The sequence below is a fragment of the Lithobates pipiens genome, unplaced genomic scaffold, assembly GCF_037356315.1.
Source record: "Lithobates pipiens isolate NorthernLeopardFrog02 unplaced genomic scaffold, aLitPip1_a1.2 Scaffold_18, whole genome shotgun sequence".
Lineage (NCBI taxonomy): Eukaryota > Metazoa > Chordata > Amphibia > Anura > Ranidae > Lithobates > Lithobates pipiens.
The window spans coordinates 482,523,022-482,595,110 of record NW_027507758.1 but is presented as its reverse complement, the minus strand read 5'-3'; the positions used below and the strand labels follow the sequence as shown (position 1 = coordinate 482,595,110).

At 43.3% G+C, this 72,089-nt stretch overlaps 2 protein-coding genes across 3 annotated transcripts in view; one reads left to right on the top strand and one right to left on the bottom strand.

The window, feature by feature from the left end:
- The first annotated feature begins 19,300 nt into the window (after window positions 1-19,300).
- Window positions 19,301-47,817, top strand: STK25 (serine/threonine kinase 25). 2 transcript variants are annotated; one of them, XM_077488427.1, is made up of 12 exons: window positions 19,301-19,462; window positions 19,550-19,710; window positions 22,787-23,017; window positions 31,431-31,487; window positions 31,860-31,968; window positions 34,103-34,260; window positions 34,343-34,528; window positions 42,354-42,499; window positions 42,593-42,695; window positions 43,598-43,669; window positions 46,257-46,387; window positions 47,595-47,817. In XM_077488427.1, the coding sequence occupies exons 2-12, from the start codon at window positions 19,660-19,662 to the stop codon at window positions 47,611-47,613; spliced, it is 1,263 nt and encodes a 420-aa protein (XP_077344553.1). In that variant the 5' UTR covers window positions 19,301-19,462; window positions 19,550-19,659; the 3' UTR covers window positions 47,614-47,817. The 2 variants fall into 2 exon arrangements, with proteins under 2 accessions (XP_077344553.1, XP_077344554.1); XM_077488428.1 differs by lacking the exon at window positions 43,598-43,669.
- A 10,030-nt stretch (window positions 47,818-57,847) lies between these two features.
- FARP2 (FERM, ARH/RhoGEF and pleckstrin domain protein 2) overlaps window positions 57,848-72,089 on the bottom strand; it is a 205,809-nt gene continuing 191,567 nt past the window's right edge. The window contains exons 26-28 of the mRNA XM_077488426.1: window positions 63,258-63,365; window positions 61,117-61,268; window positions 57,848-58,478 (exon numbers count right to left, since the gene is read on the bottom strand). Coding sequence (XP_077344552.1) covers window positions 58,388-58,478; window positions 61,117-61,268; window positions 63,258-63,365 — 351 coding nt within the window. The 3' untranslated portion in view covers window positions 57,848-58,387. The remainder of the gene's footprint in view (window positions 58,479-61,116; window positions 61,269-63,257; window positions 63,366-72,089) is intronic.

Sequence of the window (72,089 nt, the reverse complement as noted above, 5' to 3'; positions counted from 1 at the left end):
CCTGAGCCCCATCACGATCCAGCAATGTGCATGAGAGCCTCGGCTCTCTGGGGACTCTCCATTTACATCCTCATTGGCTGAGACAGCAGCAGAAGCCGTTAGCTCTGTAAATTACAGCCATTAAGCCAATGGCAAGAGAGAGGTGGTAGGCCAAGGCATGCTTCTCAGGAGGGAGCCTGCTTGGGTGCTGCAGGAGGGAGAGGCCAGGAGTGCCAGCTGGGAATCCGGGAAGAGGAGGATCAGGGCTACTCTGTGCAAAACCACTACACAGAGCAAGTAAGATATACCATGTTTGTTTTTTGTTTTTTAAATTGCCTTTAAAGGGGTTGTAAACCCTCTTGGTTTTTCACCGTAATGCATTCTAAAAACCTTCTTTGGTGCTGCAGCCCCCCCAAGCACCTGTTTTACTTACCTGACCCGATCCTTCTTCGGACGGGAACGAGCACACCAGCTCTTCCTGGTGTCTCCTGTCCTGATTGAATAGATTGATAGCAGCGCAGCCATTGGCTCCCGTTGCTGTCAATCAAATCCAATGACGGGGGCAGGGCCAAGTCCTGCATTCTTTGTGAATGGGCACAGATGCGGGACTCGGGAGCATGCCCGAGTGGGTGTCTACCAAGGAGAGCCTTCTCCAATGTGGACACTCGATGCGGGGAGGAGCCACCAGCACCGCTGAGGGACCCCAGAAGAGGATGATTGGGGCCACTCTGTGCAAAATGATCTGCACAGTGGAGGTAAGTATGACATCTTTGTTTAAAAAAAATAGAAATAAAAAAAATGAGGGTTTACAACCCCTTTGATGTTAACTTTTATTTGCATGGCTTTAGCCACTATCCTAAAATAAAGGATACGCCCTTTTTTGGTTATTTTTGATAGAAATTATATATAAAGATACTTTGTTTTTAGAAGACTATGCTGCCTGTGCCTGAGAAATGATAAAGAATGATATCCCCACCTAGTAGAGAACCAGTTCTTGCATGCCGATTCACATCAGAGATTAAGTAGGATATGATTATGCAATAGGTATACAATTTACTTTGTGTTCCAAACCAGTGACACACCGCAAGCCTCGCCCTACCCTTAGGATCCTTACATTAAGAGCATAAAGCATCAAATGTGCAATCATTATATCAGGCTTTCCTTTAGTGGCAAACACCTAGCCTGCAGCTTTTCATAGCACTGATACCTGCATGTTGGGGTTCTTGTAGGCAGTTTCATCAACGGTGGGATGAAGAATACACACCCATGTGTATGAATCACTTTTAAAATCATTATAAAACCTTTATAATGTACCTTTGTTCCAAAGTCATTCCCAGTACACGTCTTGTTTTACCTTTATGTTGGTAAAAAAAACAAATTGACTCAGCAACTGATGTAATAAGTGCTATGGAGCAGAGCTATGAGTTCATCTGCAAACACCAATAAATTGTTAAGACAGAATTCTGCCGCAGAGACTCCTAGCTAAACATAGCTTTTTCATTTTAATCCTGAGCTGTGTTCCTTATGCTGCGTACACATGATTGGACTATCTGGCGGACTTGGTCCGACGGACAAACTGCCGGACTTTGCAGCGGAGGTCCGCCGGACTTTCTGAATGAGCGGACCTGCCCACACACGACCGGACTTTTCCGGTGGACTAGGTACGGCGGACAAACCTCCGGACTATGGCGGGAGCCCGCCGGACTTTTGAAATGAACGGACTTGCCCACACACGGAGAAAAGTCAGTTCTTTTTGAACGCGGCTCCAGGTAGACGGGACTAGCAAAGGAGGTCAATGTCACCGACTCCATCGGCGAGATTGACACGTCGCTAGCCCCGTCACCTGGTATGGACTTAACGGGGAAGCCCTACGCAGAAAAAAGGGCGTGGGGGTCCCCCCCCAAAGTCCATATCAGACCCTTATCCAAGCACGCAGCCCGGCCAGTCAGGAAAGGGGGTGGGGACGAGCAAGCGCCCCCCTTCCTGAGCCGTACCTGCGGCCCCCCCACCACAAAGCACCTTGTCCCCATGTTGATGAGGACAAGGGCCTCTCCCCGACAACCCTGGCCGTTGGTTGTCGGGGTCTGCGGGCGGGGGCTTATCGGAATCCGGGAGCCCCCTTTAATAAGGGGGCCCCCAGATACCGGCCCCCCCACCCTATGTGAATGAGTATTGGGGTACCATGTACCCCTACCCATTCACCTGGTGAAAAAAAGTGTAAAGAAAAAAACATAACACATGTTTTTAAAATAATTTATTGCACAGCTCCGGTGGTCTTCCGTCTTGGGGGGTCTTCTCGCCGGACTCCTCCTCTATCTTCTGATAGCTCTTTTACTAGCGGAGGAGCCCAGCTTTCTTCTTCGTCGTCGCCACCGCCGTCCGGGGGATCTTCTTCTGACTTCGGGGGTCTTGTCCCCCACTTCGATTCTTCTTGCCGGGCCTCCGCTATCTTCTTCGAGCCTTTTTACTATCGGTGGCCCGGTCTTCTGTCGCCGCCTTCTCTTCTTTTTCCTCTTCTTCTTCCTTGAGATGTTGACTCGACGCTCTCTCTGGCCGCAATGACAGGGACGCGTTGTGCGGCGACTCTTATATAGGGACAATGGGCGGGGTCACCGGGTTATGTCACATGGTGACCCCGCTCCCTTATGATGTCACAGTCCCAGCATCCTCCGGGACTGTGACATCATAAGGGGGCGTGGTCACCGTGTGACAGCACCCGGTGACCCACCCATTGTCGCTATATAAGTAATTGTCATTGCGGCCAGAAAGAGCGTTTGGATCGCTTTGCACAGGTGTAGCCCCACTCCCACAGGGGTTGCAGATGACTGGGTTCCTCACTCCTGCACAGCCAGGCAATAAGTATTTTCCACACTTTCTCCAGACACAAGGAACAGTCTTTGAGCTTGTTTTTTATGTTTTATTAGGGGTAATAACTTGGAGGGGGAATAGGAATTATGGGATGCCCAACTTAATAGCAACACAACCAGGGGCAACTTCCTCCCTATATGCATCTCCAGTTTGTATCCTCTTCTTTTCTATGTACAACTCCAGACTGATCTGACTCCCGACTGCTGACAGTCTCTGATTGAAAAGATGCAAAAGCCCCTTAAAGTGTTATTAAACCCAGTAATGTGAAAAAAGTTCATTTTCCTGCCCCCCCCCCCCCCCAGTGCCCACAGCTTATAAATCTTCTTTTTACACTAAAATACCGCCACTATATAACTTTTTGGCTCATCTGTATACCACGGCCAGTGATAAACCAGCCAGTATCCATCTTTTTGCTTTAACCAGTTGTTGGCTATCCTAGCACAAAGGGGTAGCCTAAAGAACCAGGCCCCAAGATCTTTAGTCTGTACTCAGAGGAGTCTCAAACAGATCCTCTTCGGCACGGATCCCCTCAGTCAGCTCTTCAGATCACACAGCAGCAGGTGCTGAGGAAGGCAAAGCGCCCCCTCCTCAGTTGGACTCTCCTCTCTGGGCAAAGTCCCCTTCCTGTGTGTCTCACTGAATATAAATACCCCTTCCCAGCATGCATAGGGGCCCCTATGCTTGTAATTGGCTGGGATAGCATTCATATTCATGCTACTGATCTGCGTGAATCACATCTGTCCATCCTGTAATTTCCAAAACTGCCTTGATACTACAGGTGAGTCAACACAGATACAGTAGCACTTGTGAAACACACAGGACTCCCTAGCTGAACCAATGTAAGCTTCCTGTTAGGCAGAAAAGGTTCTATATTTTACCCCCAGTCTCCTGTTAAGCAGGGGACCAAACTAATCTAACTACATACTTGACCCAGATTCAAGACTCACAGGTTAAACATGAGCCAAAACTAAAATTTGCCTGCGCTCACACTAGTAGCACACTAGAGGGGGCTACAGAGGCATTTGACAGGTCACGAGGAGGCAATGTAACACATCCTCACTACCTGTTTTAACCCCTTGAAGCCCGCATTAGTGAACTGCAATCATGTGCCGTGCATGCAGGTGAATGATGTTTCCGGCACTTCATCATTCGCCTAAATGAGTTGCATTTGGCGGCGGCACTAAATGCATCAGAAGCTATAGTTTTTGCTGCTGACAAGAAGCAAAGCATCGCGTCCATGGAATGTGAACAGCCATGTCTGCTGTCTTGGTTTATATGTACATGTTTGGAGGGGCACAAAAAACACGGCTTACTTTTTTAACGCCCCCCCCCCCCCCCCCCAACCACAAGTCTAAATGAGCCCTTGCTTCATTTGAAGTGCAATTAAAGTATAAGTAAACCCCCCCTCTTGTTTTCAGCCAAGGAAACTGCCATCTTTGCATCTGTTTAATCTACAACTGCCATGATGCTGCACATGTGATCAGTTATGACACCAGCCATTGGATGGTTTGACAGTTTGGTTGAGAGTACAAACAATGGGAATGTTACATTTCCGGCATGTGCATGGATGGGTTTACTTCCGCTTTGAGTAAAGTCACTACTGGTTCACTGTCCACTTGCTGCAGGGGAAACTACCCGAAGACCTGCAGGGTAAACTACCCGAAGACCTGCAGGAGCTCCATTCTTCTGCTACATGCATTCTGAGGATTTGTACTTCCTCAAATTCTTCTTCTTGAATATTTGCATACCAGTTATTTTTTCACTAGTCAAAAAAACACAAAACACCCGTAGAGCTGCGAGTCTAGGGGCCAAGTAAAGTGCTCTGATGAGGAATCATCAAATAAGTGGATCAGACCCAGTGCAGCCAGCACAGCATGGAAAGAGAAAGAAAAAACACAAAACGCAGTACGCTCCCCCTCTGAAAACCCCTTAATTTCCTTGGATGGTGATTGATGTTCAAACCATCTCCAGGCATGCCTCCCGGATGATTGTTTCCCCGTTATCCACTCTGAGGTCACTGGTAACGTTCACTACCATTTATTTTAAACTTTGACTGTTGAACCATTTTTTAACTTTATGGAATAAATAGCACTGTTTTTGCATACAGTACTATGTTGGAATTTATTTGATCATTGTTTCAGAGTGCTGCATTTAGTGTTTTTTTTTCTTTTTTTTTTTAACACCAGTAACCTGATATGAAGAAATAACGCCTTCTCCTAAACCAAGAGGGCCATTTCCAATCAGAAACACAGTGCAGGACAAGACATAATAGGTTTGTAATGGAAAAAACAGCTGTAGTGTTACCACAGACAATACTAACAACAAGTGGATCCCCTGATGAAGTCACGTGATGTAACGTAATGCATAGGGAAGTAACTGGACTACGAGAAAACCTAACTTCCCAAACTTCCCCTTTTTGTACGTATCAATTACCGGGATGGAGGTACTCAATTGTGCTTCATTTAAAGTCCCAAAATTCCCCCCTCTTTGCATATACTATTATATCATTGTTTATTGAAGCTGCACATAGTTATTTGGTCTTATACTGAGAATAGCCATTATTCATCTTATATATGATTTGCTATTGCACTGTGTTTACGTATATTTATATATACTCTTTTTATACTTTGTTGCACATAAGCACTTTTTTTACTCTAGCACCTTTATTTCAGAGCTAATGGACTATTATACCGCTATTATCATCTGATTATATGGAATTGATTATTTCATTACTCATATACTGAGAATAGCAATCATTAACCTTATATATAGTATTTGTTATTGCACTGCGTTTACGCATATTTACCCATACAGGATTACTAGTATATCATTGTTTATTGAAGCTGTACATAGTTATTTGGTTGCACAGTAATATTCACAGAGCAATAGTTACTAATTCATTTTAAGATATACACAGCTGTTAATAAGTTGCGCTGATCACTCTTTATATCATACTCACAATACTAACAACTAGTCCTTTGCCCTCCTTTTTTAGAGCACAGTTTCCACCATTCAGTTTAGTTCAGAGAAAGAAAAAGTCAGGACATCTATCAGGTTTGTATGGCTGTTTGTCCCCACACTGGGGAAATTCCCCTCACCTACTGTCACTGTGACTAGGATAAGCAATAAGGGTAACAGGTGTCACTTGGACAGGAAGAAACAGGCAGCTAAAACATGGAGGATTTTGTCCGGAGCTGAGCTTTAACAAATGTATGAAATACACATTTGTGGTTTCATATAAGGTATACATGAACCATTAAAGCTGATCTCATTGGAAAACAAAGATCCTCCCTTGCAGTGGGGATCTCTCCAAGACTGGAGCTCTACGGTCTAGCAGTCGCAGGTCCTCTGACGTCATCATGTACAATGCATGGCCCATAGCCCATTGTGTAAACTCTTTATAAGCAGCCTTTTGATTATCTCTCCCACAGTAAGCCAAGCACCATCAGGGGACCAGTTGGCATCCCCTGTTGCTATTGGTGTTCACAATGATACCCTGCACATCAGCCATGGAGGAGTGGATGCATTCAAAAAAGATGATTTGAACGCTCCGTTGCTGCATATCACTTTTATTTGCATCTGCGTAATCGGCATGCAGATCATACTTGTTCAATTATAGCCAAAGAAGGAAATGCAGAACAATAACATATTTTCATTCAAGAATAAGGTCATAATTGCTTTTCTTTTTCCTGTGATGCTTTCCTTGTTCCTTTTAAGTTAATGCATGAAAGTCATTCTTTACAGATTAAACAACATTCTTAAAATATCTCTTCTATTTTTATTATAACCTTTATCCTTTGACAATTAAACACCAATTAACTTGGGGCAATGGAAAGAATGCACAGAAGAAAGAAGGAAAGGAACATGAAAAATAATCTCTGGTGATCTGTAGATTAAATATTTAGATAACAGGTTATTACTACTAAATGGATATGAAGAAGAGAGTATTTGGAGTATGCCCTGGGCATGATGGTAGTCACAGTACTGCAATACAAGGCATAACAATACAATGAAGACACTGCAATGGTCACAAGAGGAAAGGAACAGTTTGGTTCAATTAAAGGGGTTGTAAAGGTTTGTTTTTAATTTTCTAAATAGGTTCCTTTAAGCTAGTGCATTGTTGGTTCACTTACCTTTTCCTTCGATTACCATTCTAAATGTTTTTTTTCTTTGTTTTCTTTGTCTTTGAATTTCTCACTTCCTGTTCCTCCTCAGTAAGCTGTTCTGTCTGACTAAACACTGCTCGGATGATGGTGTGAAGTTTACTGAGGAGAAACAGGAAGTGAGAAATTCAGACAAAGAAAAAAAAAACATTTAGAAGGGAAATCTAAGGAAAAGAAAGGTAAGTGAACCAACAATGCACTAGCTTAAAGGAACCTATTTAGAAAATAAAAAACAAACCTTTATGAAATAGATATTTTTTAGATAGGCAACTCCTATCCTCATATTGATTAGTGATTCCAAATTAATAATAACTATTGCAGTAGGGAACAGACACAAAAGATACGCTCAGGATCTTTCCAAATAACTGTTCTCCTATATTATGACACATTTGAAGATTTTCATACACATGATTACTTAGGTATCACATTAATATTACAATTGTACGTTTATGGTAACAAAGGGCATTACATAGGCAGGCTAATTCTAATCAGGACTCGAAAGAATGCAAAACATGTACTAAAAACATTATTAGTGCTGTGTGCACAGTGAGGGCATTGTCCAATACATAAAAAATAGAATACAATTATATACAGAACCTACAAATTTCCATTACAGTCTCCTCTCTTTTGATCAAAATTTTGATCACTAACCATACCTACTATCACCTTTAACCTGGAACCTTCACATTCCTAGGTGGAGGTAGTCCTGGCCAAAGAGGCAAAAACTCCATTGTGGAGAAAATAATAGCTGAGCGGCTTTTTTCATTACAAAATGACTTTTCATTGTGAAAAATTGATAAGACATATTTACAGAGTACTGGCTGTACGCTCCTGTGGCCAGAACGGCCTTCTAGCTTAATTGTTGGTATGCTGACTTATCAGCACATGTAAACACAGATAATTCTACATAAAATGGAAGAGGTACAAAAGATAAATATGACTTCAACATGGCTAAACTACTTTTCAAATATATTATATTATATATTAAAGTAATTGAATCATAAAGTACCCTAAAATGTGATCGCAAGATTTTTGCAGTGTCTGGTGTGGATCCAGGTGACTTTCCCTTCAACATGTATATAAATAGATGCTGTATTGAGTCTCCAAACATTTCCTTGTATATAAATGCCTCTTAACAATCCACAAGTCACCTGGCTTTAGTTTTAGATCCTTCCAAACTTTTAGGATCTGGAATTGGGGCAAAAACACATAAATGAGTTTGTCAAAAACCTTAAAAAATCAGCAACATTCTCTGTGAGATCCGAATGGAGGACTTCAGCTGCTGAGACAAAATATAAGCAAGTGAGTAACACACTCCCAAACCAATTCCCATAGGGAGAGAGTCCAACATCCCCTTAGGGACTTGATAAAATATAGGAAAACATTCAGGTAAAAGTTTTCTAGTTTTTTACTCTACTTTGTCCGCTACATTGTAGACAGTAGGGAGTGTAAAAAATAAAACCTCAAAACTTCTAGTAAGGACTCTCCTATAAAAATGATTTCCTCTGTTACTCTCTGTAGATTCTGCACTTTGTACTTACAAACTACTTCTGATAACACTTTTTTACTGTGGCCTTTGCAATAGCATTTGCCACTGGACATCCAGAAAACATGTCCATACAAACAAAATGCATACTCATAAGATCCTGGATATATAACATAATATCTGGATATATCTTTTTGTTATCTCTGGAAGGGATGTTCAGCTTTTGGTAACACCTTTGGTAACAGGTAAAACAAGAAGTGGTATGTTATAAAAACAACTGTGGTGAACACTGGCTCTATCCCATGCTCATTTACTAAGGCAGCCATAACTACTTGTGACTGATGACACGGTCTACGTGTCAAGCTGGAGGGAAAAGAGTAGTTGGCAGCCATAAATGATCACCTTTTCCAAAGTCTTGTTTCGTAAGAAGTTGCCCTCTGTGGATAACTTGTTCTTCTCGTTCTGGGGTCCTTAAAGTTGAATTATTAATCCCAGCTATACTGGGCCAGAACTAGGGTGGAATCTGTGAGTTGCACAGACCCAGCAAGTGTCCAGGGCTGTAAATGCAGCATCCTTAGTCACCTGGTCTGCTTCTATGTGTGAGTTTTACTGTTAGTATGGCTACCTCAGCAAGAACCTGGAAGGCTGAAAACAGCCGATCAAATTAACTTAGCATGCTTGATTGGTTTACCTGCTGAAGTAAAATCAAACTTCTGGCCCTTCAAATGGAACCAAAAGCTCTCTATATCTCGACTATCTATATAAATATATACTATTTTTAAAGCTCACAGGCTTTGCTAAAACATGGAGCTCTGCTTCTTGAGCTGGGGAAAAAGGATCCAATGACTCTGAATACAGAGTGTCCTTCTGGGTGATAAACTGCATACTCAGTATGGGTATTGGCATCCTCAGTATAAAACCGGGAATAACACTACAAAAAAGTAAATACTCGGGTCTCCAGGGAGTGTGTCCTGCAATGGGCTCACAGCAGCTGATTCCTACGTCATCAATTTAACACATGTGGTTTTTCTTTGTCTCCAGCCATCTCCAATAGAGGCAATAAGGTTGCTGGATTCAAATGTACGCATTTTTCATTGTTAGATTTGTACATAAACAAACAAAACAAATTCATATTTTGAACCTTTCATTAGACAAACATTTAGTTAGCTATATATTTGCTGTGCAGAATGTCGGACCATTAAAAATTAAATATTTGAGTAAAATAATGTCTGTAACTTTGTCTAATAGCACCTTTGCATAAAAGCTACAGCTCTGATATGTTGGGGTGAACCCTTCATTACTGGGTAAAGCTTGCATAAATATAACAATGGCTTGTTTTCTATCATGCTGTTTGTGTAAGAACTCCAGTTTCATGTTTCAAAAAGACAACTTTTTCCTGGCAATATTATAATAAACGATAACAATACCCTGCGGTCATGCAGAGATGTCCATAAATCCAAAATATTCTTCTACTTATACCCACTGCGCTTACAAGGAAAAGGGGTACATCATTTCACAATCCACACATTCTGCTTTGGATTTCAAAAATAAAAATACATAAAAACAAAAGGACCAACAATATGTATGACGGACCAGAAAGCACTCGGCCATCAAAAACTATAAAACAACTGGCTGCAGGCAGCATCTATCCTAACAGGGGGTTTGGACTTGATGTGATGGGTCTGTTATATTTACATTTTATTTATTATTACTCTCACATCATGGACCACACATCAAGTTATTATCAGACTTTAAGCCCTTGTACACACGGTCGGAGATTCCGACAACCAAATCCGTCGGATTTTGTCCAAAACTGTTGCATACACACAGTCGGACAAAGTTGTCGGAAAATCCGACATGATGACATTATTTCATTACGACAGGACTACGTTCACACTAGTAGCCAATAGCTTTGGTGTAGGAATTTGATCTGAGCATGCGTGGCACTTTGTCCGATCGGAATTCTCTACACATGATCGGAGTATGTCCGAACGGAGCATTTTGTCGGAAAATTTTACCAACAAGTTGGAAAACTTGGTCCGTCGGATACTCAGACGGAAACAGTTCCGATGTAGACCACACACAGTCGGAATATCCGACAAATCGGTCCGATCGGACACATTCCGTCGGAATCTCCGACCGTGTGTACAAGGGCTAAGATTTCATTTTTGTAGAAAAACTTTTTATGTACTCCACCCATCTTAGCTTTGTTAAACATTATGGCAGCTGTATTCAAATTAACAACCTCATCTTAATCTTTTTTTTCTTTCCACTCAATAAATGTAAAATTACAAAATAGTTATCTTTATATATACTAATCCCATTTTTACCAATTTCCCCATTAACCTGTATTTCATTTCCAACCAAAGGTTGTCTAAACTAGTTTCAATATATCTATATTTATTAACAAAATTGTTAAACTCATATTTTAAATTAATACTCATATGATAATTTCAATATCACACACTCATATATATGCACAGATAAATGTCCTTAAAGGGGGACATAATACTTAATTTTCCTAAATTTCTCTCTTTTTTTTTTTAAATGCACTGTTTCCACTATCAAAAGATATTCGATTTGTATAATACACGGTTAAATGTAACCTTCATTTTACCATGTTTGGAAAACAGATTCAAAAATAATTGTGATCACATTATTTATCATTCGATTCGTTATCCCAGCACACTTTGTTATAAATGTTTTGTCTAAAAAACTGAAATTGGCACGGTGTTCTTCCAGCTTATCACCAACCTCTCATCGCAGCCACATTCTTTCATGAGAGCACAAAGGAGGGATTCACATCTGCGTACATGACACACACAAGCGATAGAACTAAAAGTTTCAGCATTCACAAACATACACAAATATCTCTCTATAATCGCTTGCATTTTTCCCATTTGTACACAACACATGCATATCATTCTCTCACTTTCTTTTAACTTTTTTAATACATCCTTGCTTAAACTTCTGCGTTTCTTATTTTGCTCTGATATCCTTTGCATCCAATGTATTGTAATACCATACTTCACATACTGTACCTTCTATGATCAGATGGGCAGCTATAATGCTCATCCCCATCTTCCCTCTCTGACAACATATAAAGCATTCTGTTTTATCTGACATTACTTTTTCTTGACTTTACTAGTTGTAGTGCCTGACCCCAAATTCATCCCACAACTTATCATCAAAATGTCCCTTTCTGTCTAGTATTAATTGTCACCCTTGATCCATCCTTCTCACATACATAGCTGTTTCTCTAGCTGTATGGTTCTTAGTCCCTGTGGACTTTGGTAGCAACCCAGTTACCCATTGTGGATCCCTGTCCACTTTGACCATTAATCTATGGGCTCAGTATAGGCGGAACCGCACCTTCGGTTCATATATAGTGCTCCTCTTGTGCTGGGCATTTTTGAGGGTCTCTTACCCTTCATTCCCTTACTTAATTTAATGCCCATAATGACTGGCCAGTCTTCTCTACGTGTGCCTATACCCTCTTGCCTCTAAACTACTTTATCTAGCAGATGTACTATATATACCTGTGAACAGCACTATTCTTACCTTTTTTATCTCTAACATTCCAATGGACAGTAGTCAGTGACAACATAACATATAACCACCAATCAATACAGTTCAATTAAGGGGAGTAAAATAGGTACCCTTTGTCCCGAAAATGCCTTACCAATCAAGGAAGTCTGATAACTCAAATGTAAGCAAAAGGCTTACCTCAGCCTGCTGATTATCAGAAATTCCCAGATCGTCTCAAGCTCCTCGTTTTGGATACTCTGGGTCACCTGGAAACCCCTCCTCGGTAAAGCTGTCCACCTGAAATAGATATTTTAGAGATAAGCAACTCCTATCCTAATATTGATTAGTGGTTCTAAATTAATAATAACTACTGCAGTAGGGAACAGACACAAAAGATACGCTCAGCATCTTTCCAAATAACTGTTCTCCTTTATTATGACGCATTTGAAGATTTTTTTACACATGATTACGCAGGTATCACATTAATATTACAATTGTACATTTATGGTAACAAAGGGCGTTACATAGGCAGGCTAATTCTAATCAGGACTCAAAAAAAATGCAAAACATGTACTGAAAACATTATTAGTGCCGTGTGCACAGTGAGGGCATTGTGCAATACATATAAAATAGAATACAATTATATACAGAACCTACAAATTTCCATTACACTTTATAACCCCTTTAAATCAGGAAATCTAATAGGATGCTAGAGGGAACATAAATCAGCACAATGCCCACACACATTTCAATCCAATAATCTGATTATTTTAATAGTATGGCTGAAAATAACAATATTTTAAGCATGAATGAGCAATCGTTTAATCACTTTTAAATGATTCATTAAAGTTAAAAATGAATTAGTCAGATTGGTTTGATCATTTTCAGTTTGAATTTTAGCATGTATTGTATAGGCCTTGTTCACATGTGCCTTAAAGTGGTTGTAAACCCTTCTATATACCTAGTAAAGTGACTGGCCTCAGGTGATACATAGAGATGAAACAAATCATCCTACATAAGTTGTATCTGTTGTTTATGTGCAGCCCTCTCTCCTGTACATCCATTCAAAGTGCTGATCATTTACAGGTTGTCTGTAAGTTCCGAAAAAAAGGGTGTGGAGAGCTATTATCACACTCAATGAGGAGAGCTCTGAGAGATGATTGGAGGGAAGGGACTCACCCCTTCTTCACACAGCACACAGGAATAGAGCTGAGGTTGTCAATCAGCAGGAGATCCATCCTCGTCATCATTTTTCTCTTTGTGTCGGGAAAACTTGAGGAACAAAGTAGCAGGCAGAAATTACACTTAGTGCTCTTAATTCAGACAAGTACACACTATAGAGAGATATTCTTTGTTCATATTTCATGTCTAAGGTTTACAACCACTTTAAGCTAGGTTCACACTAGCCAAAGCTATGAAAATAGAGCTGCATTGGATAGCTTTTCATAGCACAGCTAAGCAGCAGTTGTCAGGGATTCAGAAGGTGATTCTGCCACCTCCTGAATGCCTGTTATTCTGACTCCCATTGTTGTGAAGCGACTATCCCATGTGAGATCTCTATGCCTGGCCTGAATAAGATATAATCACTGAGGAGAATCCTCATCAGATAGTTTGAACTCACCAAATACCAATTCCATCCACAAGATGCTTTTATTCTGAACATCAGGTTGCAGCAGATGACAGGATACAAACAGATGAATAGGTTGTAGTATTTATGCGGTCAAAAGATGATATTGTCTGTAGCATACAATGCAGAATACATGTACCCTGCTACATGTGGCTTGTTGCTGCATCCATGACACAAGAAGTACAAACTCAGGAAGAAGGGCGGAGCATTACATACAAAGGAAGTGTGTCATGACATAAGGGAAAAAGAACATAAGAAACAAGTGCTTTACCACAAAAGGTCACTAGATGGCAGCATGTGAACTAAATATAAAAGTCCATAGAAAATGGTTAGGAAAACGGTCTATATAAATTCTATGCCCGTTGGGGCAGCACACCTGTGTAGCCGTTTGGGTGGTTATAAAAACATGTCCCTCCCCAAACAGGATTTTGCACCAAGCCTGTATGTAAATAATAAAACCAGAACTTTCCCTAAATAGAAGAGTGGGTTTGATAATAAACTTGGCAGTGCATTCCCTTCCTGGGAAATGAACCAATATTCTAATCAAAGTAATTGGAAGCAGAAGAGCTACTGCAACCAGCATATAACATTGAGCATAAGCATATTTGGTTCACACCAGTATAGAAATAATACAAGCTTTATATAAGAAAAGATTAACCACTTGACCACTGGACACTTAAACCCCCTTCCTAGCCAGACCAATTTTCAGCTTTTGGTGCTCTCACACTTAGAATGACAATTACTCAGTCATGCAACACTTTACCCATATGAAATGTTTGTCCTTTTTTCCACACAAATAGAGCTTTCTTTTGGTGGCATTTAATCACCGCTGGGTTTTTTATATTTTGCGCTATAAATCAAAAAAGTATGGGCAGAGTATTGTCACTGAGCAGCGCTGTGGGTACTACACATCCAGCCCACAGCGCTGCTCCAATCTCTCCCCCTCTTCCCTCTCACTGTACCGATCGGTACTGAGAGGGGAGGGAGGAACTGTCATGACATGACTCCGGTTTGTTTACAAGTGATTGCTCCATCATTTGATGGAGCGATCACGTGGTAAATGGCCGCTATCAGCGGCCATTTACCATGATTCATTTATGAATGTTCCCGGGTGCGCGCCCCGGGGGGCACGCGGGAGCAAAATTCTGTGAGGATGTCCCACAGACGTCCACCCAGAATAAGCCGACAGCGATGTAGCCGTCTTTCGGCTATGGCCTGGTTGGCATGTGGTTAATACCAGTACATACATCCAGTGTACTAACCCTGGTATGTAACCCTGGTATGTATAGGTATTCATTTAGATTGCTCCAGATGAATGTTGCAGGGGCCCCTGAGGAGGTTCACGATGCAGTGTCTGTCTTGTCTTTGTGTTGGAGACCTGAGGACAAGATTAGTGGTAATGAGGAGATCCTCCAGCTGTTGTCCAACCAGCCTGGAAAGTAGCTTTTCACACACAGAAACTGTGGTGTGTCGCTGGAACTCAGAGTCAGCCTATCTTTTCTGCACTTTACTCCCTCCCTAATAGTTTCTAATGTGACATGCATCTATCAGAAGTGGCCGTCGGATGCCTTACCTGGCTCTAGCCTATGCTGGTTATTGAGTCCTGAGCTAAAACTAGCTATAGAATCCTAGATCAGAAGAGACAGGGTTGACTAAAATAACAGGAGTGGCATATAAACTCTACTGCAATAAACAGGTTCACCTACTAATATACTGGAAGTTGCCTACTACATACATACAGTACAGTAGCACAGAACTAGCTATCTGGAAATGTGCATATGAGATAATAATATAACAGGGATACTCTCTCTGTCACAAGGATTAAGCTACATGCTCAAGCACAGTACAAACACATATGCAAGAAAAAATTATGTATTTCTATGCGCCATTGAGGTGCTTTCAATTGTGTTTAAAAAAAAAAACACATAAATGCACTGGAACACACGTGAAGGCACACAAACACACAAATGCACCACAAACGAATGTTAACGTGTATGCAAAACTACATACTGAATGTGGAGATTGTGGTGCAGACAAGCCCTTAGGCTAGGTTCATGTTTTTGCATTGCAGGAATGCATGCAAAATAACGTGCATATCTTGCTACCATGTGTGCGTAACAAAGTTCAATGCGTTTTGGTGTGGCATGATTTTTCGAAAGGGTCATGCACTTCTCTGGTGTGTTTTTCGCATGTAGGGCAGCCCATTGTGGAAATGCGCAAAAACATGTGCATGTCACACCTGCCTAGGTTCTTGTGAACACGTTCTCATGCACTTTTTTGCGTGCATAGGGCAACCTATTCAATTCAATGAGCTGCCCACAACACAACAAAAAAGCTCAGAAAACTTTTTGCCATGCTTATCACATTAGGGGTGCTATTAACACACATTTTTCATTAAGCCTGTGAACGTACATGCAAACATGTGTTTTTGTGCATGTTCCCGTAATGCTTAGATGTGGATGCACCCTCACAGCTTTAACCACTTGCCTACTGCACTATATATACAGCTACAGTGCAGCTCTCCAGTTCTAGGCGGGTATCCCTGGAAGTCTTCCCGAAAATGCACTTGTCCTAGGGTGCGCGACAGAAAGTGTCTAGGATCACTGTGTCCTTTGGACACAGCGGATCACAAATTAGGGTAAAGGGCCAATCAAAGCTGGTCACATGTACAGACATCCCAAGTCTCCCGCAAGTCGTGGGAGTCTCCTGCATTTGGCTGAGGGCTTCCAGATACCCGCGAGCAAGGGGCGATCTCCCGGCTGGACCTGTCACTCAGCGACAGACAGAAGGCAAAGTAGCCCGAGTGGCTGAATGTAGTGCCTGATCTTTTTGCATGTTTGTAAGTGCAATTTTATCATTTTTTATTTCTAATTAAAAGAGAGATTTTACGCTATTGGAGCAATTTTCTTTTTTATGGTGGAATATCGGTCAATACAAATCGGGATTGGGGAATACTTTGTTATTGGGTCGCAGTGGATCGATACTTAAGAAACAACTAATGGCATTGGAAGATTGAAAAGTCTGAACAGCCTCTATTGTTTACATATGCTATTGATGACCCTTTTGGGTCTAAAGTATCTGGTAAGGAGCCATTTTTCACTTAGGTGGTGGTGAAGTTTCACACAGATCACAACATGAACAATAAAATGCAGTGAAAGACTTTATCGTCGCCAGTCACTTTTTTGTCACGTGGTGCATTTCATTTCGGTATTTCACACAGATGGACTGTTTCGAGGACTATAATATATGAATTAATCAACTCATTAATTTTTTACAGGTTTACTGACAAATTTTGTTTTTAACTTTTGAGTCACTTCATTTATAATTTTAGCATGAATGATATAGGCATGTTAATTTTAGTAGGTCACTGATATTTGATTTGCTATAAGGGTCAATGGATATAATTTTTTAATATATTGTCTCCATTCAATATAGATTGTGTTTATATGATATAAGCCCCCCTTTTTTGGATATTATAGATCTAAAAAGGTGGTGTTTTGCTAGAGTGCATGTGTCACTTGTTTTTTCAGGAGAAGTGAGGTTCTCCAATCTCAATTACTGAGCTGGCCTGCACTGGTGGGCCCTGATGAGGTGACACTGATGGACACTGATGACATGGCACTGATGGGCACTGATGAGGTGGCACTGAAGGACACTGTAAAAGCAAGAAATGAGAGTGGTGCGTTTATTCAATAACGTGCCATGAATTAATATACTTAAAGAATAAATATGACGAGTATCCAAAACATACAAATAGATAAATGTGAATAAAAGTCCAACTAAAGCCCAATGGTAGGAGACAGTTCAAATAAAGGTAAAAATCTCATAGGGATAACTTGATAGAAGAAAAAAAAAAAAACAGACAACACATCAATCCAAACATCGACTGTTCTACTGTTCTATTTATGAATTGGCCGCTCACCTCCAGCAATGACCCAAAGGTCAAACAAGGCTCATCAGATAGTCAGATAAGGAGTCCTCCTGATGGATCTGTAAAGACATCCAGGTCCCAAATGAAGACTAAAAACTGCGTCCAGATCTTGGCATTAAAACAACTTGGGAAATTCCATATATACAGGAAACAGCTCACTCCAGGGTATGGCACTTCTTATATAAATGGTGCTCAAAGGAAACAAAGAACAGTCATAGTGCAATATTTCCAAATGAAAAGTAAATGTATTAAGTAAAAGAAGCTGCTTACATCAAATAAGAATAAAAACCACAGTAAAAAACAATGGTAGTGACACACTCGCCTCCTTACTGCACTTCCCTAAAACAAGACAAATCTGATGAGCCTTGTTTGACCTTTGTGTCACTGCTGGAGATGAGCGGCCAATTCATAACTAGAACAGTCCATGTTTGGAGTGATGTGTTGTCTGATTTTTTTTTTCTATCAAGTTATCCCTATGAGATTTTTATATGAACTGTCTCCTACCATTGGGCTTTAGTTGGACTTTTATTCACATTTATCTATTTGTATGTTTTGGATACTCGTCATATTCATTCTTTTAGGGCTCTTTCACACGACCGATCTGTTCAGATTCGCCTGTCAGTTTTTCAGGCGGACCTGAACGGATGCTCCATATAGGTCTATGGAGCGTCGGATGTCAGCGGTGACAAGTCCGCTGACATCCAACCTGCTCCGATCCCAAAAAGTGTGAAGGAGGAAAAACCTACTTTTCCATCTGTCATCGGATCGGGTGACGACGGACTCTGTGGTCCATTGTCACCTGATCTCCCATAGGGGAGAGCGGCGCTCTGACAGGTTTGTCCCTGCGCAGTGTGCAGAGACAGACCTGTCATCTTCCTGCTCAGCGGGGATCGATGGAGCGAACCCCACTGAGCAAGCGGATGTCCACGGGGCGGATCACCACTGATCCCCCCTTGTGAAAGAGCCCTAAGTATATTAATTCATGGCACGTCACTGAATAAGCGCACCACTCTCATTTCTTCTTCATCAGTGAAGAAGAAAGTTACGGATTTGCAAAATTTTATAACAAACGGAATTTCAAAATTGTTGGTCTTTTTTCATATATTTAGAAAATAATAAAAAAAAAACAGTGGTGATTAAATACCACCAAAACAAAGCTCTATCTGTCTCCAAGGAACCATAAAAATGTCATATGGGTACAGTGTTTCAAGACTGTGAAATTCGAATTCAAAGTGCAAGAGCGCTGAAAGCTGAACATTGGCCTGGGTAAGAAAAGGGTGAAAGTGGCCGGCATTGAAGTGGTTAAACGGATCTGAGAGATCGAACAAAAGAGCAGACTGCACCTAGCAGGAAAACTGAACTGTGCTAATAAAATATACGCATAGCTAGCACAGGTAAGCCTATTGGTGCCTATTGGTGAACACTGAGGTAGCTATGGCAACCATTGGTGGTATTCCTTCCAACACATGGCAGATATATCCATTACTACAAGACTCCAGCGGCCTCACTGACCAATCATAACTCATTTCAGGACTCTGCCATTGGGATAGACGGAGACGCAGCCCCATGTCACGTGACGTCATGCCTAGCTCCAATCACGTGCCCCGTGCTTCTCCTGTCTATGGGAATTGTAGTTTCCGGACTCCTAGAGCGCACGGGAATGTATAGTGCGGGAGAATACGAGCCCCAGCATTCCCTGCGACAGTGACGTCACTTAGTGTTGCTCTCGGGTGGGGGGTCTGTATAGGGGGGTTTGGGGAGGAGGCCTGCTGTGTACTGGTGTCGGGGCTCCCCGGGGGGGATTCTCCATGTATGCTCTGCACTGAGCAGCTGCCAGACAGACTGCACAATAATCATCTCTGGTTACTGAAATATGAACTGTGAGTGGCTAGAAATGTATAATTCATCTTCCCTGTGATATCTGTACTGCTGTATGACTCCTGTATGTGCTTGTGTCATCACCTCAGCTAATACTGTAGTGTCCAGGTGTGTCTCCAGGCGTGCCATGTGGGGAGATTCGTGTACAGCGATCCATAGACTGCTCGTCCTACACCAACCCTGACCAATCGTTCACTGAATGGAGCAAACTCTGCAAAGTATGGCCCTTCTGCGAGACTTTCCGGTGCAGGTAATAGATCTGCTTTTATTTATTTCATTTAAAATTGTGTTTATTATTGGTCGCACTGAGCCAGCATGGTCATATTACTATGACGAGACCTCGTTCAGACAAGCGGATAGGGTGCTGTGTGCAGAGATGGCTAAACGTGGCCACTGGACGCAGCAGATTTCTGTGCTATGACCGATTAGCTGCGGCCGCAAACGCCAGTCCTAAAACTGCCTGCCTCCATGGCCAGTAAGAGCCCCTAATCACATGTAGCTTCTGGGATGATGTTTACATGTAGGGCAAAGCTCAGGTGTGTTCGCACACAGGTATGCAAGAGGTGTGTACCTGTGCAGCTGCAGCTGCAGGGTGTGGAATGCCTCTACCGCCTGTGATTGGCTTCATGGTGGAATAGCTCAGGTAGATTCAGGCTCATGGCAAACGCACCTGAACTAATCACTGGTTACTAAGGATGAGCTCAGGCGTGTTCGCCGCTAGCACATGCAGAGCCCGCCAGGAAGTTGGCACTGCACAGCGCTAATCACAGGCAGTGAGACATTTCCCCATCTCTGCAGTCGCGCATCGGGAAATGTCTCACTGCTTGTGATTAGTGCAGTGCCGACTAAAGATGAGCTCAGACGTGTTCACATACTCCACATGCAGAGCCCGCCAGGAAGTCAGCGCAGCGCTAATCACAGGCAGTGAGACATTGCCCGATCTCTGCAGCCGCACATCGGGGCAATGTCTCACTGCCTGTGATTAGCGATGCGCTGACTTCCTGGCGGGCTCTGCAAGTGGAGTATGTGAACACGTCTGAGCTCATCCTTAGTGCCGACTACCTGGTGGGCTCTGCACTTGCTAGTTGCGAACACCCCTGAGCTCATCCTTGCTGGTTACATACAAATAGAGGTGCGCATCTTCACTGGTCTCACGATTCAATTACAATTGTCAGGTCAACAATTCGATTCCGCGATGCATCACAATTACTGTGCATGGTTTTCATCAAAAAAATTCAAGAAGCCAGAAGAACTACCTTTTTTTTTTTTTTTTTATCTGTTCTTACAAAAAAGACATTGTCTTCATGTAGCAAAGTCTAAACACGGCTTAAAGAGGAGCTCCAGGCTCCCCCCCACATAGTACAGGAGAGGGTCAGACTGCAGACATACTGCCAGAGATGGTCAGAGATTGGGTTATTTGCTGCTGGAGATGCATATTTTTCTGATAGGGAAACCCAATGCTAAATGAAATATTGAGCCATTGCTACTATATCCTTGGGTAAATTACAGTCATTGTATAACCATTTTTAAATAGAAAGAGAGATCCGTAACCATTTTTAAATTGAGAGAAAGTGATCCATGGGAGGTTAATGTGCTTACTTAGCAGTGGCGCCACCAACTATAGTCTCCCCCTCAGTACAGAACCCCCCACTAAGAATAGACCTCCACTCAGTGCAGAGCCCCCCTCAGTGCAGTATTTTCTCCTTCCTGATTTTTTATTTTATTTTTTGCATATTTGTCACACTTAATTATGATTTAGATCATAAACAAATTTTAATATAACACAAAGATAACCTGAGTAAATCCAAAATGCAGTTTTTAAATGATGATTTAATTAGGGAGAAAAATCTGCCCAAACCTGCATGACTCTATTTAAAAAAGTAATTGCCCCCTAAACCTAATAACTGGTTGTGCCACCCTTTGCAGCAACAACTGTAATCAAGCGTTTGCAATAACTGCCAATGAGTCTTTCAAGAGGAAGTAAACCCTGATGGGTTTATTTCCTCTTTGATTCCCTGCAAAGGTAAAGTATAATGGATTACTATGCATCACATAGTAGTCCATTATGTGTCACTTACCTGACAAAGGAGCCAGCGAAGTCACCGCTGTCCCCTGTAGTCTGGAGCCTCCATCTTCTTGGTGGGTCTCGCTGCTCTGGCGCCATCATTTGTCGGAGCCGCGGTGATGTCACTCCCGCGCATGCGCACGGGAGTCGCGGCATATCGCCGTTAACTGCGGCACGCTGCCTGTCTTTCGGCAAATATCTCAAAAACCGTGTAGGTTTAGGAGATATTTCTTAGACCTACAGGTAAGCCTTAATATAGGCTTACCTGTAGGTCAAAGTGGCTTGTAAGGGTTTACAACCACTTTCATAGCACTGAGCCTTCTTCGCAAAATTAGTTTTCAGCCACATTGAAGGGTTGTCCAGCATGAACCGCTTGTTTTTGGTCATGCCACAGCATCTCAATCGATTTAAGTCCAGACTTTAACTAGGACACTCCAAACTGTTTGCCGGACATTCTCCTTCAGGATTTTCTGGTAGCGCGCACAATTCCTGGTTTCACCCAGTTGCTTGATTATCAGCTGGCTCTGCCTCTCATCACACGGCTAAGATCCGAAGCCAGCTGTGCCCACCCCAGCCTGGCCCCCCAGAAGCATAGTGAAGAGCGGTGACTGACAGTCACAGCTCTCTGCTCGGAGCAGACCTAGAACTAAGCTATCAGATGCCAACAGGCTGCCATTAGAACCAACATGGGGCATATAGGTATATATAGAGGTGTGTGTGTGGTATATCTCTCTCTATATATACATTTTTTTTATTTTTTTTATTTTTTATAGGCAGTCCTCGGGTTGCAAACAAGATAGGGACTGTAGGTTTGTTCTTAAATTTAATCTGTAAGTCAAAACAGGTACATTTCTTTTATTTATTTATTTATTTATTTATTTTTCTTAAGTGTAGCTCCAGCCAAAAAAATGATTTTTTAAGCATTTTGGATAGCATAGGGAAGGGTTATTTTCCCTGTAACATTTATTTTGCTGTCTGTGTCCCTGTTCAGGAGATTTCACCTCACTTTCTGTCCCAATGACAATTGCATTTTGAAAATTTTGGGTTGTTGGGGAAACATGGACTGGTGATAAAGCATCAGTGGAGACACATTTTCCCATATTAACTCTTACAGGAGAGAATTTCCCTTCCTAGGGGTAGATTTCCTCTCACTTCCTGTTGTCTCCCTCTGTAAGTAGGAGTCATTTGTAAGTTGGATGTTTGTAAGTAGAGGACTGCCTGTATTTTTATAATTGTGTGTGTTCTCTTTTTCTATCTTTAGGGATCCAGGATGGATCCAGAACGCCTGTTTACGAAGTTGGAGCGGATTGGGAAGGGTTCATTTGGAGAAGTGTACAAAGGCATAGATAACCGCAGCAAGGAAGTGGTGGCAATTAAAATCATAGATTTAGAAGAGGCAGAGGATGAGATTGAGGACATTCAACAAGAGATCACTGTTCTGAGCCAGTGTGACAGCCCTTACATCACCCGTTACTATGGCTCCTATCTAAAGGTAATTTCCTAAACTGTCAAATATACCTTTCTACTTAAAAACTGCAGTTATAAGAGGTGTTTCTCACTCCACTAAATGTACCACTATAGGAACTGTACTCTCCCACAAGATGGACCTTTTCAGGGTGCATTCACAGGGACGTATGCATATTTTCTGCATGAACGTAGATTCTTGCTGGCAGAATATCCTGCAGAAAATTCGCATCTAAAGTACTCACGTTTAGATGTGTACAATTCTTCTTTCATTCAAATAAATGGCTGCACGTTTACGTGCATATGCTTTTATGGTTTTGTACATTCACAGATCTGTGTGGCCCTGGACGCAGGGGTGTCCTGTTATTTATTTATTTTTCTGCACAGCAAACATCTTTACAGGTACCCGTAGGTGCAGCTGTGTGTATGAGCTTGTTGATTACTATAGGGCTGCATTTAGATGCATACAAAACCACAGTATATCCAGTGCACATCTAAACTCTGTGTTTTTTTTTTTTTTGTTTTTTTTTTTGCCCGTGTGAATGAATCCTTGAATGAACCCTTATCGTTATTAAAAGTCATGCACTGCTGTTTTTACAAGAACAGATCCCAAGATCAAATCAATGCACCACCCACAGATAAATATCATTGTTGTCAAAAAAAAATGTGCTTTTTGATTACTGTATGAGGTCAGTACAGGTAAGGATATCAGTTAGTATATTCTATTTTTTTCACTGCAGAGCAATGTCCTGCATGGCATAAGAGAATAAATGGGTACCAAATGTACTTTCATGTGTTTTAATCTTCCTTCATTTTTTTTTTTTCATCTTTATCTAGCTACTTGACAACTCCTACAAGTTCCTCAACCACTTCAGTACTAGCTTGTATTTATTCTGACATTATCAGGCCATTTTTCAGTGCTGTGATAGTTTGACTGACAGTAATGAAATAGTCTACCCAAAGGAATTCTATATTGTTTTTTCTTTGAGACACAAAAAATTTTTTTTGTTGGTATTTTAATAACCAGTGGATTTTTCGTTTTACCTGTAGAAATCATCATCATCATTGGTGATCAAAGGCTCTTAGGCTCCACCTAAACAATACCACAAGCATTGGTGCTCAGTTATCCCATCATCATTGGTGGTTGGAGGCACTTTAGGACCCCCAACCTTTACCTTTTAATCTGCTGCAATCCTGTGTGCTATATTTACATAGTTACATAGAAGGTGAGGTTGAAAAAAGACACAAGTCCAACCTATGTATTTGATTATATGTCAGTATTACCTTGTATATCCCTGTATGTTGCGGTCGTTCAGGGGCTTAGTGAATAGTTTTTTTTGAAACTATCGATGCTCCCCGCTGAAACCACCACCTGTGGAAAGGGATTCCACATCTGTGCCGCTCTTATAGTAAAGAACCCTCTATGCAGTTTAAGGTAAAACCTCTTTTCTTCTAATTTTGATGAGTGGCCACATGTCTTATTAAACTCCCTTTCGTGAAAAAGTTTTATCCCTATCGTGGGGTCACCAGTATGGTATTTGTAAATAGAAATCATATCCCCTCTCAAGCATCTCTTCTCCAGAGAGAATAGGTTCAGTGCTCGCAACCTTTCTTCATAACTAATATCCTCCAGACCCTTTATTAGCTTTTTTGCCCTTCTCTGTACTCACTCCATTTCCAGTACATACTTCCTGAGGACTGGTGCCCAGAACTGGACAGCATACTCTAGGTGCCGCCGGACCAGAGCCTTGTAGAGTGGGAGAATTATTGCTTTATCCCTGGATCTAATCTCCTTTTTAATGCATGCCAATATTCTATTTGCTTTGTTAGCAGCAGCTTGGCATTGCATGCCATTGCTGAGCCTTTCATCTACTAGGACCCCCAGGTCCTTTTCCATCCTAGATTCCCCCAGGGGATCACCCCCCAGTATATAGATTGCATTCATATTTTTGCCACCCAAATGCTTTATTTTAATTTTTTCTACATTAACCACTTGAGATCCGCGCTATTGCCAAATGACGGCATTAGCGCGGATCTACTTTTCCGGGACTACGTCTATTGACGTCGTCCCGGTTACGAGCGGCCTGCGCACCCCCTGAGGGGCGCGCGCGGCGCGCTCTGTGATCGGCGAGTCCACGAGACTCTCCTGATCACCGATCCGTGCAAGGGGTCGATCCTGACCCCTTATCACGTGATCAGCTGTCAGCCAATGACAGCTGATCATGTGACAGAACGGAGCCGGTAATCGGCTATTATTCCTCCTCGCGCTGACAGTGCGAGGAGAGAAAAAAAAAGCCGATCACCGGCGGCCGTGATCACGGCCAGCAATACAGCTGACCACCTGCCTCCTGCCAGTGCCCACCTGCCCACCGCAGTGCCATCCTGAATGAAAGTAAGTGCCCCCCATCAGTGCCACCCAGCAGTGCCCATAGTGCCCACAGCGCCACCCACAGTGCCACCCACAATGCCACCCACAGTGCCATCCAGCAGTGCAACCAACAGTGCCACCCACAGTGCCCACAATCTTCCTTAAAGGTGCTGCACCCCAGTGCCGCCCAGCAGTGCCGCCCATCAGTGCCCAGCAGTGCCACCTATCAGTGCCACCTATCAGTGCCCATCAGTCCCATCTATCAGTGCCCATCCGTGCCACCCATCCGTGCCACTTATCCGTGCCACCCATCCATGCCATCTTATCTGTGCCCATCTTTGCCCATCAGTGCCGCCTTATCTGTGCCGATCGGTGCCGCCTTATCTGTGCCTATTAGTGCCGCCTTAACTATGCCTATCAGTGCCCACCAGTGCAGCCCATCAGTGCCCACCAGTGCAGCCCATCAGTGCCCACCAGTGCAGCCCATCAGTGCCCACCAATGCAGCCCATCAGTGCCCACCAATGCAGCCATCAGTGCCGCCTAATCAGCGCACTTCAATGAAGGAGAAAAATGACCCGTTTGCAAAATTGTATAACAAACTATTAAAACATGATTTTTTTTTTTTGCATCTTTTTTTGTTTGTTTAGCAAAAAATAAAACTCCGAGCTGTAACTAAATACCACCAAAAGAAAGCTCTATTTGTGGGAAAGAAATGATAAAAATTTCATTTGGGTACAGTGTTGTATGCCCGCGCAATTGTCATTCAAAGTGCATCAGCGCTGAAAGCTGAAAATTGGTCTGGGACTGAGGGGGGTTTAAGTGCCCAGTAAGCAAGTGGTTATACCTCATTTGCCATGTAGTTGCCCACCCCAATAATTTGTTCATATCTTCTTGCAAGGTTTCCACATACTGCGGAGAAGTTATTGCCCTGCTTAGCTTAGTGTTGTCCACAAATACAGAGATTGAACTGTTTACCCCATCCTCCAGGTTATTTATGAACAAATTAAACAGGAGTGGTCCCAGCACAGAACCCTGGGGGACCCCACTTTCCACCCCTGACCATTCAGAGTATTCCCCATTTATCACCACCCTCTGAATTCGCCCTTGTAGCCAGTTTTAAATCCACATACTCGCCCTATGGACCACGCCAATGGACTTTACTTTATACAGTAAACGTTTATGGGAAACTGTGTCAAATGCTCTGAAATTCCCATATAATCAAAATCCTCCTCGTTCAACAGTATCTCTAGTTCTCCCATCTTGTCCTCCAGGCTCCTGGCATTGGTTAACATGCCACGTAGTTTAGACTAGTCGCATACTGTCCTCTTATTGGGTGTTCCGAGATTGCAAGTAGGACTTGTTACTATACTTACTTCTGTATTTATGCACTTTAGTCAACCTACCACTAATGCCCCTAATACTACCCTTTGTAATATGTTCATTGCTGACTATCTGTACCTCCTGGACCCCCCCCCATCGTCTAGTTTAAAAAACCCCTCTAACTTTTCGGTCATCTTCACTCCCAGCAGATCTGCACCTTCCTAATTTAGGTGCAGTCTGCCCTTCTATAGAACTGGTGACCTACTAAGAAGTTGGCCCAGTTCTCCAGGAACCCAAACTGCTCCTTACTACACCAGTTCCTAAGCCAATTGTTTACTTCCCTAATCTCCCGCTGCCTATTCAGAGTTTACACTTGTGATGACTGTGATTGGTTCACAGCCAACAGAGGATACAGGGCCGCTCTGATTGGTACTGTACATTGTGCCTGTGATCTGAGCTGTCCAATGAAGGCACTCCAGAAATACACACTCTCCTTTTCACTGTGGTGTTGGTTTTTTTTTTTTTTTTTTTTTATATTGAGGCGTCCTGCGAATTATACTCTTAAGCCCCGTACACACGAGCGGACTTTTCAACATCCAAAGTCCGACGGAATGATTCCGTCAGAAAATGGAACATGCTTCAAATTTTTCCGACGGAACTCCGCCGGACCCAGTTCCTACCGAAAAATTTGCTCGTGTGTATGCTATTCCGACGGACTAAAACCGACGCTAGGGCAGCTATTGGCTACTGGCTATGAACTTCCTTATTCGAGTCCAGTCGTACGTCATCACGTTCGAATCCGTCGGAGTTTGGTGTGATTGTGTGTGGCCAAGTCCGCTCAGTCGAAAAGTCCGTCAGAACTCTGTCGGAACTCCGGCAGAACTCCTTCGGAAGTCGGACATAAGTCCTCTCGTGTGTACGGGGCTTAATTCTTATCACGATCTAAATTGATACGTTCTAGATGAACCATATCACTGGGGCATCCCTGCTGACGCAGTCTGCTTTCCAATTCATCAAACCTTTCCTCTCTAAAAATCAGATTTATTAGTAATTCTAGATACTCGTTTCAGCTGACTCCTTGTTATTGATTTAAATACCCCAGGTGGATGGAAGCTAGAATAGTGTAGTTGTATTGGTTCCGATCTGTCGGCTGCCCATACAAATCGCTCACAATGTGATCGTCTTGTATATGCAACAATGTATCCAAAAATGGAGTAGCTGTGTCTGAGATAGATATGTTACCCTCATATTGTAAAGCGCTGCGCAAACTGTTGGCGCTATATAAATCCTGAATAATAATAATAATAATAATTTCAAACCTGGGATTAGATTGTTTGAGTAAGAGTTGAATAAAAATAATAAATCTCGGTCGCCCACCCATATGCCAAATGCGTCATCAATAAATCTAAACCATGTTATGCAGTTTTCAGTAAATAACCTGCAATGATAAATAAATGCATGTTCATGAACAAGTTAGCATATGGGGGTGGGGCGACATTTGAGCCCATTGCGGTGCCGGTGCACTGAAGATAATATAAAGCTTTAAAGAGGAAAAAAAATTTCCTCCTAATACTATTCTAAGTAATTCCAAAAGAAATGTAATGTGAGAAGCATCATAATGTTTGGAATTCTTTAATAAGCGCTAGCAGGCTTCAAGAATGAGAGTGTGTGGGATGGCTGTGTAAAGGTTAACTACATCCCAAGTTACTAACCTTGCACCTGATTTAAGGGTTATATTTTCAATCTTATCCAGAAAGTCTTGAGTGTCTCGAATATAGGAATGGGTGTTCACAACTAAAGGAGTGAGGCATTTAAGTATTTAGCAATAGGCTTGGTAACATAATTGATACTAGAAATGATTGGACGACCTGGAGGATTTTGTGGGTCCTTGTGTACTTTTGGTAACACTTAAAAAAATAGGGGTAATGGGATGTTCTGGGATTTAAAAAAGTTTCTGTATTAGTATATATTATTCCTGCTTGTACAGCCTCTTTTACAACTTTTTTTTTTTATTCTCGTTAAGACGTAACGTTGGATTACTATCCAATCGTATATACACATCAGTATCGGCTAAATACCTCTGTATTTCTTTGGTGGTATCCATAATGACTATGGACCAGCCTTTATCCGCCAGTTTAATAGTAATTTCCTTCCTCAAAGATGATAAAGCAGTACATTTACTGCTCTATCTATCATATATATATATATATATATATATATATATATTGTGTGTGTGTATACAGTTTTGCTCATAAGCTTACACCCCAGTTCTTAATACTGTGCCCCCTTTAACATCAATGACCGCTTGAAGTCTTTTGTGTTATTTGTGGATGAGCATCTTTATCTTCTCGGATGGTAAAGTGGCTCAGTGATATTGAGGTCAGGAGACTGAGATGACCACTCCAGAACCTTCTCTTTATTCTGCTGTTGGTCAACTTTGCCTTGTGTTTTGGATCATTGTCATGTTGGAATGTCCAAGTATGTCCCATGCACAGCTTCCTGGCTGATGAATGCAAATGTTCCTCCTGTATTTTTTGAACCTACTGCATTCATCTTACCATCAATTTTAACCAAATTTCCTGTGCCTTTGTGCCTTTGTAGCTCATACATCCCCAAAACATCAGTGATCCACAGTAGGAATGTTGTACCTTTCATCATAGGCCTTGTTGACTCCTCTCCAAAAGAAGCGTTTATGGTTGTGGCCAAAAGGCTCAATTTTGGTCTCATCACTCCAAATGACTTTATGCCAGAAGGTTTGAGGCCTGTCTCTGTGCTGTTTGGTGTATTGTAAGCGGCATACTTTGTGGCATTTGCATAGTAATGTTTTTTTTTTTCTGGCGAATCGACCATGCAGCCCATCTTTCTTCAAGTGCCTCCTTATTGTGAATCTTGGAACAGCCACACCACATGTTTTCAGAGAGTCCAGACAGTTTTCAGGGTTTCAGACAGTATTTCACCTGAAGTTATTTGTGGGTTTTTCTTTGCATCCAAACAATTTTCCTGGCAGTTGTAGTTGAAAGTTTGGTTTCTACAGAACCCCTCATTTTCCACTTCTTGATTAGAGTTGGAACAGTGCTGATTGATATTCTCATTTCCTTGGATATCTTTTCATAATCCTTTCCTGTTTTATACAGTTCAACTACCATTTCCCGCAGACCCTTTTGACAATTCTTTTGCCTTCTCCATGACTTAGAATCTAGAAAAGTCAGTGCAGCACTGGATAAAAGATGCAAGGTTCTGTCAGGAGTCCAGAAACTCATTGACCTTTTATACACACACACGCACGCACGCACGCACGCACGCACGCACGCACTAATTACAAGCCGACAGATCACAGGTGAGGTCAATATCCATTCAAACCCCTTTGTGTCAACTTGTGTGCATGTTATCAGGCTAAAATCACCAGGGTATGTAAACTTTTTATAAGGGTCATTTGGGTAGTTTCTTGTGATTATGATTTGAAAAGAATAAACGCAGTTGATTAATAATACCGTATCTATCGGCGTATAACATACACTTTTTTACCCTGAAAACAGAGGGCCGGCGATCGGGCCGTCTGTCCGACACTCCTGGCCAAGGGACAGCACTGCCAGGACAAATCCAGATAACATTACTGCCGGCCGCCTCCCACACACACCGCTCCCCCATGCCATTGTGTGGCAATTCAAACCCCTCCACCAACCAATGTCGCTCTCCTCCTCCTGCTCCGCCCCATACCCATGTCCACGGTGCCAATGGAGGTGTTCAAAAGATCCACAGGTGGCATAGGAGGAACAGCGCACAAGAAGGGGGCTGGCAGCAATGGCAATGCAGGTATTCAAAAGCTACGATCCAGAGCATGCTGGCAATGCCATCCCAGGAGACTTGGTGGTCTCCTGGGAGTGCAGAGGAGGAGGGGGGCTTTATAATGAAAGGTGTACCATGCGGGGGCTCGGTGTGTTATGCAGGGGGCTCGGTGTACCATGCAGGGGGCTCAGGGGTCTGCGGAAAGGTTTTTTTTTTTTCCTGAAACTTCCCTCTTAAATTTAAGGTGCATGTTATACGTCGGTGCATGTTATACGCCAATAAATACGGTAAATGGCTTCAGCCAAACACTAATCATGAGTGAAATAAAAGTTTTTGTTATCGTTCATAGTCTCTGAAAAATGGCCAAGAAACCATAAATTCTGCCAGGGTATGTAAACTTACAAGCACAACTGTGTGTGTGTGTGTGTGTGTGTATGTATGTATGTGTGTGTGTGTGTGTGTGTATAATAACGTTTGAGAAGCTACTGTGGGTAATTTGCCCCCTTAACCCCATATGGCAAAGTCTCTTTACATAGGACCTTTTGATTATATAATTTTGTAAATCTAAAGACATTTGTATAATCAGATTGTATCGTGTATGGCCAGCTATAGTTAACATTAACGATTGTGTGTTTTGAAAAAACCTGTCTTCAGAAAAATATGGGGGTGAAATTTGTTTGAAAATGCTAATTGCCTGGCTGTCATGCTGATCATCTAGATTCAGTGCTTTAAAACACTGACCCAGAACAAGAATTCAGATAAGGAATGTCCTGATCTGCACAGTTTTCAGGGTCATTGACTTGTGCATTGAAGCACAATGACATCCAGACAACTAGCATTTTAAAAGGAGGTCAGCAATAACAGCCTATATGTTTCTAACATGACAGGTTTACTTTATAATGTTCATGTTTTGGAGGGCATTTATATAAATAATAATTTTGTATTATGCTTTTTTTTATAATTCAGGGATCTAAGCTGTGGATCATAATGGAGTACCTGGGTGGAGGGTCTGCACTAGATTTGGTAAGATTTGTTTATAATAAAGGGTGAGCATAGCATAAATTATGTTACAGATTTATACAGAATATATAAAAATGAAATCTACTGTGCCCATACCTAATAAATAATAATACTTAGAATTATTTTTATATTATAAAATACTGATTAAAGGGAAGACTCTAACTAGTGAGAGTTTGCATTCTCAAAGCAAGTAAATATATTTTGGCTGTAATTTTTTTAATGTAGTTTAAAAATTAACATTAACGCGTAATGAATGCCAATAACTGCCACTTTTTTGTTTTGCTTTTTTGTAGTGTTACATGTCTCCCCATGTACCCTTGCATTTTAATATACTTTTTGTGACCTCTAACCACTTTGTACCTTTTTATGCCTAAGCTGAAGCCTGGGCCACTGGAAGAGTCTTATATTGCCACAATATTACGGGAAATCCTGAAAGGCCTGGACTATTTGCACTCAGAGAGGAAGATCCACAGAGACATCAAAGGTGGGATATAGGGTTGTAAGTTTTAAGTACCTAAATTAACCATTTGCAGACCAGCATGTTAATTCTCCTTGTCCAGGTAATTTTTCACTTTGCAATGCCGATAGTTTGACAATTACTCAATCATGCAAATGTGTACTCAAATTAATTTAATTTTTTTACAGAGAGAGGTTTCTTTTTGTGGTATTTGATTACGTCTGGGATTTTTTTTTTTTGTACAAGGAAAAAAAAAGACCAAAAATTTTTTGGGGAAAAAAAAAAGCTTCCTTTTAATTTCTGTTTAAAAACCTATGAAATAAAAATGCCAGAACAGTATGAAAACCTGTGAAATGACCATCATTTTGCAAAGTAGATACCCAAAGGTGGTCTGATGTTTTATTTTTTTGTTTTTCCATAGTTTGTTTTGAAATGAAGAAACATGACAGTATTAAGAGGATTAACTTGGTAATGGGGTACTAGATTCATTAAATGTTCAGGTCATACATGGAGGAGGAGATAATGAGATAATGGACAGGTTCTGTACAGTGGTAGGATGGAGATGTGCAGGATAAGGGAGGTCAGGAACAGGAGGGCTGACCTATACTATAGAGGGGTGAATGGGCATTGGTGCTGGGTAACACTGGTACTAGTTTACATTGGGTACTGGCTGCAATCAGGAAGCTTTAGTTTTTTGCACACACCAATTGATGTGTGAGTGCCACTGCTAAACGCAGCCAATGTTTACATTGTGATGCTGTGATTGGTCATAGCGGTCACGTGGTACAGAATCACTCTCTTTAGTCCCGTGCCTTCTTTTTTGGATCTGCACTGTTCAGATGATAGTGTGATTGCCATGTAGTGCTCATGCACGCTAGAGGTCATGCACTGGCACTAAAAAAGAATTACGTTTTTAAAATGCTATTTCTATTCAAGCAAGTACAGTATTTCCGTTTTTCTTATTTCAAAAAAAGCACCTTCTGTTGCTCGCAGCCTCTTCAGAATTCCAAATCTTATTTAGTTTTTTTCTGTTGTGATCTGACTTCCTATTAGAGGGTGGCTGTTTGTTCTCCATGGTCCCACAGTATGCAGAAAACGTAGCCACCCTCTCTTTCTCACTCCTGAGATGGAATATGGGATTTGTAGTGTGCATAGAGCAGGGCACATGATTGCAACTAAAATGCAGTGTTTCTTCTTAACAGACAGAAGTGAGGGGGGGGGGGGGGGGGGTGGATGTTAGGGAAGTCATGGAGGATGTTACAAGGAAACAGAAAAACACAGTAAGAAACAATTTCAGGAAAAGTAGATTGTAGGGCCATTACATTGTGGATGGATTACTTAAAGTATGCAGAATACGAATATAGTTTAGTGTTATTTTAATTCTGCTAAGTGCAAAGAGCAGGACAGTGGTTTATGACTGTGCTATAGTGAATGAAAGATACAGCATGGTCACACCTTGCCGAGAGGCCGTCATATGATGTTTTCCCATGCTCGCAGTTCCGGTGCGCCCCCTACGGCGCACATCAGCAGTGATCTGTGATGGGGTAAATCCAATCCAATCACAGCTGATCACAGTGTAAACAGGATTTGCCGGTTATTGGCAATCCTTACCTCACGCTGACGGCTCATGAGGAGAGGGGAGCTGATAACCAGCAAATCAACACAGGGGACACCTTCACTAATAAACAGGGCACTGATTATCAGTGTCCTGATGATTAGTGCAACCCCACCAGTGCTGCCAATTATTGGCACCTAGCAGTGCCCATCAATGCAGCCTCATCAGAAAAGGAGAAAAATTACTTATTTACAACATTTTATAATAGAAACTAAGTAAAAAACATTTTCCCCAAAAGTTTTGGTCTTTTTTTCGTTTGTTTAGCAACAAATTTAAAACCCACCCAAAGAAGGCTCTGTCTGTCTTAAAAATTATAAAGTTTCATTTGGGTGCACTGTTGCATGACCACACAATTATCATTCAAAGTGTGACAGCGCTGAAAATTGGCCTGGGTAGGAAGGGGATGAAAGTGCCCAGCAGGCAAGTGGTTAGCAAGCACCCGTGGAAAAAATCTTACCTGTTGTTTTTTTTTTTTTTTTTTTCTTTTTATATGGTGTGGAGGATATGTGTTGGAATTATTTTTCTAAGTACATCTTTGCATTTTAGCTGCGAATGTACTGCTGTCTGAGCAGGGAGATGTGAAACTGGCAGATTTTGGGGTAGCAGGCCAATTGACAGACACTCAGATCAAGAGGAACACATTTGTGGGAACCCCTTTCTGGATGGCACCAGAAGTCATCAAGCAGTCTGCTTATGATTTCAAGGTTGGAAATCATGACAATGTTTGCTGCGTTTTGCCACTGTATACCCATTCATCCATAAACTCAGATTTTTTTTTTCTTTTAGGCTGATATTTGGTCCTTAGGGATCACAGCTATTGAGTTGGCTAAGGGAGAACCCCCTTACTCAGACCTACATCCTATGAGAGTTTTGTTCCTCATCCCCAAAAACAACCCTCCAGCCCTGCAGGGACAGCACAGCAAACCATTTAAAGATTTTGTAGATGCCTGTCTGAACAAAGACCCTCGATTAGTGAGTATCTTTCTGTGTATAATTTCAACTTTGTGTTTTTTATTTTTATTCTTTTATTATTCCACCCCTCTCATCCCAAAACTACTTACCCTCTCCGCACTTCAGCACTGCCATCCACATCCTCAGGTGCCTCTTACCCAGATCCTCTTCCAAGTTGAGTAAAGATTTAGATTGGAACATTATTTTTTGTGCAGACCCAGTGCATTACATCCTTTGCAAAACCAAAACTTCTTCTTATTTGTAGTAACAGTGGCCTTTAGGATCGTCATGTGTCAGTGGGAGGCATTCCTAATCTGTGTTTTTATGCTGAGAAGATAGATGTTGTATAATATTTAGAGCCAAGGAAACCCACAAACAAGTGTTTTTGGTTTCTTTTTGACTGAAAGGATAATTGTTTTTTTTGTTTTGTTTTTTTAACTTTATTGGGCTGATTTAATAGTCCATTTGTTTGAAAATAGTGGTTAGTAGAGTTCTTTAAAGCACAACTCAAAGTAAACCAAGTAAAGAAAATTGCTAAATTCCCCCATCAACACGACTATCTCCCTCCCATGGAGCTATTGTGTTCTCCAGGCAGGCTGGGTGCTCAGGAAGCTGGCCCTGCCGGGAGAACACAGTGATTGCTGCTAGTGGCTTTAATCACATGCTAGAAATCCGACATGCTGGTTGTACCCAAGTCGATTGATGAATCTACTTGGGTACAATCAGCCTGCCGCTTGTTGGTTTGAATCTCCGCTGAACGGGCCGAGATTTAAACTATCTTTGGCCGGCTTAAGCTTGCATACCAGGGGTAATACAATTATACAATTCTTCGCCTCAAAAGCAACCCCCGTCTTGCAGGCTTTCTGCTTCAACTCTGAAATCTGCTTGTGCTGTACTTTAAGGCCACTCACATGTAATTGCAGCAGGTCTGATGAACCTTAGTGATACAGCCATGTCTCAACCTCTCTCTCCTCCTGGCCATTTACAATACGAAGCCTGGGGCTGTGTGCCTGTGTCCCTGGATTAGTATTAATGTTTTGATAATCCATCTTTCGCATCTCACCTTTTAAGGACGGCAACACATGAGAGATGATAGGCTCCTCCCTACAGGAAAAAAAAATCAGTTTACAGATGTTAAAAGGCCTCACCTTTCCTCTTATCCCTCAGAATTGTGTTTCTCTACAGCGAAACGTTTTTTTTTTTTTTTTTTTGTTCTGACCAGAGAGTCGGATGGTACCCCTGTGAGCCAGGTTTAGGAACGCTGGTGAGGGCCGCACTAACCTGTATGCCTTTAGAGCTTCTCACAAGTTGCCCCATGGTATGGTGCAGGCAGTCTGGGTGTAGCTGATGATCTCACGCCGCTCAGCACCTCTGGTCTCCTCCTGTCTTCCCTTGTGTGCAGCAGGCACCATTTTGGAGAGACCAGTGGCCATATATGTCACCAGGGGGAGGACTCGGCATGCTCCAGCCTCACTATGAAACTTCGGGTCAGAGAAGGAAGAGGGATAAAGCATGGAGGAGACGCTGGACCTGCACGGCTCCAGAGGCTGAAGAACTCCTGTCTCACCAGGACCCAACGAGATGCAAAGAGCTGAAAGTCTGCTAGGACCCCCCTCATGGAGGAGGAGGATGGAAATACAGCACAGGTGGCTGCAGGCAAGAGCAAGCCGGGGCCCGGTAAGTGCCTTTTACCTACAGTAGGGGGTGTCACCAGGCTAGCCCTTAGTTGTCCCTGGAAAAAAAAACAGACTCTTACCTCTGGGGGAAGGGGCCTGCAGCCATGACAGAAGGGGGCAGAAAGAGTGATGTTAGTTATCTCCTCTTCTTCTTTTTCAGATTCCCAAAGGGGAGTTTAGGAGGTCTCTGACAAACCACCCTCTACATCAGCTAGCACTAGCTCAACTAAAAAGTGCGGTAATTGTGGGAAAAGATTGTCTAAATCTCATACAAAGCCGTTTTATGTGTATTAACAAACTGGCTGGATAGGATTTTTCTCAATTCTGTTCAGGAGTAAATGTTGGCCACTATTCAATGTTTGCGCACCTCTGCAGCCGCACCCCAGCTAGCAGACTCGGAGGAACTCACCCCTAAAGAGGGACCCTCCTCTCTGAGTTTACTCTCCAAACCAGGGCCAAGTGCCTTTTTGCCAATCTCTCAGGGACTTCCCTCCGGCTCAGGCTAGGGAAGAGATAGAAGCAGAAAGCCAGGCAAAATCTGAGACCGGCTCAGGGGAGTAGGCTAATTTAGGTCTGGATAGGGATGTGGAAGAAATCAGGTTAAACCAACATCTATTTGGCCTGAAGGATTTGGAGGGACTCCTTCAAGCTATTTATGCCACTGAAGAGATCCCTGAGCCAACTAAGGAAACCTCGGCACAGGATAAGATGTACAGGGGTTTGGTTAAAAAACAGTCAAGGGTATTTCCCTTACACCAATCCTTGAAATATTATTTCTCCAAGAATGGGAGGTTCCTGAAAGAAGCTTGGTCAGACCTAAAGCTTGTAAAAGGAGATTCCCCTTCAAGGAGGAGGAAGTGGAAGTATGGTAGAGGTAGGCAAAAAGGTAATTTCTCCAGGCCAAAGCACAAAAGATGCCAAGTGATGCCAGAATTGAGGTGAAATTTCAGACAGCCCGTACATCACTCAACTTATCAGAGATGGCTACCACCCGTTTATGATTATGTTAATGAACCCTCCCAAGGATGCTTTAAAAAAGAAAGCCCTACTAGAAGGGATTCAGGAACTGGTGGAACAAGTGGTAGAGCTGGTGGCGAGGAAACAGCTATACCAAGGCTTATACTCCCATGTTTTCATGGTACCCAAACCTTCAGAGAGATACCGCCTCATCAACCTCAGAAACTTAAACAAATTTCCAGAATACAAGAGGTTTTCCATGGAGAGTATTTACTGCGAAAAAACCTGTTAAAGGACGTTTTTGACTGCTCTGGATCTCAGGGATCTCAGAGATATTTACATGTCCTGATCCACTGGGAATGCCAGGCATTCCTGAGATTTGTGGTGATAACCCAGGAAGGGGTTCGCCATTGGCAGTTCAGGGCACTCCCATTTGGACTAGCAGCCAGTCCAAGGATCTTCACAAAGATCCTAGCAGACACAACAGCCTACCTGCATCTCCAGGGAATAGCATTAATACCGTACCTGGACGACCTGCTCTTCTTTGGCCCGTCTGCCGCTCAGTTGGAAGCAGATACCCAAAAGGGAGTTTCAGTCCTGCAGAAGCTGGGTTGGCTGGTGAGCATTGAAAAATCATCCATGTAACCGGCTCAGGTCCAAACCTACCTAGGCTATGGGGTAGACACTCGGGCTCAAAAGCTCTTCCTCCCAAGGGATAAGGTAGAGACTTACTCTGGGTCCTGGGATTCATGTCAGCCAGTAGTTGTTTGGGCACAACTGCATTCAAGAGATCTTCAATTTTTCCACCTTTCCTCTTGGAAAAAAGAACGAATCCCTAGATGAAAGCTTAGTCCTTGCCCCTCAGGTAAAATCCTCCCTGGAGTGGTGGTCAGTCCCAAACAATCTGGAAAAAGGCAGACCTTGGGGTCAGTGGGATCCACTAAAGGTCACCACAGATGCAAGCGCCTAGGGATGGGGAGCCCACCTAGGAAAAAAAGCTCAGGGCACCTGGGACAAGGGAGTAGCCATGTCCTCTTCCAATTTCAGAGAGCTCAGAGCGTTGGGTGAAACCTTTAAAGGCCTTAGAAAACACGGTCGTAGGCAAAGAAGTCCAGACTTGCTCAGACACACTACGGCTGTAGCCTACCTAAACCACCAGGGGGGAACCAGGTCCAGAGCCCTTTAAGGCCTAGCAAAAGAGTTCTTGGGCTGGGCCGAGCGCAGGGTAGTCTCGGTGTCGGCAGTCTACATAAAGGGCAATCGGGAAGCAGATTTCCTCAGTCACCAACGTGTCAGACAGGGGGAATGGGAACTGAACCCAAAAGTATTTCAGGCACCAGTCCAAAAATTTGGCTGCCCAGAAATAGACCTCTGCCAGTTTCAGGAACAGAAGGTAAAGAGATTTTCTCTCTCTCAGGAAAGCAAGTCAGGGGGCTTGGATGCCTTAGCCCAGAGCTGGAAGTTTCCAGTTGGCTTACACCTTCCCCCCTCTGGCACAGATTCCTTGAGTCATTCAAACACTGAGCCAGTCCTCTGGCCTCTTCCTCCTGGTCCTGGTCAGGGTTCAGTGCTGTACCCCGGACCGGAGTTTTTCCATCTGACGGCCTAGTTAGTGAGCACCAGATCCTCAGAGGTAAAGGTTTCTCAGACTCTCCTCTTGAGCAGGAAATGGGGAACCTGAAAAATATCTTTATATCTGCTCAAGGTGTTATTAGCCTTTCATAAACTCGGGTAATAACCCTACCATCCTTTTGTGAGAACCCCAAGAATGAGGGGGAAAATAAATGTCATTGTCTAGATGTAAGGAAATGCCTTCTCGCTTATCTACAGAAGGCTAAAGATTTTAGGATATCCAATCGCCTCCTAATCCTCTTCTCTGGAACAAGCCTTCAGTCTCTAGGTGAATAAGGCAAGCCATCACTGTAGGGTATGAGAGCTCAGGTATCCCTGCACCAGTAAAGTTGAAAGGTACATGCAACTAAAGCCCTGGCTGCCTTCTGGGCCGAAAAAGCAGGAGCCTCCTGGGAGCAAATTTGTAATGCAGCCATTTGGTCCAGCCACGAAGACACCTTCCTGAAGCACTACCGAGTGGAGGTGTTGTCGCAGCAAGATCTAGCCTTCGGTCGAAAAGTGCTACAGGCAGTGGTCCCATCTTAAGGTAGGCCTGTGGATTACTTGATTATCCTCTCGTGTTGCTGTCCTAGAAGGCGAGATGAGAAAACCAACGGTTAGACTCACTGGTAGCGGTGTTTCTATGAACCTTCCAGGACGGCAGGCGTACTTCGTGCCCTATTAAGGGGGGAGAAAAAGGTATACAATAAGTGGTAAGTGTCTAAGTGATTAAAGACCCCTTGTGAATCGGTTGGGAGAATTACTTTACCACAACTGAGGGTCAAGGGGAAAGGTAGGACCTTTTAACAGCTGTGAACTGATTGTTTCCTGTAGGGAGGAGCCTATCATCTCTCATGTGTTACCGTCCTGAAAGGTTCATAGAAACAATGTTACTGATAAGTCTGTCAGTTTTGGTACTCCTAACTTCAGCTTGCATTGAACTTCGGCAAACTGCAGTCTGGATCTACTAAAGAATTTTAAAGGTACACTGTCATTTTTTTCAATTTAGGGACAATGCAAGGTATACTTACCCATCCATATTCCCTCATCATCTTACTGCTGTGGGTATAGAGGTGCATATCACTTCCCCCAAGACAGTGCTTGGGCCTGAGAATACAATTTCCACAACGAACACTGTTACATGTGAGGTAGTCAGTGATATTCACTAGGGTTTGCTCTGACACTGGTATGGCAAATGGGTCCCCTGCGCTACTTAGGAAATAGAATAATATAAAATAGGATAAAAAGCTACGGGTGCTGCAAACACCGTAAGGGTCAAACACTACCCATAAGTAAACAAAAACAAATCAATAATTGGTGTTTCACCCCAAAATGGGTAAATAGAATTGTGTTTAAATAAAATTATAAAAACTTATAATTTTACAATTAAGCAAGATGCGACCACTGAAATACAGATAAGCATAAATACACAAATCTAGTAAGGTGCAAAGTGTGCTAATCCAGTGACAACAGTGAAAAATCTAATATAGAATAAATAAATTCAATCCATAAAAAAACTCATATAAAACGAAACTTTCTACTATGTATAAAAAAAATATAAAGTGCAAATTGTGCTAATAAATCAGCCGAAAAACTCCTCTGGATTCAAAGTGCAGTGTGAAGTTGTTCTGCAGTAACATCAGATAACACTGTGACTTCAGTGATATGCATATCCTCAGTGTGTGTGTTACACTCGTGGGTGTACTAAATTTATTACCTTACTGCTGTAAGGTAAACGGCATTCTGAGAGAGGGAGTAGATCACTCAGGATAGGTTGTTTCCTGCGCATTCCTCCTTTTCCTATGGGTCCCAGTATGTGCTTTAGCAAAACCTTCCTTTCATTCCAGTAGGATGGCTGGCAAGGGCCGCTCAAATGCATATAAACTGGACATACGGTATATGGAAAAGGATATAGAGCCTCTATGGTGTAGTAGATTTATCAAAAAGGTATTTATTGATATAATTACCAAAAAAACATACTCACATTTTAAAAATGAATAAAATGCATAATAAAAACGAGCGCTGCACTCGAACCTCAAACGTCACTTCGGTTGTCCATCCTACGCGTTACATCACTGTTGAAGTCACGTGACTTCAAATTACTGTAACTCCTCTTTAAGGAGTATACTACACTTATCATTTGTGTCTTTTTTTTTTTTCTTTTCAGTAGAAAAAAAAAAAGGTGGCTCACTTTGTATGACCAAGATACGCTGCACATATCAATCTGTGTGTTTCTCATTTCTAGTACACTGAGAGTCCCAGTGAATGGCTGTGCATGGGGGGGAGGGGGCATGTCAGGACAAGTCTGACCATTGGAGGAGAGCAGGCTGAGTTCCCACAGCTGGAGAGTGGTGAGATCTGCTTAGTGTGGTCAGTTTCTAATAGGAAAGCGGAGGGACTGGCAGGAGTATCAGTGATTTCATATAAAGGAAGCAATACAAAGAGAACATTATACTTTTCCATAAAAGTACATTGTACAGCAGGCACGTATCAGGAATATGAAATGCTTAGGCTATAAGAAGATTGCCAAGACCCTTAAAATGAGCTGCAGCACGGTGGCCAAGACCATACAGCGGTTTAATGGGACAGGTTCCACTTAGAACAGGCCTCGCCATGCTCGACCAAAAAAGTTGAGTGCACATGCTCACCATCATATCCAGATGTTGTCTTTGGGAAATAGACATATGAGTGCTGCCAGCATTGCTGCAGAGGTTGAAGGGGTGGGGATTCAGCCTGTCAGTGCTCAGACCATACGCTGCACACTGCATTAAATTGGTCTGCATGGCTGTCGTCCCAGAAGGAAGCCTCTTCTAAAGATGATGCACAAGAAAGACTAAGGACATGGATTACTTGAACCATGTCCTGTGGTCTTATGAGACCAAGATAAACTTATTTGGTTCAGATGGTGTCAGGCGTGTGTGGCGGCAACCAGGTGAGGAGTACAAAGACAAGTGTGTCTTGCCTACAGTCAAGCATGGTGGTGCAAGTGTCGAGGTCTGGGGCTGCATGAGTGCTGCTGCCACTTGGGAGCTATGGTTCATTCAGGGAACCATGAATGCCAACAAGTACTGTGACATACTGAAGCAGAGCATGATCCCCTCCCTTCAGAAACTAGTCGCAGGACAGTATTCCAATGTAACGACCCCAAACACACCTCCAAGACAACCACTGCCTTGCTAAAGAAGCTGAGGGTAAAGGTGATGGACTGGCCAAGCATGTCTTCAGACCTAAACCCTATGGGGCATCCTCAAACAGGGTGGAGGAGCGCAAGGTCTCTAACAGCCACCAGCTCTGTACTGTTGTCGTGGAGGAGTGGAAGAGGACTCCAGTGGCAACCTGTGAAGCTCTGTTGAACTCCATGCCCAAGAGGGTTAAGGCATTGCTGGAGAATAATGGTGGCCACACAAAATATTGAAACTTTGGGCCCAATTTGGACATACAAGCTGTACACTTGCTACTTTACATTGTACCAAATAATTTCTTCAGTGTTGTCACATGAAAAGATAAAATATATTTACAAAAATGTGAGGGGGTGTACTCACTTTTGTGAGATTCAGTATATGTTTTCATATTGAGAATGGTGTCTTTGTCTTGTGTAATAGAGGCCTACAGCACGGGAGCTGCTAAAACATCGGTTTATTCTACGATACACCAAAAAAACCTCTTTCCTTATGGAACTGGTGGAGAGATACAAGCGATGGAAAGCTCAGGGTCACCGTGATGATTCCAGTTCGGTCGAGTCTGACATGTGAGTACACAAACTTCCTGTTGTGACAACTTGCTTTGGTCTTATTGATGATAAATTATGCAGTAACTGACAGTGCCTTGCTATTGTGACCAGAGATAATGAAGATGAGAGGAATCAGAATCACACTCCTCACTGGTCATTTCCAGAAACTATGCGCCCCTCCTCCATGAGCAGATTGCAGTGGGGATACCAGCAGGTAATTGCCTATGTTGGATGTGCTCAAGCTTTCTAAAGTTGAAAACCGAAGTGTTTGCAAATTTTTGTGCTTCACACCAAGTGTTAGCTATTGCTATTGTACTGTTGCAAATCCAGGAACATAATATGAACTGAGCTCAAGCAAGCAGCCATTTGCTGTGCTTCCCCGTATAATATGTGTTCTGCCTGTGGACTTTTTCTTTACCTGATGTCTGCCTTCAGTTCAGAGATGGATTCATGTAGAAATTCTGTGCCAGTCACTTCCTCTTCCTCGGTCTGCTTGTGTATGTCATTGAGATGATTTCCAATATAAGTTAGATGAATTTTAAAGCGGTAGTAAACTGCTGTTTTTTTTTTTTTAATCTTGCAAGAAATTGCCAGAATGTGTTAGTATGCATAGTGTATGTGAAACATACCTTAAAACAAAGCCCTCCAGTGACCCGCTGTCACCACTGAAAGTGCTTCCATCATTACCCAGTCTTCCCTCATGGACTCCGGGTGTGTGAGTAGCCAGAGTTGCAATGTCTCTACCTCACATATGCATACGGGGCCCGCCGTTTACGTCATAGGACTCGCAAGGAATGGCATGGTATGCCGTTCCTTCAGAGAGCATGTGCCTGTGATGTCACCGGATGCATCAAAAGTAAATATCTTCTAAACGTTGCACTTTCTGTAGGCTTACCTATAGGTAAAAGTCATACATGGGAGTTTACTCCCACTTTAAGACTCAGGCCTGATTGCTAGTCACCTTTTAGCCAGATAGCACTGGGAAGTATAGTAAAGAAGATTGTCACCCATTAGAATAAAAGCATACACTCTAATTGACTGTGCGTTATTTAACTTGATAATTGTCTACATCCTCTTTTTTATTTTATTTTTTTTACACCATGTTACTTCTGGAAGCCAACAGAGGCAATAAAGCGCCTGCCTCGGTCACACTGTTTATCTGCTCTGGTGACTCCTGTGTTCCAGGAGGTGAGTTCTTAAGAATCAACTAGATACACTTACTGGGATGGTGTCTTCTGCTGTGAGTCTGTTGTAAGTTGGAGCAGTCTTTTTCCAGCCTCATACCCATTTAGCATTTATAGTCTACCCTAAAGTATTATATATTGTTTTTTCACTGTGGGAAGGGGCAGCTTGCAAAAGGTTAGTTGAGACCCCATGCAGTCTGCAGCAACAGATCATGCCTAGTAAAGTGACCTATTGCTGCAGGGAAAAGCTAGACAGATCTGCAACAGCTCTGCCCAAGTCTCCGTAATGACAGGAAATGCTATCACTGCCATTGTGAATACAAGGTGGAGCCATTGTATTTACAGTGATCTGCTAAAAGCACTTATGGAATGATGTTTAGCAAGACTGGAGGCTCAGAAGCCTCTTGTTTCAGCCCCTATCCATACTGCTGAATGGCAACTGTCTGACACATCCAGCGATTCTAGCCTGTACCCAGACCGTGGTGCTGAGTCAAAAAGCTGCTCTCTGTGTGCAATTTTGAAGTGGTGCCTGAGACTCAAGTGGTTAAAAACTTGTTTTTTGTCTTTTTTTTTTTTAGGTATTGCTGTTGTTTTGTATATGTATTCTAAATAAACCTTTAATATTGAATAGGAGTAATTCATATTACTATTTACAGCCAGCAAGGGTAAGGCTTTTAAAAACAGTGCTATATTTTCAGCAGGTTGACACTATAAGATCAGTTTATAACTCACAAGCTTTAAAAAGATTAAAAAAACAATTGGCTAACCACTATTGTATTTGCCCTTTAAAATATATTCACAAGGATCTTCTATTTACAATATGGACTCGGTTTATTAAAGCAGAGTTCCACCCAAAAGTGTCTCTTCTTATCTGTCTCCCCCCCCAGTGCCACATTTGGCACCTTTCAGGGGGAGAGAGGGTACTTGTTTTTGACAGGTACCCCTTCCCCACTTCCGGAAGCAGTGCTACGGCCTGTCCCCTGGAAGTTTGGCCCCCACCTCCTTCCTCCCGCAGCGGGCCAGTTAGAAAGCACAGTAGGGAATTTTTTCATGGGGGGGCTGGAACACCTCTTTACGTAGCTGAATATAAGGGTCTTGTATGTTGGTAACCAATATTTCCTGATGTCGTACATCACTAATTTGGTCTGGTGGGTAGGTAGATCTACTTGTAATATAAGATTAAACTGGAGAGAAGGATGCATATCCTATGTAGTCCCTGCTCATGAAATAATCAGGGAAATGGAAGGAAAGGACTAAGTGGTTGCACCTACCTCGTTCCTCCTCACAACTTATTATACAGCCGTGGCCAAAAGTTTTGAGAATTACACAAATATTCATTTTCACAAAGTCTGCTTCTCATTTTTTTATGATGGTAGTTTGCATATACTCCAGAATGTTATGAAGAGTGATCAGATGAATTGAAATGAATTAAAGTCCCTCTTTGCCATGAAAATGAACTTGGACCCATAAAAAACATTTCCACTGCATTTGTGAATAAGGCTTCAGGGTGCCCAAGAAAGTCCAGCCAACGCCAGGACCATCTCCTACAGTTGATTCAGCTGCGAGATCGGGGTACTACCGGTGCAGAGCTTGCTCTGGAACAGCAACAGGCAGGTGTGAGGTCACCTGCGCACACACAGTGAGGCAAAGACTTTTGGAGGATGTATTGGTGTCAAGAAGGGCAGCAAAGAAGTCACTTATATCCAGGAAAAAACATCAGGAACAGACTGATGTTCTGAAAAAGGTGCAGGGATTGGACTGCTGAGGACTAGGAAAAAGCAATTTTCTCTGAGTCCTCTTTCTGATTGCCGCAGCTGGAAAAAAAATCTTGTCTGGAGAGGAAAAGGTGAGCGCTACCATCAGTTCTGTGTAATGCCAACAGTAAAGTATCTAAGCCAAGGGAGTGGGCTCACTCACAATTTTGCCTAAGAACACAGCCATGAATAAGGAATGGTACAGATACATCCTCCGAGAACAATTCTCTCAACCATCCAAGAACAGTTTGGTGAGGAACAATGTCTTTTCCAGCACAATGGAACACCTTGCCATAAGCAATAACTAAGTGGCTTGGGGAACGAGACATTGAAACTTTGGGTCCATGGCCAGGAAACTCCCTAGACCTTAATACCATTGAGAACTTGTAGTCAATCCTAACAAGGCGGGTGAGCAAGAAACCCAAATTCTGACACACTCCAAGCATTGATTATGCATGAATGGGCTGCCATCAGTCAGGATGTGGCAAGTTGATTGATGGCATGCTGGTGCGAATTGCAGAGGTCTTTAAAAAAAAAAAAAAGGGTCAACACTGCAAATATTGACTCTGCATAAACTTAATGTAATTGTCAATAAAAGCCTTTGACACTTATGAAATGCTTGTAATTATACTTCAGTATACCATAGTAACGTCTGACAAAAAGGTCTAACACTGAAGCTGCAGACTTTGTGAAAATTGAATATTTGTGTCATTCTCAAAACCTTTGGCCATGACTGTAGAGTCAGTCTATTATAAATTGTGAGTAAAAACTTTTCCTTAATGATTTATAAAAAAATAAACTATTATAACAGCGGATGACTGTCTCTCCACATCTCAGCTAAGGGAGCAGCGCTGTGCTGGAGCATTTGGATCTGTTCAGGAATTGGAGAATGCGTTCAGCTTAGCGGAGGAATCCAGTCCTGGGATCACAGACCAGCTCATTTCTCACTTGGTTCAGCGTGTGCAGAGGTAATGAGATGCCTTTATAATTATTATGAACATTATTCCAGGTGAAAGAATTCATCTTATATTCACTTTTCCCACAATGGACCCTGGTTTCTGTTTGCAGTTGCTGCATTTTTTTTTTCCTGAAATGTTTACACATTATTTCAGCAAAGAAAACCTGTTAATAAAGACTGCTATTACTGTCCTTTCCCTGGCCATCATTTTGAGACCCTAGCTTCTATACTTCACTGTCCCAGGATACGTATGCAGAGAAAAGCTCTTATTCGCATTTTCTAGATCAAAAACTCAAAGTATTTAAGTGAGGTATTCTCTACAACAGCCAGGTGTTGAATATTTTCAGAAGTAGAGGCCCGTATTGGAAATCTCCAGTGCTTCTCTTGTGTATTTGTTCTGTGTACTTATTTTAGGTTAGTGACTTAGAAGATACTGAAACCAGTGGATCATTTCAGAAGTGGCCACCCTACCTGAAGTATTTGAGAATGTATTGAACCCAACAAAAAAAAATCAAATGGAAACTTCATGTAGGAAATCTTTTAGATGAAGTTGTTGTTTCATAAATAAGGGCACATGGAAATCGTCTATTTACAGTCAGCTCTTACTCCATTTTATTTCTGGGAGTGACAGAATCCTATTTATTGGTATTTTGTCACTTGATCATTAAAATGTACGTATAGGAAAATTCTGTGTTCTGTTGGAGATATTCCTACTTCCTGTCCTGAACATGCAACAAGAAATCTCTATAAAGTGAGCAGAACTTTAGATGTCATCTAAACAGGTGTCCTAATTGTAAGTTTTGACCTCCCCGGCTGTGTTGGCGCTAGCTGTAAAATCATCACCTTTTGTCCCAGGTCATGGTCAGGGCTAACTGGGAGGATGAATCTGACATGGGATTCAATCCTTCCAGACTTCATCCAAAACTAAAGAAAAAAGGTTTCGGTTAGATTACACATGAATCGCTACTTGACAGCTAGAGTAGATCAGAGTGGTAAATCATTGCAGACTTGACGGGCCTTCCGTCAATTCTAGGAAACAAAAATGTATTAAGCTTCTTAAACAAGCACTTGAAGAAAAAAAAAAGTAGGGACCGCTGTATTTTTATACACCACGACCCAGTTCCTGGGATTTTTCCAGCTTTGCACAATAAAGTGAGCTAAACTGAAAAAGCCTATATCTATTGAATGTGGCTGATTTCCAGCAATTCTCTTTCCAGGTTCTCCTCTTCATCCTGAGACCACATTACTGCTGCTTCAATGATTCCCCTCTTCAAGCCTCAGTGTGAACTGAGGCTGCACTGTGACTGGGAAATTTACCATCATGGCATTACTTCAAGTATAGTATTCTTTATTTTTTTGATTGTAACATACAAAATGTTTATCATTGTGTCTCATTGACCAGTACATTATGTACAAAATAAACTGACATTTCATACACAAGTGTTCACTGGCATCCTTCAAAATACTGGGTTTCTGTCAATAGCTATTCTAATTTACCAATGCTTGCATAAAGCCTAATTTTTTTTTTTTTTTATATATAAAAAAAAAAAAATGTATTAGTCTGTCAGCAATATGACTCAGGCCAAGATGGATGGTACCCGAGCCTTGTATAGTTATTAAAATAAAGCAGAGGTAGGGTGCTACTACCAAATAAGATTAGAACATTTTTTTCAGAGCTACCTGGGTGCGGACAGGCAGTCGCACAGCTGCAATGTCAATCTTGAGAAAAAGATGGTCCGCAACTCCTTGCTTGCTCTTTAAAAATCTTCAACCACCATTTAGTGATGCCTGTCGTACATGGACATACTTTTCAGTAAGCCAACATTCCTGTATTAAAAATCCTGCACCATCTTTTCTCAAAATTATAGTTATCACCTGCCCCAAGAAAGCAGGCAATTAAACCAGTACCTTGGAGAAGAGGATTATAAAAAAAAAAAGTCTGTTCAGAATATACAGGTGCATCTCAAAAATTAGAATATTATCAAAAATGTATTTATTTCAGTATTCAATTCAAAAAGGTGAAACTGCTATATTATATAGATTACACACACACATATATTTCAAGCATTTATTTCTAAGATTATGGCTTACAGCTAGTGAAAACCCCAAAATTCTGTATCTCAGAAAATTTTATTTTCTTTATCATACATCATGGGACACAGAGCCATAGTTATTAACTTAATGGGTATTCAGGTGATGGACACTGGTATACCCAATACAGGAAGTTCACTCCCCTATATAACCCCCTCCTCCTTCCAGGAGTACCTCAGTTTTTTTCTCCAGTGTCTAAGGTGTTGGTCACGAGTGAAGATGTGCTCTGAAGAGTTCCAAGCTGGATGGATCCCATGCTGGATTTAAACAGCCTCCATAGACCGGATCCATCCAAAGTGCCACTAAGACCAAGGTGGATGGTACCCGGGCCTTGCATGAAGAACAAGGTTTTGCCTGTAACGCCTCTCTTTGTAGGGCTGGACCTCGGACTTTTTTGGTCATGCTACATTACCTAAAGTTTTCCTGAGGGGTGCTATATAGGTCCTAGGCAGTGGACCCAGTCCTTTCAGGTTTGCTAACGCAAGCTGCCGTGATGGATGAAGTTTGGATTTGTCTGTTACAGCAGTATCTTGCAGTGAGGAAAGGGTAAGGGAAGAAGCCTGGGAACTGTAAAAAGTCCACCTATGTTTTTTTTTTTTTTCTTACATAAGTAAAATGTCATGCCTAAAGTCTCCACTAGAAGGAGTACCGTATATACTCGAGTATAGGCCGACCCGAATATAAGCCGAGGCCCCCAATTTACCCCCAAAAAAACTGGCAAACTTATTGACTCGTGTATAAGCCGAGGGTGAGACATGCCTGTCCATCCCTGTGTGTGTGTGTCCGTCCATCCCTGTGTGTCCGTCCATCCCTGTGTGTCCGTCCATCCCTGTGTGTCCGTCCATCCCTGTGTGTCCGTCCATCCATCCCTGTGTGTGTGTCCATCCATCCATCCATCCCTGTGTGTGTGTGTCTCCATCCATCCATCCATCCATCCCTGTGTGTGTGTGTCTCCATCCATCCATCCATCCATCCATCCATCCCTGTGTGTGTGTGTCTCCATCCATCCATCCATCCATCCCTGTGTGTGTCTCCATCCATCCGTGTGTGTGTGTGTGTGTGTGTGTGTGTGTGTGTGTGTGTGTCCAGCCTACCTTTGTCCCGAGCCTCCGTCCCGTGCCTTGCCTCCTTGCCTCCGTCCCGTGCCTTGCCTCCTTGCCTCCGTCCCGTGCCGTGCCTTGCCTTGCATCCGTCCCGTGTCGTGCCTTGCCTTGCCTTGCCCCCGTCCCGTCCCGTGCCTTGCCTTGCCTCCGTCCCGTGCCCTCTTCGTCGGCGGCCATTGTAAAATTCAAAAGCTGCGCCGCCGCCTTCGCCTGTGATAGGCGGAACACTGAATTTCCCAGCAGCCTGTGTTCCGCCTATCACAGACGTCGTATCATCCTCGTCCGTAGTACGAGGATGATACGATGTCCGTGATAGGCGGAACACAGGCTGCTGGGAAATTCAGTGTTCCGCCTATCACAGGCGAAGGCGGAGCCGGAGGCGCGGCTTTTGAATAGAATGGCCGCTGTCTGTCTGCTCGACACGCTGATCGAGCGGGCAGACAGCGATGACTCGAGTATAAGCCGAGGGGGGCACTTTCAGCCTCAAAAAAGAGGCTGAAAATCTCGGCTTATACTCGAGTATATACGGTAAATGCATACCTTAGTACAGGGGTGCCCAACCTTTTGAAGAGCGAGGGCCACTTAAGCGACTTGGTAATCGGTCACGGGCCACAATGAGCGGAGGGATGGCATGTCCGCGACCACTCTGCATTTGCAGAGCGGACAATGACGCAGCCCATGATACTTTTTAGTGGATCGTATTGGAGGTAGAGCACAAGTCGGTTTATGTCTGCCACTACTTAGAGGTGAATGGAGGTCCAATTGGTCGGACTGTTGGCCTGACCCTGTGAAAGGGGTCCAAGGCTGCTTTCACACTGATGGGCTGTAGTTTTCCCGCACTACATGTGCAATACAGTGTACCTTAGGCTTTCCTGCAGTTCGCAATAGACTTCTATTATGTTCTGCAGGTTTGGTGCACTTTCAGAAAGCTCACCAAACTCGCAGGTAATAGAAGTCTATGGCTCAGTGCAAGTAAACTGATAAGTTTGAAAGCAGCCCAGTAACCAATGCAGAAAAGATATGGCCATATATACACTGACCTTTAATAATAGTATTCTTTCTATTCCATCCCAGAGCAGTAGGTTGCGGGCCACTGGTTGGGCACCCCTGCCTTAGAACGCTGCTTCTCAGTCAACTCAGAAGTCCCAGCTAAACAGCACATGGCTGTTTAGCACCCCAGTACCCCCCCCCCCCCCCCCCCACCCCAGGTGGCCAGTACAGGAAATAACATAACAACTAAAGCTGAACTTTATTAGCATTGTCTTTGGCTAAACTATTTTGCTCAGTGAGTTGTGCATTTACTTAGTACCTCTGTTTTTTGTGCTCAGCACTATGGCTCCCAAAAAAAGAGACACCCCAAAAGGTACCAAAAATTCCACCCCCAGGCGCTGGGAACTCCAGTCATGTCTCCATACTGTCATCCTCGCCTGAGATACCAGATATAGCAAGCCGGGTGAGTCATTGGGACCAATTAGTGCAACTGCTTCTCACATCTCAGCCCCTGTATACGTGACTGAAAATGCGTTTTCCTCTGCCCTGCAGTGACCTTAATCACATCTGCTATCCAAAAGGATAGGAAGCATGCTAGATCCCCCCTCCACTTCCGACCCCTTACCAAGGGAACAGTGGGTAGAGGATGAGGGGTTGCCCTCAGGGGATCAAGAAGGACAAACCGATTACTCCTCTGTGGAGGAAACAACGGTAGATGAACCTTTTTCAGCCTTGTAATCTGAGGAATTACTGATACAATCTCTTACAGAGATGGTTTGTGCCTCTTTCAAGCTACCTCTAGCAGAATCAGCTGATAATTCTGTTTCTTCAGCCTTTTCATGTGTTTCCTGTACATTCATTATTAGAAAAGCATATTTATACTGAATGGGATCACCCAGATAAGGATTTTCTCCCTCCAAAAAGATTCACAGCACTCTATGCCATGGAGGAGAAATTCTCAAAGATGGAAGGTACCAGCAGATGACACTTCAATTTCCAGTGTGAATAATAGTCTAACTTGTCCAGTAGACAATGCACAAACGCTTAAAAATCCAACTGATAAAAGATTGGAATTTCTGTTTTTCTTTGGCAGGACCAGTTTAAGGCCCTTAAAGAGGTCCCTGCACAACAGGCCTGCGATTTGGCCGAAATACCAAAAGGCACTATGTTTTGCCATGTTTTGCGAAGCACCTTGCAAAAGGCTTCTGACTAGTTTCTCTTTTCATGGTGATCGACTATTTGGGGAGGATTTGGACAAATACAGCCAAACGATTTCTAGTGGGAAGAGTACTCTTTTGCCAGTCAAAATAAAGTATAAACATCCTTCATTTAAATGGACTCTTTGCCCTGCGCCAGGGACATTCGGCGCTAGGCAGTGGCGACGGCCTCCACCGTCAGACTCTAGAGGAAAGCCTCAGGCACAGAAAAAGACCTGGGGCCCGGAAATCTACAAAGCAGAATGCTAAAGCCTCATTATGAAGAGGCGCCCCCCCCCCCAGACCAGTTATCTGGAAAGTGGAAACGACAGATGCCAGCCTTTCAGGCTGGGGAGCAGTATTGGGGAAGAAAACTGTCCAGGGACAGTGGTCAAGAATCGAAAAAGCCTTGCCCATCAATATCCTAGAGATTCGGACCTATTGGCAGTCTTCATTTCAGGAATTGGCAGGCAGACTACTTGAGTTGCAAGCAGTTCTTCCCAGGGGAATGGTCATTTACCCCAACATTTTTTAGGCTGTTTGTCAAAGATGGGGGACTCCGGACATAGATCTTCTTCTAGCGTCAAGATTCAACATGAAGTTAGTCAACTTTGTGTCCAGGACAAGGGATCAATTTTTCTGTGGAAAAGATGCATTGGTGACCCTGTGGGATCAGTTCTCACTGATATATGCATTTCCCTCTATTCAGTTGCTGCCATGACTTCTTTGCAGGATCAAGCTGGAAAGAAAGCCGGTAATTCTGGTAGCACCAGCATGGCCCAGAAGGTCATGGTATTCAGAAATCGTAAAGATGGCACTGGAGGATCCATGGTCCCTTCCACTACAGCCAGACCTACTCTCACAGGGGCTGATATTCCATCCTACCCTACGAACGCTAAATTTAATGGCTTGGCTATTGAAACCCACATTCTGAAGAAACGTGGGCTTTCCGGGTCAGTTATCTACTTTAATGCAAGGAAGCCAGCTTCCAGAACTATATATTATAGTCTGGAGGGTTTATGTTTCCTAGTGTGAATCCAAGGGTTGGCACCCTTGGAAATAGACAGAATTCTTGCCTTTCTACAGTTAGAGGTAGACATGAAGTTGGCCTTGAGTACTATTAAAGGTCAAGTCTCAGCTCTTTTTTTTTTTGGTCTTATTTCAAAGACTGCTTGCTCCACATTCTTTAGTCCAGGGTTTTGTGCAAGGGGTGATGTGGATTAATCCGCCAGTTAGATCACCTTTGAACCCTTGGGATTTGAATTTAGTTTTTGTCAGTATCACAAAAACAGCCATTTAAACCGATGCAGCATATTCCCTTAGTCCTTCTGACAAGGAAGCTGGTGATATTGGTTGCTATATCCTCAGCAAGGAGGGTTTTGGAATTGGCTGCTCTTTCTTGTAACGAGCCATACTTGATTATTCATGAGGACAGAGTGGTGTTATGCCCTTGTCCAGATTTTTTGCCAAAAGTGGTCTCGGGTTTTCACCTGAAACAAGATATTGTCCTGCCATTTTTTTACAACACTATATTCCAGGGAAGAAAAGTAACTACATTGTCTTGATGTGGTGAGAGCAGTCAAAATCTATTTAAAGACAACTGCTCAGATTCGGAAGACTGATGTCTTATTTATTCTACCAGAGGGTCCTGAGAAAGGACAGGCAGCGTCGAAATCCACTGTCGCTAAGTGGATTCGGCAAGTTATAATTCAGACTTATGATTTAAGGGATAAGATTCCTCAATTTCAAGTCAAGGTGCACTCCACCAGGTCAGTTAGTGCTTCTTGGGCAGTGCATCACCAGGCCTCAATGGCTCAGATCTGTTAGGCCACAACTTGGTCTTCAGTACATACATTCATCAAATTGTATCAGGTGGATGTAAGGAGGCATGAGGATATCGCCTTCGGGCGCAGTGTGCTACAGGCAGCAGTATAAGTCCTCAAGTCTGGGGCTACCCTGCGGGTTGTCTCCCCCTCCCTTCAAATAGCATTGCTATGGGACATCCCATTAAGTTAACCATGGGTCTGTCTCCCATGATGTACGATAAAGAGGATTTTTATAGCAGCTTACCTGCAAAATCCTTTTCTTGGCATACATCATGGGACACAGATGTCCCTCCCCTCTTTTGGGGTTTAGATATACTGCTTTGCTACAAACACTGAGGTACTTCTGGAAGGAGGAGGGGTTATATAGGAGAGTGAACTTTCTGTATTGGGTATACCAGTGTCTATCACCTGAAGGTGCCTATCTACCCATTAAGTTAATAACTATGGCTGTGTCCCATGATGTACTCCAAGAAAAGGATTTTACAGGTAAAATAAGACTAATTAAAAAAAATTTAAATAAAATTAATACAGAAATGTTGGCTTACTGAAAAGTATGTCCATGTACAACAGGCATCACAGGCAGGGTGGAGGTGCCTGAGGTTAACAAGCAGGTGATTGGCTGCTATGATGAAGGGCGGTTCTAGCAACCAATCACCATCTTGCAACACCCTCCATCAAGACATACTGTGCCTCCCTCCGATCTTCGGTCTGTGTAAGGTAAGACCTTGGGAGGGAGGGTGTGAAGTTATAGGGCAGTGATGGCGAACCTTGGCACTCCAGATGTTTTTGAACTACATTTCCCATGATGCTTGTAGATGCAGTGTAGTTAAGCATCATGGGAAATGTAGTTCCAAAACATCTGGGGTGCTAAGGCTCGCCATCACTGGTATAGGGAAGGACACTAGTATGAAAAGCTGAATAAGAGCTGATGACAGTGTGTGGGGGGAGACGCATGTGTCTGAGGACTGATGATTATAATGGGCGGGGGCTGTGGGCAATAACCACTTCAGCCCTGGAAGGATTTGCCCCCTTAATGACCAGACCATTTTGTGCAGTACAGCACTGCGTCGTTTTAACTGACAATTGCGTGGTTGTGCGAAGTTGTACCCAAACAAAATTGATGTCTCTCCCCCCAACCCCCACAAATAGAGCTTTCTTTTGGTGGTATTTTGTCACCTCTGCGGTTTTTATTTTTTGCTCTATAAAAAAAAAATTTTGAAAAAAAAGCTATTTTTTTTTTTTTTTTTGCAATAATAAATATCTCCCAAAAAAATAAAAATCTTCCTCAGTTTAGGCCGATATTTATTCTTCTACATATTTTTGGTAAAAAAAAAAAAATCGCAATAAGCATATATTGATTGGTTTTCGCTAAATTTATAGCGTCTACAAAACGCGGGGTAGATTTATGCCATTTTTATCTTTTAATAGTAATGACAGCGATCTGCTTCCTTTTTTTTTTTTTAATTGGGACTGCGACATTGCGGTGGATAGTCAGACACTTTTTTTTTGGGCCCTTTGACACTTATACAGCAATCAAAGCTAAAAATAGCCACTGATTACTGTATAAATGTCACTGGCAGGAGTTAACACTAGGGGCGATCAAGGTGTTAAATGTGTATCCTAGAGAGTGAGTCTAGCTGTGGGAGGATGGGACTGCCTGAAGGAGGCGACAGATCGTTCATACGTGGTATGAACAACAGATCCCTCTCCTCACCCCTGACAGAACGGAGATCTGTCTGTTTACACTGACAGGCCTCTGTTCTGTGTTTCTCAGGAGCGATCATCGCGGCCGCTGGGCACGTGCCTTGGCTCTGTCGTCACAGTGCCCCCAGTGGTCTTAAAGCGGCCAACGTATTACCTATGGCAATTTGCCCAGGCAAGCCAACCTGCCACAGTACAACTGCGGCAGCTGGTTGTCTAGTGGTTAAAGTGGGAGACTGTAGTGTGTGTGTGTGTGTGTGTGTGTGTGTGTGTGTGTGGGGGGGGGGGGGGGGGGTTCAATTGGGGCAGGCTGAGGACTGTAATGTGGGAGGATTGATGTCAAAGTGTGAGAACATTACTGTAAAAGGGGTGGAGTGAGGCGATTTTAAAAGAGGACACTCCAGAAGAGGGAGGAGACGGATGTAAGAATGGGTTCCTATCTGTGTATGTGCATTAGTTGCACATGTCGTAGGTAGGTCAGCCCATTTTAATAAGCTGCACTACCCGCAAGGAGCATGAAGAAAGAAACCGAGAAAGAAGTCTGACTTTTTTTTCCCAAAATACCACCACACCAAGCCGCATGGTGCTGCAGCAACATGTGGTTTAGCACATGCGAAAAGGCGCCACGGGTACCGACATGATATTCAGACCTCTGCTGGAAGAAAATTTTGCTGACCGGACCATGTGAATTTTAAGTCAATACCCCTGGTTTACAGTAGTATGCACTCCATACTTTGGTCAGGGGTTCCTTTTTCATGAACTACTGCATCAGTGTGGCGTGGCATGGAGGAGATCAGCCTGTGCCACTGCTGAGGTGTTATGGAAGCCTAGGTTCCTTTGTATAGCGGCCTTCAGCTCATCTGCATTGCTGGGTCTGGTGTCTCATCTTCCTCTTGGCAACCCACAGATTCTCTGAGGTTGAGGTCAGGTGAGTTTGCTGGCCAATGAAGCACAGTGATACCATGATCTTTAAACCAGATATTGGTACTTTTGGCAGTGTGGGCAGATGCCAGGTCCTGCGGAAAAATGAAATCGGCATCTCCATAAAGCTGGTCAGCAGAGGGAAGCATGAAGTGCTCTAGAATTTCCTGGTAGAGCGCTGCGCGGACTTTGGACTTGATACAACACAGTGGACAAACAGCAGATGATATGGCTCCCCAAACCATCACCGATTGTGGAAACTTGACAAGGATGGATGACAAGGGGTAGTGTGTTAGCAAGGTGTGCCAGGTGGGATGAGGATGACAGGGGAGAGAGCAAGAAGGATTACAAATATGAAAAAAGAAAACCTAACCTATTTTTATGTATTCTGTATTTAGAAATTGGTAAATAAATGTATTTGTAAAATTTTAGAAATATCTATGACCTCAATATGCAGGTCTGCAGGCTGTAACTCATGAAGAACGCATACAGGGGTGTTATCTCATTTATGGAATCACTGCCTCTTGAAATCCAGTACAGCCTATGTCCATGTGCTTTTATGGGAGGCGGATCATTTATGAATCAAGATGTGACATCCCACCCACTTTTTTTTTTTTTTTTTTTTTTTTTTAAGTTACTGGGCAGGAAGGAGGGAGGGAGGGAAGGACTGGGCTGTCATTTAGGATCTGTATAGGCACCCAAATGTGTGAAGTCAATAACGTGCTCTGAAATGCTCTCTCCAGCAATAGAGACCAAACTGAGCATGTGCAGTAGGACTAGTCTCACTGTGTCTTATCTGGCCTTGCCAAGAGAGACCCTGCAGGAGGGGGAGGATCTGTCCATAAAGGATCAAAGAGCCTTTTTACACAATACAGAGGATTAATCCCTTAAAGCGGAAGTAAACTCCCCTATCGTTTTCAGCCAAGGAAGCTGCCATCTTTGCCTCTGTTTAATCTTCAACTGCTATGGTGCTGCACATGTGATTCGTTATGACACCAGCCATTGGATGGTTTGATAGTTTGGCTGAGAGCACAGCCAATGTGCAGTTAGCATTCCAGGCATGCCTTTTTTTTAACTGTTTAAATCCATGGGTTTACTTCCACTTTAAGTTCCACAGAGAGTATAACAAGCATGCTATGCTGCATATACAGACACATTTTTACTGTTGTGGGTTTAGTAACATTAACTTTTTCACAATATTATTTTCTGAGATACAACATTTTGGGCTTTCATTAGCTGTAAGCCATAATCATCAAAATTTAAAAATAAATGCTTGAAATATATTGCTGTGTGTGTAATGAGTCTATATGAGTTTCGCTTTTTGAATTGAATTACTAAAATAAACTTTTTGATGATATTCACATTTTTGAGATGCACCTGCATATTATGTAGAGATGAACCATATTGCTAAAACATATTCACCTGTTGGAAAACTAGTTATTTTATTTGCATAAAATGGTTTCACCGCTATTGGTGTGCAAAATCGATTCACATACTCTAAAGACAATAAAAGCTTTTTCACATTTTTCTGTTGTGGAAGACCACCATTAAACTCATGATATTAATGGAAGCTACAGGTTAAAAAGACTGAAAATGACTTTGAAAATTAAACCTTTAAAGAGATGTGATTTTTTTTGGGGGGGGGGGGAGGGGGTTTACATACACAAATTATCTAGTTGTCAGAAGCAAATGTGGGTTCCAATATTATTCTTCTCAGGCAGCTGTATAAAATAGGTTCAGAAATAAAATAATTTTTCAATGTTAGATCATACCAGAGAACCCGCAGTGTAATTTTAGGGCTAATAAAACTGAAAAACATTGTTGTGGAGCTAAAAAAAAAAAAAAGCACTTTATTAAATCACAAATGATATAGAGAGCATGACTTCACTACTAATGGTTTTAATTTTAGAAAACTAAAGACAAAGTACTAACAAGTCTGTACAGTCGGTGATCCTTTTACTTTGACTCCCCTGAAATCCACTAGTACAGTGCTTTGCACCTTCAGTATAACAGGGAAGCCATGAAAAAGGTGCTATATCACTTAATGATTTCTGTAGTACATTTCTTTGAAGTCTCTTCAGCATACCATCATCATAGGACCTCTGAATTCAAAGAAATGGCTCAAATGGGCAACATTTCTGGAAATGGTCTATACGGATTTACATGTTCATTGTTGTCAGCTTCACAGAGGGAAATTAACCATGCTTCCATCCTCTGCCAAGTGTCCTATTTTTCCTGGAGAACTCACTCCACGTCTGATTACCTCCATCCACCTGTGCCAAGAAACACAGAAAACACATGGCTCACTATACATGCAGCCTTCAAATACAGCAAAAGGTTTCAGATTTCTTGAAATATTGTACACTTTGAAAGAATCTTCCGGGCGGAAGTGGTTACAGTGATTTTTTTTTTTTATTAATAAATAACAAAGCCTTTACAAACCTCATACTTACCCCCACTGTGCAGCTCATTTTATACAGAGTGGCCCCGCAGCTTGTCTTCTGGGGCCCCCTGGCGGCTCATCCCCACATCAGATAATGCCCTAGGAGAAGCGCGCTGCCCTGGGGTTACCTTGTGGGCATGCTCCTGAGTTCAGCATTTGTGTCCATAGTCACGAATACCGGACTTGGCCCCGGCGCTCGTGTCATGGGATTTGATTGATGGCAGTGGGAGCCAATGGCTGCTCTGCTATCAATCTATCCAGTCTAGAGGCGATTCAGTTCGCATTGTGCGCTATACAAGTATTTCATTCATTCATTCATTCAGTCAAGAGCTGGGACCCCATGTAGAGAGGGAGAGCCCATCTCTGCCGGCAGAAATACGGGGCTCAGGCAAGTAAAATGGGGAGGGGCTGGTCACTCATTAACCCATTAAGGTGAAAAAAAAACACGAGGGTTTACAACCCCTTTAACTTGACCCTATCCATGTGATGCTTTGTTTTTGTTTGTTGGCAAGTTTTATTTGTATTGGCTTTAAAACAAGTGTGTGCCCCTCATGGACACAATTTTGTGTTGCCATATACAACTAGTGGTTTGCAGAAGAATATATTCCCAGAGCTCTAAACATTCTTAAAGTGACAATAACACATTTAATCACGTCCACTGACTAATGGCCCTATAATTTTTTTTACTGTGTTTTTCTACCTCTTGGCCAATCAGAGGAAGCTTTGTATTCATTCACAGAGTACAGACCTGCCTATGAATCACTCAGCCAGACTCTGACTCTGCTTAAACCCAGCCCTGTGTAGTGTATGTAGCCGAAATACATACCATGCTCAGAGGCAGTGCAGCAAATAGTTTGTTTGGACCAGCTTGGTCCAAAATAACTATTTAAAGTGACATGAAACATGGACATCAGCTTTACACAAACATACGTGAATAAAATAAAGTGTATTATCCCAAAAAGGTATAATAAAAATCAAAGGTAAATGTATGTACTATGTGGGTATACAGACAACCTAAGAGTGCAGATTCCTGTGATAGCACTAATTATCTTTTCCATATACATAAGAGGTATGTACCGTTTTGCTTTTCATGTCAAGGATAGAAAATTGTTATTCTGATCTGGAGTCAAGACTATTTAGGTGTGAGGGATTTTAGATTTTTTACAAATTCACACCCTTGACCACATTGTTGGCTGTCCCTTCTGGAGAGGGGTTGCAGACCCCCTTCCAGAGGTGTGTTTTATTTGAAACTCGTCACGTGCGTTGCAGTCTGTTCACTCACGCAGTGCCAGGGATATTCTTCCCCCATCCATGCAGCAACCATAGTGCCACAGCCTCTTCAGAGTATTTGTAAGGAATGGTGAGGTCTGGTCAACCGTACACCCCCTTCATTGCCTGTGCACTTCTGCATTGTGCTGGTGCACACTTCCTCACTCTGCAGGACTGCACCAAAATGTAACTCCTCACTTTTTGCCACTGCACCGACATCCAATTACCAATTTCTCACTCTGTGCCACTGCCCCAACATGCATGTCCAAAGTGTCATGGATAGCAGCTTAGTAGTACTTGGATGTTGTGTTTTCCGTTTCCAGGATAAGAGCATTTTCAGCAGGTACAAAAAAATAAATCTGTTAATCTTGCAAGAAATGCTTTTCTTTGCCACTTTCTGTGAATTGAACTGATGTCAAACGCATTTGCCATCTTCTTTCCAAACTAACTTCTGTAAGCTACTCCCATGTAATAGGATAAACAGGAGGCCATGTTTACATTCCAAATTGGGAGAGCAGCCAAGTGTGACAACCCATAGCTCCCTTTTTAGGTACAGTGGAGTGAGCATGGTCACCCTAGAACAGGAAGTGGATAACAGGAGCACTGGATAAAAAGAGGCCAGAAATATAGAAACCAATGCAGCCAGCACATCCGTGGACTGCAAAGCTGCAATAAATTACAATTTTGTTTTTGGGTTGGATACACTAAGTAGTGTACATATACTAATGAGGTGTACTGGGGGATAAGCATGTGAAATACCTCCTATTAAGAGACTTCCTATATTATGGTAAGAAGTGTGGCCCTACACCAAGTAAGGTTGTGGAAACCAAAATGTAGACTGCAGGTATTCCAAGCTTTATGGAGTATGTCTATGTATACTGCACCTAGATAAGGTTTTTGTGTAATCTCAGAAAACGAATGAGGTGCATTTGTATACAGAAAGTGTGTTTAACTATTAGAATACCATCAAAACAGGTCTGTGGCCATTTTTTTTTTTTTTTAAAGACAATGGTGGTTTCCTGTAATTGCAACACTAGAGTTCCACAGCAATCTGAAGTTTTAAATATTTCCACAAAATAAAATTACACAAACAGCAATATTAGATCATGAAATACAGTAACATACAGAAGGCTTAATTTGCCTGTCTACTTGACATTGAATGTGGCATTTAGGGTCACTATATTATAAATATTACAGACCTTCTCCACGTATACTCGCTGTCTGCTCTGAAGAAATACACATGTGATTTGAAGTGTAGTTTGAAGACATGACGACAGTTAACGGGGTCTGCATTTGTCGGAATACTGACTGTGTATCCCAGGAGCGGCAAAGAGGCAAGTGGGGCATCTTCCTGCAGACATCAACATCATAGCAGTTAATGAACTACCAACATGACAGACTCCCGATCTGCAGATACTAAAGCTATTTCAATTGTCATAAATGGAGAAATGCATATGTAGCGAAAGAGGATAAACTTTTCTGATCAAGATGATGTGTGTTAACATGTTAGATATGGAAAAGTGCCAGAATTTAGTTATCACAAGTGACTATCTAGAGGGGTTGAAAGCTGGCCATTATTATCACTGAAATATTTCATTCATATACACTCTTGGTATGTCAACATAATGTGGAATGTTTGTTCCTTGCTAAGGCCCGGTTCACACTGCCACGAGTTTGAAGCAGGCATCCCAGCGTGACTTCAGCACAACTTGCACACAACTTCTTTAACAGAAGTCGTGCTAAAGTCGCACCAAAAGTGATGCTGGAATGTTTTTCTAAGTCGCTCTTATTAGAACAGTTCCATTGCATTTAATGGGGAGCGACTTGTCATGCAACTTGTGCTCTCAAAGTCGGCGTGCATGTTGAACCAGCGTGAACCAGGCCTAAAGAAATTTATTTTTGTCAAGTATTATAACTATATATTAGCATGGCCAGTGCAAGCATAAGGCAGCTGCCTGAGGGTGCCAGGATAGGAGGGGCGGTAAAATCCAATCCCCAGTCACTTGTTGCACTCACACTAACCTTCTGATTCATAATGATATGAATCTGTCCTTTGACAGAGATCCAAGCTGAACTGAGAGCCGTAGTGCCTCCTATGCCATCTATATTGCATGTGCAGTCTCCCCCCCATAGGATGAGGAGCACACAGCCACCAGGCTCTGGTCCAGTCTGACAGTGCTGGAGGTTATTTTGTTTTTAGTGTCTGCTGATGTGCGGGACCAAACTCCTCACACCAGGACTCTGCACTGTCTGCCAACACCAGCTGGACTGGCTCCCTCTCCCATTTCTATCATAGGCTGCACAGAGGGAGAACCGGGGTGAGTCTTAAGTCGACTGTGTACTGGAGGATGGTGCATGGAACATGGCAAGCACAGCATCCCTTTACATGTGCAGGCTCTGAGCTGTCTCTGCTCTAGCAGGACTTCTATGGCTTGATAGATTATATAGGATACACAGCCCCTGACTTACATGCTCCTCCAATAGTCCTACTAGATGTGATGTATAATGAGATGTACTATTAGGCCCCTTTTCACATGGGCAGACTCTGGCTCAAATCTTGCTGCTTAGCAGGGAATCTATCCGCTGATCCCTATTGAGCAGGTGGATGACAGGTCCAGTTATGCAAAGCAAAGCTTGCTCTCCTATGAGCAGTCGGATGTAAACGGACCGCCTATCTGTGGATCCTCTCCATAGCACATAGCATGGTCTAATCAGATCCACCTAAAAAACAGACAGGCTAACTCAATCAAAACGTCTGAGTGAAAGAGGCCTTCAAGCGGTAGTAAACCCAGGCAAAAAAAAAAGGTAGTAAGGGATTTGCATAATCCAGAGGTATGCTGTCACTGCTGCTGCTCTTTCTTCTGGGTTCGCAGCCTCTAGCTGTATAAGTGGCTGGAGCTACGATGACATCACTCCCGCACATGTGCGTGGGTATGCCAGACCTTCAGAGTGCATTTGCCGGTGATGTGACCAGCTGCATCTAGGATAAATATGTCCTAAACTGCACATTTAGGAGAGATTAATTTACCCTATAGGTAAGCCTTATTTGGGGGGTGCGACAAAATGCGCCTTCGCCTGTCTAGGCACAAATCCTTGCACCGGCCCTGTATATCAGAGAGAAAATAACTATAAATAAGCAAATAACTATAAATCCGAAAGATTTATAGTATTTGTTTTTCTTTTGTTTTTACATGAAATTTTGGTAATACGCTCATTTAGTTCAATCCAAGAAAAGCCTACAGGAAAGCAAAGAATCACGGGTACACTGCGCTGTGACCAAACCCCAGCGGGTTACTGAGATCACCCTTCTGAGAGGTTTTTTTTTTCTTCTAGATTTTACCTGGTGTGTCTTGTAAAAGAAAAGGCAAAAACTGGTGAAGATCACCCACAGTCGCTGCCAGCCATTACTGTTCTTAAACTTCCGAAGCAAGTAACCAGAGAGCTGGTTCTAGAAGACAAATGAGAGTTTTCATTTTAAAAAACATTTGCCAGTTTACATGCCTAAATTTAATTATTATTTTAAAGCAGGGTATGGTTTTAAAATAAAAAAATAACTTATCAATTCAAGTTTTCTTGCAATGATGAAGTAATGAAGCAATTATTTTGTCCAGGACCTGATACCTGGCAGAATTCTATCTCTATGCCCACCCCTCTAGTATGTCATGTGGATTGCTTCCCTGGCATCATGGAAGTTGAGCTTTCTATTTCTTTGCTCTCACGTCAGCCATGATATGCTGAGAAGAAGCCATATACAAAAAAAAATTCAAATCATTGCATGTATGAATGACAACTGGAGGCAAAGACCATAAAGGCATGTGTTTTCACAGAAAGGGCATTACCAGTGGCATTGCTAGTGGGTGGCTATAGCTCCGAGTCTCTTACCAGGTGGGTGCAGTATGTCCCGGTCCAGAATGCAGGAGACAGGGGCGCACCGAGCCGTGGTAGCGCCGGCTCTGCCCCCACCTGACTCTTCTCTTGGTCACTGGTTGCTAGAGCCGCCTAGCAACCAGTGACATCATGGCCGCAACTCCCTTCCTGCCCAGCATTTAAAGCGGAGGAGGATTCCACTTCCTCCTCTTCCGCGCTAGTGCTCTTGCGTCATGGTTCTGGGACTGCTGCTGGTCTGGTGGCAGCATAGGGTTCAGCCCAGGGCCATAATACAGAGAGGGGGAGGCCTGAGCAGCTGGAAAGAGCCCAGGAGAGAGAGAAGACGAGGCCACTCTGAGCAGTATCCCTGGCGCCTCCCAGAGCCTGCACTCCTTCTCCAACCTCCTCTCCCAGCTCGCTGTGACTGGAAAAGAAAGAAGGTAGGAGGATCACACACCCCTACCCACACAGACAGGGGCTGGGACAGTAGGGACTGCAGGCAGGGCTAGGGGGTCTCTCATGCATCCCCCTTTCAGTCACCTCCTCTCTCTTTCACTCTTTTTCAAAGGTAAATGTACCTTTTTCATCCACCTCCCCTCTCTCACCCTGATGTAAGGAAGGGGCACTCTCTGGGAACCTCGGTGTAAGGAAGGGGCACTCTCTGGGGACCTTGATGTAAGAAAGGGGCTACGCACCCTATATATATATATATATATATATATATATATATATATATATATATATATATATATATATATATATATATATATATATATATATATATATATATATATACACACACAAAACACGTATATTATATACATGTGTATGCCGCCCAAGTGTATGACTCTTTACTCTGCTGCTATGGGCTCTAGCTTTAGATCTTTTGTAGACCTAGCAACGCCCCTGGGCCTTACTCTAAAGAAAATATCATAGGTTTATGGAAAGTAGTAATTATATAGTGTTCAGTGGAAATGTAATAAATATATTTTTGTTTCATATACTGTTCCCTGCTTCCCCTTGGATCTTACTGCTTCGCTAGCTGGATAGAGCATCTCGTGGACACAGATACAGTGCCTTGCAAATATTTTAAGACTTTTGACCAATCCCCTCATATTACCAAACAAAAGAAACTGTGTTGTCTGTGATATTTTATTTCCTGGCAATGAAACTCTTTTTTTTTTTTTTACTTTCAATAAATAAAAGGCATACAAGACATATCATGTGTACATTTCATCTGTGCGTCACAAACAATGACAGTATCTAATCGAAAGAACATTGATTGTTCCACAAAGTCTGGGCTTAATAAAGCTGTATTGCCTGTATGGTGAAAGTGAGCATATGAAAAACAGTCTAGTCCAGTAAATATTTTATATAAAATGTGCAACTATATGTGGTCCATAGGTTAGAAGTCAAATATGGACCAATAGTTTGAAAAATATGATTTTTTTTTTTTTTTATAACAGCTTACCTGTAAAATCCTTTTCTTGGAGTACATCATGGAACACAGAGTCATTACTTAATGGGTTATAGGCCACCTTCAGGTGATGGACACCCAATCCAGCAAGTTCACTCCCTATATAACCCCCTCCTCCTTCCAGGAGCACAGCAATTCTTGTAGCAAAGCAATATACTTAAATCCCAAAAAAGAGGGGAGGGACATCTGTCTCCCATGATGTACTCCAAAAAAGGATTTTTACAAGTAAGCTGTTATAAAAATCCTATTTTCTTTATCGTACATCATGGGATACAGAGCCTTAAGTAATTACTTAATAGGACATCCCATAGCAATGCTACTTGAGGGGAGGGAGACACGACCCAGAGTGTAACCCCAGACTTGAGGACCTATACTGCTGCCTGCAGCACACTGCACCCGAAGGCAATATCCTCATACCTCCTTACATCCACCTGATAAAATTTGGGGAATTATGCACTGAAGAACAAGTTGCGGCCTTACAGATCTGAGCCATGGAGGCCTGATGACGCACTGCCCAAGAAGCACTAACTGCCCTGGTAGAGTGCGCCTTAACTTGAAAATGGGGAATCTTACCCCTTAAATTATAAGTTTGAATTATAAAACTTACCGAATCCACTTAGCAACAGTGGATTTCAACGATGCCTGTCCTTTCTTAGGACCCTCTGGCAGAATAAATAAGACATCAGTCTTCCGAATCTGAGCAGTTGCCTTTAAATAGATTTTCACTGCTCTCGCCACATCAAGACAATGTAGTGATTTTTCTTCCCTGGAACATGGTTTTGGAAAAACGATGGCAGGACAATATTTCGGCTCAGGTGAAAACCTGAAACCACTTTTGGCAAAAAGTCTGGACAAGGGCGTAAGACCACTCTGAAAAATCAAATACGACTCTTTACAAGAAAGAGCGCGGCTGGACATAAGCCTCGTTGTGGGTCCCATTTGAACCCCGGAAGTGCACTGTGGATCAGCACGCCGACAGCATAGAGGAACACAGCTGTCTTCATCCAGATTGCAGAGATCGTATATGGCCTAAACTGGACTTCCCTGCGCTTGACAACAGTATTTTTACATGTGAGTGTTTTAATGCCATTTGCTATTAAATATAAACAGTCTTACTAAGAGGTGCCTGTTGCTTTGTTTTTCTCCTATCTGAAACAGAAGGATGTCCAGCAGCTTAAGCTCTAAGCTAGACCTTATGTCCCTATTTGGTTTTGGCTACCTGTTTTTTTTTTTTTATTATTATTAATTAGTCCATACCTTCTGCTTTCTCCAAGAGTCAAATGCAAGGCAAAAGACTGACGATTCTGTGGCAGACCCCGAAGGCCATAAGAGGTGTACCTACCAAGCTTTTGCTGGCTAAAGACAGAGCAAAAAAACCTCAGAGACTGCCCTAAGATCTTCTGGCCTGAGATACTCTCAAAAACACAGCAACCTCAGATGCGTCCCTCACACAGGTGGGGAAAAAGCTTACAGCATCTGCTATTCTCGGGCAGTCTCAACTCCATATACTGATCCTGCTTAGGCTTTGATCAACAGAAATCAGGCATGATCTAGGTGATGCGGCCACAGTCCATCTGATGAAAAATGAATGCATCAGGAAAAAGCCGCAATGCCAAACCCCACAGTGTCTCAGATGCATCTGACACCACTGTCCATCGGGGGATGTAGACAACGTCAGATCATTGAACCTGAGAGCGGTGCACCTGCCTCCCCTGGCTGCCTCTTCTTTCTGGAACCATTACACTGGTATAACAGGTAAATGATGTAGCAACTATATCCAAGGATGCAGGCCTAGAAAAAAAAAAAGTTGGTTTACTGCTATGCATCCCCTTATGCATGTAAGCATGCAGGTACCCAGGCATGCCGTTATTTAGGTACCCAGGTATGCAAACATGCAGGTATACAAGTATTCTTGCCATTTATGCATGCAGCTTAAGGCAAATAAGCAAATAAGCACATACGGACGTACTCATAGGCAAGCAAGCAAGCACATAAGCATGTAATTCCAGGTAAACAAGCCCACATGCATGTAATCCCAGGCAAACAGGCACACAGTCCCAGGAAAATAAGCACACATGTATACAGCTTAATGTAAATAAGCACATATGTATGCAGCATGCACCTGCTTAACTGTAGTTGGCCCCATACCCGTCTTCGGTCCAGCTTCTGCAGGGGGAGGGGGAAGAGGGCTGCGTTCCGGGTGGAGGGGGGTGCAGCCCACCTCGTCGGGGCTGCGGGGGCTTATGTTTTTTCCACCTAACAGACACTGGCAAAAAAAAAATTTTTGTACTCACCGTAAAAACCTTTTCTCTGTAATTCACCGACCGACACAGCTCCTCTCTGTAACAAATGGGTTGTTAGCCTTATCACTAGGAGAATACTAGGCATAGTTGTAACACAAAACACTCAGAACTCATAGTTATGCCCAGGGGGGTGGTCCCTCAGGCTACAACCCTCCACCCTGCAAAGCAGCATCAGTACGTCAACAAGCAGTAAAACGTAAAGATAAAAAGGAGGGGCGGGTGCTGTGTCAGTCTGTGAATTACAGAGAAAAGGATTTTACGGTGAGTACAAAAAATCCTATTTTCTCTTCTATTCACCGACCAACATAGCTCCTCTCTGTAACAAAATGGGACGTACCCAAGCAGTGCCAAAATGAGGGGTGGGAAAAAAAAAAAGCATAGAAAACTTCATCCACCATGGCAAGTGGGAACTAGTGAAACTATACCCACAAAAAAAAAAAAAAAAAGAGTGCGTGGAAAACCACCACAAAAAAAACAGGGCATCCTCAACAGGAGTGATCACCCAAGACCGCACCAAAACTGCGGAAGTAATGCAACAGTGCAGTAACGTAACAGTACTGTGTTTTTATCAAAAAACCAGGAAAAATATATATTGCATAGTCAATTGCAACTACACGGCCGCCTGCAAAACCGGCATCAGCCGATGCACTGACGTCTACCTTGTAGAACTTGGTAAACGTGTAGACAGACGACCAGGTCGCCGCTTTACACACCTGAGCGACCAACGCTTGGTGTCGGATGGCCCAAGACGTTCCGATTGCCCTTGTGGAGTGGGCCGTGACCGGAAAGGGGGGCACCTGCCCCTTCAAGGCATAGGCTTGTACTACAATCTATCTGATCCACCTAGAAATGGTGGCCGACAATACCGCCATGCCTTTCTTTGGACCAGCCACCAAAACAAACAGTGAGTCTGACTTTCGAAAAGGAGCCGTGGTAGACAAATATACCGTCAGAGCCCTAACCATGTCAAGAGCATGAAGGGCCTTAGGGTGTTTCGGCTTAGGACACAGAGATGGTAATACAATGTCCTCACTGATATGAAAAGCCAAGACCACTTTCAGTAAAAAGAGACTGTTGCGGACGCAACACCACCTTATTCCTGTGGATAACCAGGTAGGGCGACTTGCAGGACAAGGCCGCCAGTTTCCGGAAACCCTCCTGGCCGATGTGATTGCCACTAGAAAGACCACTTTCTGGAAAAGGGTCAACAGGGGAATATCCCTGATGTTTTCAAATGGCGTTTTTTGAAGCGCCAACACCAGGTTCAAATCCCATGGGGGGTAACGGTGGACGCACCGGAGGGACTACATGTCGTACCCCCTGAACGAAGGTACTCACTAAGGAGTGCGATGCCAGGGGTCATTGAAAAAAGACAGCTAAGGCTGAAATTTGCCCTTTGATGGTGCTTAATGGCAATCTCAGGTCTACTCTGGAGAAACAGCAGAATCCTAGATATGGAAAAAGAGCGCGGATGACATCCTTTCTCCTTACACATGGAGATGTAGGCCTTCCAGGTACGATGGCATAACTTCCGAGAAGAAGATTTCCGTGCTCGGCAACAGTTTCAGTAGAGGAAAGGCATAGATCAGCTGGTACTGATCCCACGGAGACACCAGCACGTCTGACGCATCGGCCCACGGATCTCTTGTCCTGGACACTAATCTAGGCACCTTCGGATTGAGACGGGAGGCCAGTAGATTCACGTCTGGTGTGCCCCACTTCAGGCACTGCAACCTGAATATCTCCGGATGCAATGCCCATTCTTCTGGGTCCAGCATCTGTCGACTCAGATAGTCCGCCTGCCAGTTCTCCACTCCTGGGATGTAAATGGCCGACAGGGCCAGTACGAGCCGTTCTGCCCACCGAAGTATGTGAGCGACCTCCCGTGCAGCGACTGAGCTTCTTGTTCCCCCTTGGTGATTGACGTACGCCACAGCCGTGGTGTTGTCTGACTGTATCCTGATCGGACGCCCTTGAAGTCTCATCGACCATGTGGAGAGGCACGGCCTGATCACTCTCAATTCGAGCAGATTGATCGGCAACTCCGATTCTTCCATCGACCAGAGGCCCTGAGCCGACTGAACCCCCATCACTCCACCCCAGCCGGATAGATGCGTCCATCGTGATCACCGTCCATTTCAGAGGAAGGAGCGATTGTACTAAATCACTGGGGATCTCAACCACCATATCAGTGAGTCTCTGACTGGCTCATATGGATCTGTCGATCCAGGGACAACTGAGATTTGTCCCATTTTGTCAAAATCTCCTTCTGCAGGACTCTGGTGTGGAACTGGGCATAAGGTACTGCCTCGAAGGAGGCTACCATGAGCCCCAGTACACGCATGCAAAAGCGGAGCAACGACCACTTGCTGTTCATCAACAGTTTTACAGCGGATCTGAGAGTCTGCAGTTTGTCTGAAGGGAGAAAAACTCTCTGGAGACCAACAGCAAGCCTAGGTACTCCAGACGCTGGGTCGGCACAATCACCGACTTTTTGAGGTTCAACAGCCAAACTCTTGCAGGGTCGATCGCCACATCCTCCCCTAATTCTGAGGTAGAAGATGCCCTCAGGAGGAGATCGTCTAAGTATCCCACGTTGTCGCAGCAACACCAAAACTGGAGCCAGTACCTTGGTAAAGACTCGGGGGGGGGGGGGGGCGATGCCAGACCAAAAGGAAGAGCCACAAACTGATAGTGGGCTTCCCCAACTGCAAATCGCAGAAACTTTTGATGCCTAAGGCATATGGATATGTGCAGGTACGCATCCTGGATGTCTAAAGACGCCAGGGAGTCCCCATGATGGAGTGCAGCAACTACAGAGTGAACTGATTCCATTCTGAGGGCTTTCAGGTCCAAAATCGGATGTACCCCTTCCTTCTTGGGAACCACAAACAGATTTGAGTAGAATCCCTGGAAGCGCTCAGAGTCTGGAACCGGTACAATCCCCCCCACGATTCAACAAATCCCTTACCGCCCCTAAGAGGGCCTCCCGGTGAATCGGGATACGGCATGTTGGAGGGGAAGAATCTGTTTGGTGGCCAAGAGAGAACTCTATCCTGTAGCCTGTGGAAATCAGATCGCAACCCACTGGTCGGATAACCGGGAGGACCACCGGGCTGTAAACTCCCGAAGGTGACCCCCCCCACCCGAGACATGGGTGGGGGCAAACCTTCATGCGGTAGCACTTTTATTTGCAGGCTTGTGGTTCCAGGGACGCTTTTGACCATCCGTGGGAGTCCTGTCGGGCTGGGGACGCTTTGTCGAAGCTCTGGGCGGACGAAAAAAGTAGTTTGTGAGCGGAAAAAGAGGGACTTTGCCTACGGTGTGGCTCCTTAGCCTTCCTGGCCTGTGGGAGTAGGGTACTCTTACCACCGGTGGCATTTTTAATAATGTCATATAATGAGGCTCCAAAGAGCCAGTCGCCAAGGAAGAGGAGATCCGTCAGGGCTTTTTTGGATGCCTGGTCAGCAGACCAGCATTTTAGCCAAATTAGGCACCTCAGCACCACAGCTGACACTGAAGCCATGGATAACAGAGGGAGAGTATCCAGGGCCGCGTCACAGACGTACTTAAGGCCTTGCACTAGTTGGTCAGCTAGTTCCATGCAGACAGGGGAAGCCTGTTGCTCTCCCAATTCGTGGTGCAAAAGTTTTGCCCAATCAGTCAGTGTCTGCGACACCAGTGCAGATTCCAGTACAGGTCGCACAGCTGACCCCAAAACCGTAAACAAGGAACGAGCCACTGCCTCGGTCTTCCTGTCCGCGGGATCCTTGCATGCAGGAGTCCCCTCAACTGGGATCGTGGTTACTTTATTTAACCTGGATACTGGGGGGTCCACGACCGAAGGAGCCGACCACTTTTTGAGAAGGCTTTCCTCAAAGGGGTAACGCACCGCCATGTATTTGGGGACCGAAAAGGTCCGTTGCGGGCGACCCCATTCCTTGTAAATTAACTTATCAAAATAAGTCAGATACGGGAACACCTTAGGTGAATGTGCTGGGACCGGTACATCAGCAGAGGGATCCGCTGGCTCCTGAATCTTCAGGGTATCATGCACAGCTGTGATAAGTGCTCCAACAAGCGCTTTTTCGCCCCCAGACCCGGATTCATCCTCACTATCCGAACGGTCCTGGTCAGCGTTGTCTGACAAGACAGAGCAGGGGTCACCAGCCTCATCAGGAACAGAGTCTGCATCAGAGCTCTCCCCAGAGGATGGGGGGGCAGGGGGTACTTTTTAGCACCTTTCTTCCCACGCACTGCCTCCATCTTGGCAACGAACAAATTGAGGACCGCCGTCAGGGTGTCCATGGGGACTGCACAGTCCGCAGGTGACCCGGTTGCAATTGCCTGGATTTCGGGGGAACAAACACCAGTTTCTGAAGCCATTCTGACCCTAACCTGTCTGCCACCCGAAGGGGACTTAGGACAGTGACAGTCCCACCCTCTTTGCTGCCGCCGACTGAGGGGCTCTAACCTGCCGGACTCACCACCCTGAGGAGTTCTGCGCTGTTCACAGTGGTGCCTG

Coding starts and splice junctions, on each gene's coding strand:
- STK25 (XM_077488427.1), top strand. CDS start 19,660: ATGGAGCAAACTCTGCAAAGTATGGCCCTTCTGCGAGACTTTCCGGTG. Junction 31,488..31,859: donor GAGGGTCTGCACTAGATTTG/GTAAGATTTGTT, acceptor TTTATGCCTAAG/CTGAAGCCTGGGCCACTGGA. Junction 43,670..46,256: donor TGACTCCTGTGTTCCAGGAG/GTGAGTTCTTAA, acceptor TCCACATCTCAG/CTAAGGGAGCAGCGCTGTGC.